Source organism: Prunus avium, chromosome 6 (assembly GCF_965620075.1).
Source record: "Prunus avium chromosome 6, drPruAviu1.hap1.1, whole genome shotgun sequence".
NCBI lineage: Eukaryota > Viridiplantae > Streptophyta > Magnoliopsida > Rosales > Rosaceae > Prunus > Prunus avium.
Genome location: NC_142289.1, coordinates 21,757,220 through 21,829,308, shown reverse-complemented (window position 1 = coordinate 21,829,308; position 72,089 = coordinate 21,757,220). Strand labels below are relative to the sequence as shown.

The 72,089-nt window shown below is 40.6% G+C and overlaps 1 protein-coding gene, 1 long non-coding RNA gene, 2 other non-coding genes and 1 pseudogene across 4 annotated transcripts; 4 read left to right on the top strand and 1 right to left on the bottom strand.

Moving 5' to 3' along the window:
• Nucleotides 1–18,099: 18,099 nt before the first annotated feature.
• LOC148293823 (small nucleolar RNA R71) lies at nt 18,100–18,206 on the bottom strand. The gene has a single exon (XR_015836871.1). It is a non-coding gene; the product is annotated as a small nucleolar RNA R71 (small nucleolar RNA).
• Nucleotides 18,207–34,790: 16,584 nt separating this feature from the next.
• LOC148293822 (uncharacterized) lies at nt 34,791–37,255 on the top strand. Its single transcript, XR_015836719.1, has 4 exons — nt 34,791–34,990; nt 35,891–35,954; nt 36,854–36,919; nt 37,095–37,255. It is a non-coding gene; the product is annotated as an uncharacterized LOC148293822 (long non-coding RNA).
• A 96-nt stretch (nt 37,256–37,351) lies between these two features.
• On the top strand, nt 37,352–38,809 carry LOC148293821 (uncharacterized; annotated as a pseudogene).
• A 1,539-nt stretch (nt 38,810–40,348) lies between these two features.
• On the top strand, nt 40,349–40,891 carry LOC148293820 (uncharacterized). The gene has a single exon (XM_088254611.1). It carries the CDS (start codon nt 40,349–40,351, stop codon nt 40,889–40,891), a length of 543 nt encoding a protein of 180 aa, XP_088110737.1.
• A 28,268-nt stretch (nt 40,892–69,159) lies between these two features.
• Nucleotides 69,160–69,266, top strand: LOC148293819 (small nucleolar RNA R71). The gene has a single exon (XR_015836886.1). It is a non-coding gene; the product is annotated as a small nucleolar RNA R71 (small nucleolar RNA).
• Nucleotides 69,267–72,089: the final 2,823 nt, after the last annotated feature.

The window sequence follows — 72,089 nt, the reverse complement described above, 5'->3', positions numbered from 1 at the left end:
TTGAACTTGAATTGTCCAATTTCTTACACCTATGGATTTCGGATCGGGCCGAAAACTTGGGCAACATCATAACATGGTGGGAGGAGTAGTTTGGTTAAGTTTGAGTGAAATCCAATCTCTAGAACTACCCAAAACACCAATCACTCCAATTAGGAACAAACTGCCTTTGAACTTGAATTGTCCAATTTCTTACACCCATTGATTTCGGATCGGGCCCAAAACATGGGCAACATCATAATATGGTGGCAGGTGTCATTTGGTTAAGTTTGAATGAAATCCGATCAAAAGAACTACCCAATACATCAACCCACCCAATTAGGAACGAACTGCCTTTGAGTGAAATCCGATCTCCAGAACTTTGGAATACACCAACCACTCCAATTTGGAACGAACTTCCTTCGAACTTGAATTGTCCAATTTCTGACACCTATTAATTTCGGATCGAGCCCAAAACTTGGGCAACATCATAATATGGTGGGAAAAGTCATTTGGTTAAGTTTGAGTGAAATCCGATCACAAGAACTACCCAAGACATCAACCCACCCAATTAGGAACGAATTGCCTTTGAACATGAATTGTCCAATTTCTTACACCTATTGATTTCGGATCGAGCCCAAAACTTCGGCAACATCATAACATGGTGGGAGAAGTCATTTGGTTAAGTTTGAGTGAAATCGGATCTCTAGAACTACCCAACACACCAACCCACCCAATTAGGAACGAACTCACTTTGAACATGAATTGTCCAATTTCTTACACCTATTGATTTCGGATCGAGCAAAAAACTTGGGCAACATCATAATATGGTGGGAGAAGTCATTTGGTTAGTTTTGAGTGAAATCCAATCTCCAGAACTTTGGAATACACCAACCACTCCAATTTGGAACGAACTGCCTACGAACTTGAATTGTCCAATTTCTGACACCTATTGATTTCGGATTGAGCCCAAAACTTGGGCAACATCACAATATGGTGGGACGAGTCATTTGGTTAAGTTTGAGTGAAATCCGATCTCTGGAACTACCCAATACACCAACCAATCCAATTAGGAACGAACTGCCTTTGATCTTGAATTGTCCAATTTCTTACACCTATTGATTTCGGATCGAGCCCAAAACATGGGCAACATCATAATATGGTGGGAGTAGTCATTTGGTTAGTTTTGAGTGAAATCCGATCTCCAGAACTTTGAAATACACCAACCACTCCAATTTGGAACGAACTGCCTTCGAACTTGAATTGTCCAATTTCTGACACCGATTGATTTCGGATCGAGCCCAAAACTTGGGCAACATCATAATATGGTGGGAGAAGTCATTTGGATAAGTTTTAGTGAAATCCGATCTCTAGAACTACCCAATACACCAACCCACCCAATTAGGAACGAACTCCCTTTGAACATGAATTGTCCAATTTCTTACACCTATGGATTTCGGATGGAGCCCGAAACTTGGGCAACATCATAACATGGTGGGAGGAGTCATTTTGTTAATTTTGTGTGAAATCCGATCTCTAGAACTACCCAATACTCCAACCCACCCAATTAGGAACGAACTACCTTTGAACTTGAATTGTCCAATTTCTTACACCTATTGATTTCGGATCGAGCCCAAAACTTGGGCAACATCATAATATGGTGGGAGGAGTCATTTGGTTAAGTTTGAGTCAAATCCGATCTCTAGAACCACCCAAAACACCAACGCCAATTTGGAACTAACTGCCTTTGAACTTGAATTGTCCAATTTCTTACACCTATTGATTTCGGATCGAGCCCAAAACTTGGGCAACATCATAATATGGTGGGAGGAGTCATTTGTTAAGTTTTGAGTGAAATCCGATCTCTATAACTATGGAATACACCAACCACTTCGATTAGGAACGAACTGCCTTTGAACATAAATTGTCCAATTTCTTAAACCTATTGATTTCGGATCGAGCCCAAAACTTGGCCAACATCATAATATGGTGGGAGTAGTCATTTGGTTAAGTTTGAGTGAAATCCGATCTCTAGAACTACCCAAAACACCAACCACTCCAATTAGGAACGAACTGCCTTTGAACTTGAATTGTCTAATTTCTTACACCTATTGATTTCGGATCGAGCCCAAAACTTGGGCCACATCACAATATGGTGGAAGGAGTCGTTTGGTTAAGTTTGAGTGAAATCCGAAACCTAGAACTACGCAAAACACCAACCACTCCAATTTGGAACGAACTGCCTTTGAATTTGAATTGTCCAATTTCTTACACCTATTCATTTCGGATCGAGCCCAAAACTTGGGCAACATCATAATATGGTGGGAGGAGTCATTTTGTTAATTTTGTGTGAAATCCGATCTCTAGAACTACCCAATACACCAACCCACCCAATTAGGAACGAACTACCTTTGAACTTGAATTGTCCAATTTCTTACACCTATTGATTTCGGATCGAGCCCAAAACTTGGGCAACATCAAAATATGGTGGGAGGAGTCATTTGGTTAACTTTGAGTGAAATCCGATCTCTAGAACTACCAAAAATACTGACCACTCCAATTAGGAACGAACAGCCTTTGAACTTGAATTGTCCAATTTCTTACACCTATGGATTTCGGATCGAGCCCAAAACTTGGGCAACATCATAATATGGTGGATGGAGTTATTTTGTTAAGTTTGAGCGAAATCCGATCTCTAGAACTACCCAAAACACCAACCACTCCAATTAGGAACGAACTGCCTCCGAACTTGAATTGTCCAATTTCTTACACCCATTGGTTTCGGATCGAGCCCAAACCTTGGGCAACACCATAATATGGTGGGAGGAGTCATTTGGTTAAGTTTGAGTGAAATCCGATCTCTAGAACTACCCAAAACACCAACCACTCCAATTAGGAACGACCTGCCTTTGAAATTGAATTGTCCAATTTCTTACACCTATTGATATCGGATCGAGCCCAAAACTTGGGCAACATCATAATATGGTGGGAGGAGTCGTTTGGTTAAGTTTGAGTGAAATCCAATCTCTAGAACTTCCCAAAACACCAACCACTCCAATTAGGAACGAACTGCCTTTGAACTTGAATTGTCCAATTTCTTACACCTATTGATTTCGGATCGAGCCCAAAACTTGGGCAACATTATAATATGGTGGGAGGGGTCATTTGGTTAAGTTTGAGTGAAATCCGATGTATAGAATTAGCCAATACTCCAACCACCCCAATTAGGAACGAACTGCCTTTGAACTTGAATTGTCCAATTTCTTACACCTATTGATTTCGGATCGAGCCCAAAACTTGGGCAACATCATAATATGGTGGGAGGAGTCATTTGGTTAGTTTTGAGTGAAATCCGATCTTTAGAACTATGGAATACACCAACCACTCCGATTAGGAACGAACTGCCTTTCAACATAAATTGTCCAATTTCTTACACCTATTGATTTCTGATCGAGCCCAAAACTTGGGCAACATCATAATGTGGTGGGAGGAGTCATTTGGTTAAGTTTGAGTGAAATCCGATCTCTAGAACTACCCAAAACACCAACCACTCCAATTAGGAACGAACGGCCTTTCAACTTGAATTGTCCAATTTCTAACACCCATTGATTTCGGATCGAGCCCAAATCTTGGGCGACATCATAATATGGTGGGAGGAGTCATTTGGTTAGTTATGAGTGAAATCCAATCTCTAGAACTATGGAATACACCAACCACTCCGATTAGGAAGGAACTGCCTTTGAACATAAATTGTCCAATTTCTTAAACCTATTGAGTTCGGATCGAGCCCAAAACTTGGGCAACATCATAATATGGTGGGAGGAGTCATTTGGTTAAGTTTGAGTGAAATCCAATCCCTAGAACTACCCAAAACACCAACCACTCCAATTAGGAACGAACTGGCTTTGAACTTGTATTGTCCAATTTCTTACACCTATTGATTTCGGATCGAGCCCAAAACATGGTCAACATCATAATATGGTGGGAGGAGTCATTTCGTTAAGTTTGAGTGAAATCCGATCTCTAGAACTACCCAAAACACCAACCACTCCAATTAGGAACGAACTGCCTTTCAACTTGAATTGTCCAATTTCCAACACCTATTGATTTCGGATCGTGCCCAAAACTTGGGCAACATAAAAATATCGCGGGAGGAGTCATTTGGTTAAGTTTGAGTGAAATCCGATCTCCAGAACTACCCAAAACACCAACCACTCCAATTTGGAACGTACTGCCTTTGAACTTGAATTGTCCAATTTCATAGACCTATTGATTTCGGATCGATCCCAAAACTTGGTCAACATAATAATACGGTGGGAGGAGTCATTTGGTTAAGTTTGAGTGAAATCCGATCTCTAGAACTACCCAAAATATCAACCACTCCAGTTTGGAACGTACTGCCTTTGAACTTGAATTGCCCAATTTCTTACCCCTATTTATTTCGGATCGATCCCAAAACCTGGGCAACATCATAATATGGTGGGAGGAGTCATTTGGTTAAGTTTTAGTGAAATCCAATCCCTAGAACTACCCAAAACACCAACCACTTCAATTAGGTACGAACTGCCTTTGAACTTGAATTGTCCAATTTCTTACACCTATTGATTTCGGATCGAGCCCAAAACTTGGAGAACATCATAATATGGTGGGAGGAGTCATTGGGTTAGTTTTGAGTGAAATCCGATCTCTAGAACTATGGAATACACCAACCACTCCGATTAGGAACGAAGTGCCTTTGAACACAAATCGTCCAATTTCTTACACCAATTGATTTCGGATCGAGCCCAGAACTTGGGCAACATCATAATATGGTGGGAGGAGTCATTTTGTTAATTTTGAGTGAAATTCGATCTCTAGAACTACCCAATACACCAACCAATCCAATTAGGAACGAACTGCCTTTGATCTTGAATTGTACAATTTCTTACACCTATTGATTTCGGATCGAGCCCAAAACATGGGCAACATCATAATATGGTGGGAGTAGTCATTTGGTTAGTTTTGAGTGAAATCCGATCTCCAGAACTTTGGAATACACCAACCACTCCAATTTGGAACGAACTGCCTTCGAACTTGAATTGTCCAATTTCTGACACCTATTGATTTCGGATCGAGCCCGAAACTTGGGCAACATCATAATATGGTTGGAGGAGTCATTTTGTTAATTTTGTGTGAAATCCGATCTCTAGAACTACCGAATGCACGAACCACTCTAATCGGGAACGAACTGCCTTCGAATTTGAATTGTCCAATTTCTTACACCTATTGATTTTGGATAGAGCCCAAAACTTGGGCAACATCATAAAATTGTGGGAGTTGTCATTTGGTTAAGTTTGAGCGAAATCCGATCTCAAGAACTACCCAATACACCAACCCACCCAATGAGGAACGAACTGCCTTTGAACATGAATTGTCCAATTTCTTACACCTATTGATTTCGGATCGAGCCTAAAACATGGGCAACATCATAATATGGTGGGAGGAGTCATTTGGTTAAGTTTGAGGGAAATCCGATCTGTAGAACTACCCAAAACACCAACCACTCCAATTAGGAACGAACTACCTTCGAACTTCAATTGTCCAATTTCTTACACCTATTGATTTCGGATCGAGCTCAAAACTTTGGAAACAATATAATATGGTGGGAGGAGTCATTTAGTTAATTTTGAGTGAAATCCGATCTCTAGAACTTCCCAAAACACCAACCACTCCAATTAGGAACGAACTGCCTTTGAACTTGAATGGTCCAATTTCTTACAACTATTGATTTCGGATCGAGCCCAAAACTTGGGCAACGTCATAATATGGTGGGAGGTATCATTTGGTGAAGTTTGAGTGAAATCCGATCTCTAGAACTAGCCAATACTCACCCAATTAGGAACGAACTGCCTTTGAACCTGAATTGTCCATTTTCTTACACCTACTGATTTCGTATCGAGCCCAAAACTTATGCAACATCATAATATGGTGGGAGAAGTCATTTGGTTAAGTTTGGGTGAAATGCGATCTCTAGAACTACCCAATACACCAACCAATCCAATTAGGAACGAACTGCCTTTGATCTTGAATTGTCCAATTTCTTACACCTATTGACTTCGGATCGACCCCAAAACTTGGGCAACATCATAATGTGGCGGGAGGAGTTATTTTGTTAATTTTGAGTGAAATCCGACCTCTAGAACTACCCAATACACCAACCACCCCAATTTGGAACGACCTGCCTTTGAACTTCAATTGTCCAATTTCTTACACCTATTGATTTCGGATCGAGCCCAAAACTTGGGCAACATCAAAATATGGTGGGAGGAGTCATTTGGTTAAGTTTGAGTGAAATCCGATCTCTAGAACTACCAAAAATACTGACCACTCCAATTAGGAACGAACAGCCTTTGAACTTGAATTGTCCAATTTCTTACAGATATTGATTTCGGATCGAGCCCAAAACTTGGGCAACATCATAATATGGTGGATGGAGTTATTTTGTTAAGTTTGAGTGAAATCCGATCTCTAGAACTACCCAAAACACCAACCACTCCAATTAGGAACGAACTGCCTCTGAACTTGAATTGTCCAATTTCTTACACCCATTGATTTCGGATCGAGCCCAAACCTTGGGCAACACCATAATATGGTGGGAGGAGTCATTTGGTTAAGTTTGAGTGAAATCCGATCTCTAGAACTTCCCAAAACACCAACCACTCCAATTAGGAACGAACGGCCTTTCAACTTGAATTGTCCAATTTCTAACACCCATTGATTTCGGATCGAGCCAAAAACTTGGGCAACATCAAAATTTGGTGGGAGGAGTCATGTGGTTAAGTTTGAGTGAAATCCGATCTCTAGAACTACCCAAAACACCAACCACTCCAATTAGGAACGAACTGGCTGTGAACTTGTATTGTCCAATTTCTTACACCTATTGATTTCGGATCGAGCCCAAAACATGGTCAACATCATAATATGGTGGGAGGAGTCATTTGGTTAAGTTTGAGTGAAATCCGATCTCTAGAACTTCCCAAAACACCAACCACTCCAATTAGGAACGAACTGCCTTCCAACTTGAATTGTCCAATTTCTAACACATATTGATTTCGGATCAAGTCCACAACTTGGGCAACAACATAATATGGTGGGAGGAGTCATTTGGTTAAGTTTGAGTGAAATCCAATCTCTAGAACTACCCAATACACCAACCACCCCAATTAGGAACGAACTGCCTTTGAACTTGAATTGTCCAATTTCTTACACCTATTGATTTCAGATCGAGCCCAAAACTTGGGCAACTTCATAATATGGCGGGAGGAGTCATTTGGTTAGTTTTGAGCGAAATCCGATCTCTAGAACTATGGAATACACCAACCACTCTGATTAGGAACGAACTGCCTTTGAACATAAATTGTCCAATTTCTTACACCTATTGATTTCGGATCGAGCCCAAAACTTGGGCAACATCATAATATGGTGGGACGAGTCATTTGGTGAAATTTGAGTGAAATCCGATCTCTAGAACTACCCAAAACACCAACCACTCCAATTAGGAACGAACTGCCTTTGAACTTGAATTGTCCAATTTCTTACCCCTATTTATTTCGGATTGAGCCCAAAACTTGGGCAACATCGTAATATGGTGGGAGGAGTCATTTGGCTAAGTTTGAGTGAAATCCAATCTCTAGAACTACCCAAAACACCAACCACTCCAATTAGGAACGAACTGCCTTTGAACTTGAATTGTCCAATTTCTTACACTTATTGATTTCGGATCGAGCCCAAAACTTGGGCAACTTCATAATATGGCGGGAGGAGTCATTTGGTTAGTTTTGAGCGAAATCCGATCTCTAGAACTATGGAATACACCAACCACTCCGATTAGGAACGAACTGCCTTTGAACATAAATTGTCCAATTTCTTACACCTATTGATTTCGGATCGAGCCCAAAACTTGGGCAACATCATAATATGGTGGGACGAGTCATTTGGTGAAATTTGAGTGAAATCTGATCCCTAGAACTACCCAAAACACCAACCACTCCAATTAGGAATGAACTGCCTTTGAACTTGAATTGTCCAATTTCTTGCCCCTACTTATTTTGGATTGAGCCCAAAACTTAGGCAACATCGTAATATGGTGGGAGGAGTCATTTGGTTAAGTTTGAGTGAAATCCAATCTCTAGAACTACCCAAAACACCAACCACTCCAATTAGGAACGAACTGCCTTTGAACTTGAATTGTCCAATTTCTTACACCTATTGATTTCGGATCGAGCCCAAAACTTTGGCAACGTCATAATATGGTGGGAGGAGTCATTTGGTTAGTTTTGAGTGAAATCCGATCTCCAGAACTATGGAATACACCAACCACTCCGATTAGGAACGAATTGCCTTTGAACATAAATTGTCCAATTTCTTAAACCTATTGATTTCGGATCGAGCCCAAAACTTGGGCAACATCATAATATGGTGGGAGGAGCCATTTGGTTAAGTTTGAGTGAAATCCGATCTCTAGAACAACCCAAAACACCAACCACTCCAATTAGGAACGAACTGTCTTTGAACTTGAATTGTCCAATTTCTTACACCTATTGATTTCGGATCGAGCCAAAAACATGGGCAACATCATAATATGGTGGGAGGAGTCATTTGGTTAAGTTTGAGTGAAATCCGATCTCTAGAACTATGGAACACACCAACCACTCCGATTAGGAACGAACTTCCTTTGAACATAAATTGTCCAATTTCTTAAACCTATTGCTTTCGGATCGAGCCCAAAACTTGGGCAACATCATAACATGGTGGGAGGAGTCAATTGGTTAAGTTTGAGTGAAATCCGATCTCTAGAACTACCCGAAACACTAACCATTCCAATTAGGAACGAACTGCCTCCGAACTTGAATTGTCCAATTTCTTACACCTATTGATTTTTGATCGAGCCCAAAACTTGGGCAACATCATAATATGGTGGGAGGAGTCATTTGGTTAAGTTTGAGTGAAATCCAATCTCTAGAACTACCCAAAACACCAACCACTCCAATTAGGAACGAACTACCTTTGAACTGGAATTGTCCAATTTCTTACACCTATTGATTTAGGATTGAGCCCAAAACTTGGGCAACATCATAATACGGTGGGTAGAGTCATCTGGTTAAGTTTGAGTGAAATCCGATCTCTAGAACTACCCAATACTCCAACCACCCCAATTTGGAACGAACTGCCTTCGAACTTGAATTGTCCAATTTCTTACACCTATTGATTTCGGATCGAGCCCAAAAGTTGGGCAACATCGTAATACGGCGGGAGGAGTGATTTGGTTAAGTTTGAGTGAAATCCGACCTCTAGAACTACCCAAAACACCAACCAATCCAATTAGGAACGAACTGCCTTTGAACATAAATTGTCCAATTTCTTACACCTATTGATTTCGGATCGAGCCCAAAATATGGGCAACATCATAATATGGTGGGAGGAGTCATTTGGTTAAGTTTGAGTTGAATCCAATCTCTAGAACTACCCAAAACACCAACCACTCCAATTAGGAACGAACTGCCTGTGAACTTGAATTGTCCAATTTCTTACACCTATTGATTTCGGATCGAGCCCAAAACTTGGGCAACATCATAATATGGTGGGACGAGTCATTTGGTTAAGTTTGAGTGAAATCCGATCTCTAGAACCACCCAATACACCAACCACTCCAATTAGGAACGAACCGCCCTTGAACTTGAATTGTCCAATTTCATACACCTATTGATTTCGGATCGATCCCAAAACTTGGGCAACATCATAATATGGTGGGAGGAGTCATTTGGTTAGTTTTGAGTGAAATCCGATCTCTAGAACTATGTAATAAACCAACCACCCCGATTAGGAAGTAACTGCCTTTGAACATAAATTGTCCAATTTCTTAAACCTATTGATTTCGGATCGAGAACAAAACTTGGGTAACATCATAATATGGTGGGAGGAATCATTTGGAAAATTTTGACTGAAATCCGATCTCTAGAACTATGGAATACACCAACCACACCTATTAGGAACGAACTGCCTTTGAACATAAATTGTCCAATTTCTTACTCCGATTGATTTCGGATTGAGCCCAAAACTTGGGGAACATCATAATATGGTGGAAGGAGTCATTTGGTTAAGTTTGAGTGAAATCCGATCTCTAGAACAACCCAAAACACAAACCACTCCAATTAGGAACGAACTGCCTTTGATCTTGAATTATCCAATTTCTTACACCTATTGATTTCCGATCGACCCCAAAACTTGGGCAACATCATAATATGGTGGGAGGAGTCGTTTGGTTAGTTTTGAGTGAAATCCGATCTCTAGAACTATGAAATACACCAACCACTCCGATTAGGAACGAACTGCCTGTGAACATAAATTGTCCAATTTCTTACACCAATTCATTTCGGATCGAGCCCAAAACTTGGGCAACATCATAATATGGTGGGAGAAGTCATTTGGTTGAGTTTGAGCGAAAGCCAATCTCTAGAACTACCAAAAACACCAACCACTCCAATTAGGAACGAACTGCCATTGAACTTGAATTTTCCAATTTCTTACACCTATTGATTTCGGATCGAGCCCAAAACTTGGGTAACATCATAATATGGTGGGAGGAGTCGTTTGGTTAGTTTTGAGTGAAATCCGATCTCTAGAACTACGGAATACACCAACCACTCCGATTAGGAACGAACTGCCTTTGAACATAAATTGTCCAATTTAGTACACCTATTGATTTCGGATCGAGCCCAAAACTTGGGCAACATCATAATGTGGCGGGAGGAGTCATTTGGTTAAGTTTGTGTGAAATCTAATCTCTAGAACTACCCAAAACACCAACCACTCCAATTAGGAACAAACTACCTTTGAACTTGAATTGTCCAATTTCTTACACCTATTGATATCGGATCGAGCCCAAAACTTGGGCAACATCATAATATGGTGGGAGGAGTCATTTGGTTAGTTTTGAGTGAAATTCGATCTCTAGAACTATGGAATACTCCAACCACTCCGATTAGGAACGAACTGCCTTTGAACTTGAATTGCCCAATTTCTTACACCTATTGATTTCGGATCGAGCCCAAAACTTGGGCAACATCACAATATTGTGGGAGGAGTCATTTGGTTAGTTTTGAGTGAAATCCGATCTCTAGAACTACCCAATACACCAACCACCCCAATCAGGAATGAACTCCCTTTCAACTTGAATTGTCTAATTTCTTACACCAATTTATTTCGGATCGAGCCGAAAACTTGGGCAACATCATAATATGGTGGAAGGAGTCGTTTGGTTAAGTTTGAGGGAAATCCGATCTCTAGAAGTGCCCAAAACACCAACTACTCCGATTAGGAACGAACTACCTTTGAACTTGAATTGCCCAATTTCTTACACCTATTGATTTCGGATCGAGCCCAAAACTTGGGCAACATCACAATATTGTGGGAGGAGTCATTTGGTTAGTTTTGAGTGAAATTCGATCTCTAGAACTATGGAATACTCCAACCACTCCGATTAGGAACGAACTACCTTTGAACTTGAATTGCCCAATTTCTTACACCTATTGATTTCGGATCGAGTCCAAAACTTGGGCAACATCACAATATTGTGGGAGGAGTCATTTGGTTAGTTTTGAGTGAAATCCGATCTCTTGAACTACCCAATACACCAACCACCCCAATCAGGAATGAACTCCCTTTCAACTTGAATTGTCTAATTTCTTACACCAATTTATTTCGGATCGAGCCGAAAACTTGGGCAACATCATAATATGGTGGAAGGAGTCGTTTGGTTAAGTTTGAGGGAAATCCGATCTCTAGAAGTGCCCAAAACACCAACTACTCCAATTAGGAACGAACTGCCTTTGAACATGAATTGTCCAATTACACCTATGGATTTCGGATCGAGCCCAAAACTTGGGCAACATCATAATATGGTGGGAGGAGTCATTTGGTTAGTTTTGAGTGAAATTCGATCTCTAGAACTATGGAATACTCCAACCACTCCGATTAGGAACGAACTGCCTTTGAACTTGAATTGCCCAATTTCTTACACCTATTGATTTCGGATCGAGCCCAAAACTTGGGCAACATCACAATATTGTGGGAGGAGTCATTTGGTTAGTTTTGAGTGAAATCCGATCTCTAGAACTACCCAATACACCAACCACCCCAATCAGGAATGAACTCCCTTTCAACTTGAATTGTCTAATTTCTTACACCAATTTATTTCGGATCGAGCCAAAAACTTGGGCAACATCATAATATGGTGGGAGGAGTCATTTCGTTAAGTTTGAGTGAAATCCAATCTCTAGAACTACCCAAAACACCAACCACTCCAATTAGGAACGAACTACCTTTGAACTTGAATTGGCCAATTTCTTACACCTATTGATTTCGGATCGAGCCCAAAACTTGGGCAACAACATAATATGGTGGGAGGAGTCATTTGGTTAGCTTTGAGTGAAATCCGATCTCCAGAACTATGGATTCCACCAACCACTCCGATTTGTAACGAACTTCCTTTGGGCATGAATTGTCCAATTTCTTACACCTGTTGATTTCGGAACGAGCCCAAAATTTTGGCAACAACGTAATATGGTGGGAGGAGTAATTTGGTGAGTTTATAGTTAAATCCGATCTCTAGAACTGTGGAATACACCAACCACTCCGGCTTGGAACGAACTTCTTTTGAGCATGAATTGTCCAATATCTTACACCTGTTGATTTCGGATCGAGCCCAAAACTTGGGCAACAACGTAATATGGTGGGAGAAGTCATTTGGTTAAGTTTGAGTGAAATCCGATCTGTAGAACTACCCAAAACACCAACCACTCCAATTAGGAACAAATTGCCTTCAAACTTGAATTGTCCAATTTCTTACACCTATTTATTTCGGATCGAGCCCAAAACTTGGGCAACATCATAATATGGAGGGAGGAGTCATTTGGTTAATTTTGAGTGAAATCCGATCCTTTGAACTATGGAATACACCAACCACACTGATTAGGAACAAACTGCCTTTGAACATGAATTGTCCAATTTCTTACATGTATTGATTTCGGATCGAGCCCAAAAACTTGGGCAACATCATAATATGGTGGAAGGAGTCATTTGGTTAATTTTGAGTGAAATCCGATCCCTTGAACTACCCGATACACCAACCTCCCAAATTTGGAACGAAAAGACATTGAACTTGAATTGACCAATTTCTTACACCTATTGATTTCGGATAGAACCCAAAACTTTCGCAACATCATAATATGTTGGGAAGAGTCATTTGGTTAATTTTGAGTGCAATCCAATCTCTACAACTACCCAATACACCAACCAACCCAATTAGGAATGAACTGCCATTGAACTTGAATTGTCCAATTTCTTACACGTATTGATTTCGGATCAACCCAAAGCTTGGGCAACATCATAATTTGGTGGGAGGAGTCATTTGGTTAATTTTGCGTGAAATCCGATCTCTAGAACTATGGAATACACCAACCCCTTCAATTAGGAACGAACTGCCTTTGAACTTAAATTGCCCAATTTCTTACACCTATTGATTTCGGATCGAGCCCAAAACATGGGCGACATGATAATATGGTGGGAGGAGTCATTTGGTTAAGTTTGGGTGAAATCCAATCTCTAGAACTACCCAAAACACCAACCACTCCAATTAGGAACGAACTGCCTTTGAACTTGAATTATCCAATTTCTTACACCTATTGATTTTGGATCGAGCCCATAACTTGGGCAACATCATAATATGGTGGGAGGAGTCATTTGGTTAGTTTTGAGTGAAATCCGATCTCTAGAACTATGGTATACACCAACCACTCCAATTAGGAACGAACTGCCTTTGAATTTGAATTGTCCAATTTCTTACACCTATTGATTTTGGATCGAGCACATAACTTGGGCAACATCGTAATATGGTGGGAGGAGTCATTTGGTTAGTTTTGAGTGAAATCCGATCTCCAGAACTGTGGAATACACCAACCACTCCGATTAGGAACGACCTGGCCTTGAACATAAATTGTCCAATTTCTTAAACCTATTGATTTTGGATCGAGCCCAAACCTTGGGCAACATCATAATACGGTGGGAGTAGTCATTTGGTTAAGTTTGAGTGAAATCCGATCTCTAGAACTACCCAAAACACCAACCACTCCAATTAGGAACGAACTGCCTTCGAACTTCAATTGTCCAATTTCTTACACCTATTGATTTCGGATCGAGCCCAAAACTTGGGCAACATCATAATATGGTGGGAGGAGTCATTTGGTTAGTTTTTGAGTGAAATACGATCTCAAGAACTATGGATTACACCAACCACTTGAATTTGGAACGAACTGCCTCTCTACTTGAATTGTCCAATTTCTTAAACCTATTGATTTCGGATCGAGCCCAAAACTTGGGCAACATCATAATATGGTGGGAGGAGTCATTTGGTTAAGTTTGAGTGAAATCCAATCTCTAGAACTACCCAAAACACCAACCACTCCAATTAGGAACGAACTACCTTCGAACTTGAATTGTGCAATTTCTTACACCTATTGATTTCGGATAGAGCCCAAAACTTGGGCAACATCATAATAACGAGGGAGTAATCATTTGGTTAGTTTTGAGTGAAATCCAATCTCTAGAACTACGGAATACACCAACCACTCCGATTAGGAACGAACTGCCTTTGAACATAAATTCTGCAATTTCTTACACCTATTGATTTCTTATCGAGCCCAAAACTTGGGCAACATCATAATATGGCGGGAGGAGTCATTTGGTTAAGTTTGAGTGAAATCCGATCTCTAGAACTACCCAAAACACCAACCACTCCAATTAGGAACGAACTGCCTTTGAACTTGAATTGTCCAATTTCTTACACCTATTGATTTCGGATAGAGCCCAAAAGTTGGGCAACATCATAATATGGTGCGAGGAGTCATTTGGTTAAGTTTGAGTGAAATCCGATCTCTAGAACAACCCAAAACACCAACCACTACAATTAGGAATGAACTGCATTTGAACTTGAGTTGTCCAATTTCTTACACCTATTGATTTCGGATCGAGCCGAAAACTTGGGCAGCATCGTAATATGGTGGGAGGAGTCATTTGGTTAAGTTTGAGTGAAACCCGATCTCTAGAACTACCCAAAACACCAACCACTCCAATTAGGAATGAACTGCCTTTGAACTTGAATTGTCCAATTTCTTACACCTATTGATTTCGGATAGAGCCCAAAACTTGGGCAACATCATAATATGGTGGGAGGAGTCATTTGGGAAATTTTGAGTGCAATCCGATCTCTAGAACTACCCGATACACCAACCACCCAAATTTGGAACGAAAAGCCATTGAACTTGAATTGACCAATTTCTTACACCTATTGATTTCGGATAGAACCCAAAACTTTCGCCACATCATAATATGGTGGGAGGAGTCATTTGGTTAAGTTTGAGTGAAATCTGATCTGTAGAATGATCAGTTCATAATTGTATATCATTTTGTACCCCTCTAGCTTATGATTTGGTTATGTTGTTGAGTTAAACTTGTGCTTTTAATCCCTTTTCTGTTTATCATTCAGTTCATTGGGCCTTAGATAGCAATGGTGGCTTTGGATAGGAAAAGATGCAAAATTGTGCAAAAACGAGCAGACTGAGTTAGCAATTTGTTTCGGCCTTAACTTCCTCCTCCCAACTTCTGTTGGCCCAATTAATATGTGGTTGGAAAGATGAGATTCCGAACTGCAAGATGGACTGCTAAAATGTATCAATTGATGAAGCCAAGCCCAATCCATGGGCCCATCAAAATGCACACCATACATTCCAGTCTATTTTCGACAGTCAACTTGCAAGGCCCAAAATATACACTTATACTGCTCAGATGGGAATGAATTCTTCATCAAAGTTGTTCCAATGGGTGTCTATTATGACATATCAAAATTTGAGCTCCATTGGATACATATTGAAATCTCAGGCCTTCATACACCAAGCCTGGTTCAGCAGCATCTTTTATTTCCAGCAACCAAAAGAAAACCCACATGGGTTGGCAGCAAAAGGCAGCCACAATTGAACACCTTTGAACACCCATGTGAAGAAAGCTTGAGGTGCAGCAAAAGAAGTATGGGATGGGATTGATTCCAACCACACTAACACAGACAAGATGAAGTGGGAGTTATGGGTTGTATTAAATGAGGAATGGTGGTGTTGGATTTCATCATGATGTTCCTCCCTCTTAGCCCTATAAATAGAGGAGTCTTCAAGCTACAAAATTCACTTCAGCCATCCTCCACACTTCCATCATTCCATCAACACATCCAGAAATCATCCTCATACATTCCCACAAAACACTCAAGCAATCAACCCAATACTCTAAACTGCCCCAAAATCACCAAAACAGCTCCAGAAAACCTCCCTTCCATTTCCCTACGAATTTCCTCTTTCTCAACCATCACCACTCACCCAAACTCATCCCAAATCACCTCCATATCCTTCATACATCCTTCTAGACGTGGAGAAGCTCTTGGAGAAGCATTGGACACCACAAGAACTTCATAAAAGGGTTTTTCTACTCTTATGGCATTCATTATGTTTTCCCATTTCTGTTTTAGTTTCTTTTCCATTATGAGTAGCTAAATCCATAACTAGGGCTTCGATGTAACCTAACATGAATATTCTGGGTTTATAAGTTTGAAATTTGGAGTTTCAAGTTTGATTCATGATTCATGTTCTTATTCATTATGCTTATAAGTTAACATGCTTGTTTGAATGATTGATCACCATTAGAACTTGTTTGTTAACTATCTTGGTTTGAATTAAGAGTAGACACCATGCTTTAATTCGAATTGAACTATGAATAGGAAGAGTATGTATGGACATTCGACAACAGGGATTAGATAAATGCTTGGTTGTTTAAATTGTTCTTCTATGCTTAATGGGTTCCTAATGCTTAATTTTAGGTTAGACAACAAATGATCAAATTAGGGAATTAGGAACACAAGGTTAGGACCAAACACCATGGCCTAATCATACTTTAGCTAGAATCAATCTTTGAATCTGAATTAGACTTGTTACTTGACTCCTTATAACCCAGAATTGAATTGTTATGGTGATTCGAATGCCCTAGTCTCCAAATCTATTTTCCATCTCTTAAAACCACTCTTTGTTACATTTGTTTACTTGTTTTTGTTTGCAATTTCATTTTTCTTATTTTGTTCAACAATCACAACCACTCTTGCTTTAAATTCTGTTTTAGACATAACCTCCTACTTTCTTGAATTTGGTAAGCTAAGTACATAACTAGTTTTAACTTCTCAGTCTTCGTGGGTACGACCTCGTACTTGTCTTGCTATACTACTAATTGCCCCGTACAATTGCGAGTTAACATAATAATTAACAACCAATTTTGGCGCCGTTGCCGGGGACTGAACGAAAGTTCTTCCCTGGTTATGTGCCCAAGGTTACCCTATTCTTTTTAGTGTTTCTAATTGATCTAATTTTCTGTTTCAGGTAGTTTATGTCTAAAAAGCCATTACTTGAACAAGTGAGGTATTCGTTCCAACGTTCTAGATCTTTGAACGCAGGACCATCGTTGCAACCCAGACGAGTGACCTCTGAAATTCAGAGTCATCTAGAAAGAGAGTTGTCAACTGCAAAAGAGCAAGCTCTGGCCACATTTTCAAGTCTTGCTCTCCACACTGAACTTCTTGGTTCTTCACTTTCAAATTCGGAAGCAAGTTCAGACCAAGAAGAAGAAGAAGAGATGGCTGCCAATGAGTTCATGGGAGAACTTGATATCCCAACAATTCCAGCATCTCCTTCAAGCATTTTGCTGCCCACTGTAACTCGAAATTATGAGCTTAAATCTTCTCATCTTAATATGCTGCCTTCCTTTTATGGTTTACCTAATGAAGATCCATTAACTCATATAAAGGATATTTTTAATGTTGTGAGTTCTTTTCCCTTGACAGGTGTGACAGAAGATCAACTCCGAATGAGAGTGTTTCCATACACTTTGAAGGATAAGGCGAAATATTGGTTGAATTCTTTGAAGCCTGGTTCACTCACTACATGGGCTGCCATTCAAAAGAAGTTCTTGGAGAAATACTTCTCCACGCAAAAGACCGACATGCTTAGGGATAAGATCTTGTTATTTGCACAGCAAGATGATGAGTCATTTTGTGAAGCTTGGGAGAGGTTCAATGGGCTGCTCAATCAATGTCCTCATCATGGGATTCCATTGAAGCTTCAAATGCGTTTGTTTTATAAAGGACTAACCCCTTCTAGTCATAATATTGTCACGAATTTTGCAGGTGGTTCTTATAAAACCAAAACTCCAGAAGAAACGTACGAACTCTTTGAGGAGATAGCAATGGAGACCCAACATAGTGGTTCTAATGATGCTTCTAGTGTGCAGATTTCAAAACTGGAACAAAAGCTAGATGCTCTTCTTGCATTAAACTCAAGAAGCCCTCCGAAGGAAGTGTGTAGTATTTGCGAAACTCATGACCATGCTACCATAGCTTGTCCACTTGGGGCTGGATATCCAGAATTTATGCAAGAGCAAGCTAAGTTGGTAAATTCCTACAACCAAGGTCCAAGAAATGATCCATACTCTCAAAGTTATAATCCAGGTTGGAGGAATCATCCAAACTTTTCATGGAGGAATACTCAGAATCAAGCCAATCCCCCTTCATTCCAAAAGCCACAACAAACATCATCATTGGAGGATATAGTTAAGCAGATGGCAATCAACCAATCCAATTTCCAGCAAACTACACAAGCTGCCATTGCCAAATTGGAAGTTCAAATAGGCCAATTAGCTTATGAAATAACTCAAAGAGAACCTGGGAAATGGCCAAGCCAAACCGAGATCAATCCAAAGAACCAAGAAGCCAAGGCCATTCATGTGCTCAGATCAGGTAAGATCATTGATAATAAAGTTGATTCTAATCTTTCAAATGATGTTGTGATTGTAGAAGATGAAGAGGAGGAGACCACGGCTACAGAAGGGGAACATCTAAAAACTTCTCAATCTGCTCCTAATGCCAAATCAGATTCTCAGGAATCCAAACAATTCCAATTGCATAAGAGAGATGACAAATTTGTGCCACCACATCTTCAAGAAGATAGATACGTGCCACCCGCTCCATATGTTCCACCGATTCCATTTCCAGGCCGTCTTAAGAAAGCAAAGCAAGATAAGGCTTTTAAAGAGATTTATGATATTTTGAGTAAAGTTAATATCAATTTGCCTTTGCTTGATGTTATTGAACAGATTCCTGCATATGGAAAGTTCATCAAGGACTTGAAAACTCACAAGCTCAATTTCGCTCCAAATGAAGATGTAAAGCTTGACCAGAATGTAAGTGCTGTGTTGCAAAGGAAGCTTCCACCAAAACTAGTTGATCCTGGCAGCTTTGACATTCCCATTAACATTGGAGGCAAGAAGATTGGAAGAGCCATGTTGGACTTGGGAGCAAGTGTCAACCTAATGCCATATTCATTGTATCAAAAGCTTGGCTTAGAAGGGATGAAGAAGACTTCAGTACGACTTGAACTAGCTGATCATTCTATAAAATATCCAAAAGGTATTGTAGAAGATATTTTAGTTCAAGTTAATACACTAATTCTCCCTGCTGATTTTGTAGTGATGGACATGGAAGACAATCCAAATGGAGATCATGTTGATCGCATTCTCCTAGGCAGGCCATTCATGGCCACTGCAGACACAGTTATCAAAGTGAAAGATAGCACCCTTTCCGTGACTGTTCTGGGTGAAACTGTTGAATTTAAAATGCTTAATGCTCTATCTCAACCTTCTATCTCTCTTGATTCTTGCTTTTCAATTGATGTTGTGGATCATGAGGTTTCTTCCAAAATTTTGCAGAGAAAGTCTAATGATGCTCTAGAAGCTGTCTTAACACAAGAAGAGGAAGATCTTTGTGAACCGGAGTTCCAAGAAGTGGTGGCTGCCTTAGAAGTGTTTCAACCATACCCACCATCCTTTAGGCCACCACTCGAGCCTCTTGGACCATCATCCACGAAATTGGAGCCATCCATTATCACCCCACCAAAGCTAGAACTTAAACCACTGCCCAATCATCTTAAATATACTTATTTGGGTGCTAACGAAACTCTCCCTGTTATAATTGCTGCAGGTCTCACCTCACATGAAGAAGAGAGCTGAATTAAGGTTCTAAAAGAGCATAAAACAGCCATTGGGTGGACCATAGCAGACATAAAAGGAATTAGTCCAAGCATGTGCATGCACCGGATTCTAATGGAAGAAGACAGCAAACCATCCCGTGATGCCCAAAGGAGGCTAAATCCCAACATGAAAGAGGTGGTTAGAGCTGAAGTTTTAAAGCTACTCGATGTAGGAATCATCTACCCAATTTCAGATTCTAAGTGGGTGAGCCCTGTACAAGTTGTTCCGAAGAAGTCCGAAATCACCGTTGTGAAGAATGAGAAGAATGAGATAGTTCCTACACGAACTATCACTGGTTGGAGAGTTTGCATTGATTACAGGAAGTTGAACACATCCACTAGAAAAGATCATTTCCCCTTGCCTTTTATTGATCAAATGCTTGAACGTTTATCTGGCCATGCTTACTATTGTTTTCTTGATGGTTTTTCAGGTTATAATCAAATTCCCATTGCTCCGGAAGACCAAGAGAAAACCACATTCACATGCCCATTTGGTACGTTTGCTTATAGAAGGATGCCATTCGGTTTGTGCAATGCCCCAGCAACTTTCCAAAGATGCATGATGGCAATCTTTTCAGATATGGTGGAACGATTCATTGAGGTATTTATGGATGATTTTTCAGTTTTTGGTTCCTCTTTTGATGATTGTCTTCACCACTTGTCTCTAGTGCTTAAAAGATGCCAGGAAACAAATCTGATTTTGAATTGGGAAAAGTGTCACTTCATGGTGAGGCAAGGCATTGTGCTAGGCCATGTGATTTCAAGCAAGGGAATTGAAGTGGATAAAGCCAAGATCGATCTCATCTCAAATCTACCACCCCCTACCTCTGTGAAAGGAGTTAGAAGCTTTCTGGGTCATGCTGGATTCTATAGAAGGTTCATCAAAAATTTCTCAAGCATTACAAGGCCATTGTGTAATCTCCTTGCTAAGGATGCTGTTTTTGAGTTTAATGAAGCTTGCATGGAAGCCTTTACTACCTTGAAGAGGGAGCTAACTTCAGCCCCTATTATCATAGCTCCAGATTGGTCTTTACCATTTGAAATAATGTGTGATGCCTCTTACTTTGCTATTGGTGCAGTTTTAGGTCAAAAGAAGAACAAGCTCCCCCATGTGATTCATTATGCTAGCCGAACCTTGAATGATGCTCAAATCAACTACTCCACAACAGAAAAGGAGTTCCTTGCTATGGTTTTTGCTTTAGAAAAATTTCGTTCTTATCTTGTTGGTTCTAAAGTAATTGTTTATTCTGACCATGCAGCTCTTAGATACTTGCTCACTAAGAAGGACGCCAAACCGCACTTGATTAGATGGATTCTCTTGTTGCAAGAGTTCGATTTGGAGATTCGAGACAAGAAGGGATGTGAGAATGTGGTAGCTGATCATTTGAGCAGAATTGTGGTTGAAGAAAAAGGAGAAGCTGTGCTACCCATGAATGAGACTTTCCTTGATGAACAACTATATGCTGCCCAAGTCAAAGAACCATGGTATGCTGATTTTGTTAATTATCTTGCTTGTGGTGTTCTTAGAAATGATCTAACTTCTCAGGACAAGAAGAAGTTCTTTTCCATGGTGAAACATTATGTCTGGGATGAACCTTTCTTATTCAAGCATTGCTCGGATCAACTCATCAGAAGATGTGTTCCAGAAGAAGAGCAAGAAAGCATACTTAGGCATAGCCACGAATTGGCTTGTGGAGGTCACTTTGGACCGAAGAAAACAGCACTTAAAATTCTCCAATCTGGTTTCTTTTGGCCCACTCTATTCAAAGATGCGTTTAATTTTTGTGTTAAGTGTGATAGGTGTCAAAGGATGGGGAACATAAGTCGCAGGAACGAAATGCCATTGAATAGCATACTTGTTGTGGAGCTCTTCGATGTGTGGGGTATTGATTTCATGGGACCATTCCCATCTTCCTTTGGTTGTACTTACATACTTGTTGCTGTTGATTATGTATCTAAATGGGTGGAAGCCATAGCCACCAAAACCAATGATCATAAGGTGGTGCTCAAGTTCTTGAAGGATAATATTTTCACAAGGTTTGGTACTCCAAGGGCTGTCATTAGTGATGGAGGCAGCCACTTCTGTAACAAGCCATTCGAAGCACTCATGAAGAAGTACAACATCACCCATCGAGTCTCTACACCATATCATCCGCAAACTTCTGGTCAAGTGGAAATAAGCAATAGAGAAATTAAGCACATCCTGGAGAAGGTGGTGAACAATACAAGGAAAGATTGGGCAGCCAAGCTCAATGATTCATTATGGGCTTATAGGACTGCATATAAGACTCCCATTGGAATGAGCCCTTATCGTCTTGTGTTTGGGAAAGCTTGTCACCTGCCAATGGAGCTTGAACACAATGCTTTTTGGGCCATCAAGAAGTTAAATTTTGAACTAGACAAGGCAGGCCATGCAAGAAAGTTTCAGCTCAATGAAATGGAAGAAATTAGACATGAGTCTTATGAGAATGCAAAGCTTTACAAAGAACGAACCAAGAGTTACCATGACAGAAACATTCAATGGAAAGAGTTCTCCAAAGGTATGCCAGTTCTTTTGTTTAACTCACGATTGCGTCTCTTTCCAGGAAAATTGAAGTCTAGATGGCAAGGCCCATTCACCGTGGTCAATGTTTCACCCTATGGAGCTGTGGAGATTCAAAACCCTAAAGACGGCTCAACTTTCAAAGTAAATGGACAACGTTTAAAGCCATTCTATGAGGGAATTTCAGCTGGCATTCAAACAAGCCATGTGGTGGATCAACTTCCCTTTGTACCATCAACTTAGCTGATCACATAATGTCTTGCCAAGACAGTAACTAAGGCGCTTCTTGGGAGGCAACCCATGTGTTCAAGAAGAAGGTGCTTGGTAGCAATCGACCTAATCGCATCAAGGGGGAGCATTTCTATCCTTTCTCTTTACTTGTTTTGTTTTTATTTTAGTCATTTTAAGTTTCTGTTTCTTTAAATATGAGCTAACTTTTGGTAACCCCAGTGAGCACCTCCGTCAATACAGTGTCTAGGAGTTCTTTAGGTGACACCTTCGGTGTCTAAGAAGTTTGGGTTTTAAGCGGGACCATTGTGACCCCTCCAACCTTCCCGGATCCCCTGGCTGTGTTTTCTGAGGCCCTTAACTGGTCATCCGTGAGTTGCTTGTATATTTTTTTTTTTTCTAAACCTTTTTCTTAACTTTTCCCTTTATCATTTATTTGTTCTCAATCATCTTTACTTTGCTTTAACATTGAGGACAATGTTCAATTCAGGTCTGGGGGGAAGGTTTTCAAATTTCATTCATTTGTGTTTTCAATTTTCGTTCATTTGTCACTAATTTAATTTAATTTAAATTTTTTTTTTTTTTAATGTCATACAATCGATGCTATGGAGGTACCATGCTCAAATTCTCGAAGGAGAATAGTGGAGACTACCCTGGTGAGCTATATTGAGCCTAATTGCTTTCTTGAGAGGGTTTAAAGTGTTTCTATTTCTCATCCCAATTTATTTTCTTCATTTCACTCTAAATGATCTCATTATTCCATTTTGATTGAATACTAAGGATGATTCTCTTTTGCAGATATCATGTGCTTGCTCTCATGAATGAATGAACTCATTGAAGTGATGCTAGGCTATGTGTGCATAACCATTCTATGTGCTTTCTTTTCACCCTACCTATATGTGTGTTCTATCAACCCTCTTGAAGCCAAACACTTAAAGCCTTTTCTTCTATCACCCTCATCATTTCCCTACCTTTGTATCTCAATCTGAGATACTTGACCTATTGTAGCCATACCCTATAGCTTAGAAATATACCAAGGTGTGCCAAGATAAAGTTTGAAGCAAGGAAGTTGCTGCCATGTGCCTAAATGAAAGATGGTGTGAATCTGTGCAATGAAGTTAATGAAGATGCAGATCAAATCAACGAAGATGAAAGTGTTTCGATTTGATCTAAGTGTAAAAAAATAAAATAAATAAATACATAAAGTCTATGCCAGGTGGTACCATGAAGTTTGCAGCCATGCCATTATAAGTCAATGCTACCTTGCAGATCAATGAAGAATACAACCTTGGTATGTTCTTAAGTTACTTGTTTTTCCTTCCAATTCTTCCATTTCCCCTAACCTTACCTTTCATTACAACCTTGTGAAAGACCTAGCTGATCTTTGAGGATGTATTCACGGGTGCTGGTAAGTATGTGTGTATCTCTATTCTTAGTATTTGATTCCCTTCATGAGATCTAACCAAATATTGTGCTTCTATTTCATATACTCACTTAAGCTTGTTTGAGAGAATAAAACCATTGGTTCTGAGTGATTGAGTGTTATCTGTGAGAATTAGAGTCGAAGCATGTTCTTTATTCAAGGTTTGAGTGTGCTTGCTTTAAAACCGTGTGCCTTTGAGCTATAGCTTCCACATTACACACTGATTGATCACCTATCTTGGCAACTCTATGGTGTTGGAGGTATGACTAAAGTTTTCTTTCGTTCTCATTAGTTGATTTCAAGTTTTACTAACCACTTTGTTTTGTAGAGTTAGTAATGCGTTTGTGGGTATCGTTTCTGTTAAACCCTCAGGAGACACAACTCCTCCTACTAGGAATGCCTAGAGGTTTAAAGGCTTGTTGCATTCGCTCAATGCAATCGAGTTACCTGCGGAAGTGGTTTAGTTAACTTCTTGTTTTGTTTTTAACTTTGTTTTGTGTTGTTTTGCTCGAGGACTAGCAAAATCTAGGTATGGGGGTATTTGATCAGTTCATAATTGTATAGCATTTTGTACCCCTCTAGCTTATGATTTGGTTATGTTATTGAGTTAAACTTGTGCTTTTAATCCCTTTTCTGTTTATCATTCAGTTCATTGGGCCTTAGATAGCAATGGTGGCTTTGGATAGGAAAAGATGCAAAATTGTGCAAAAACGAGCAGACTGAGTTAGCAATTTGTTTCGGCCTTAACTTCCTCCTCCCAACATGTATTGGCCCAGTTAATATGTAGTTGGAAAGAAGAGATTCTGAACTGCAAGATGGACTGCTAAACCGTATCAATTGATGAAGCCAAGCCCAATCCATGGGCCCATCAAAATGCACACCATACATTCCAGTCTATTTTCGACAGTCAACTTGCACGGCCCAAAACATACACTTATACTGCTCAGATGGGAATGTATTCTTCATCAAAGTTGTTCCAATGGGTGTCTATTAAGACATATCCAAATTTGAGCTCCATTGGATACATATTGAAATCTCAGGCCTTCATAAACCAAGCCTGGTGCAGCAGCATCTTTTATTTCCAGCAACCAAAAGAAAACCGACATGGGTTGGCAGCAAAAGGCAGCCACAATTGAACACCTTTGAACACCCATGTGAAGAAAGCTTGAGGTGCAGCAAAAGAAGTATGGGATGGGATTGATTCCAACCACACTAACATAGACAAGATGAAGTGGGAGTTATGGGTTGTATTAAATGAGGAATGGTGGTGTTGGATTTCATCATGATGTTCCTCCCTCTTAGCCCTATAAATAGAGGAGTCTTCAAGCTACAAAATTCACTTCAGCCATCCTCCACACTTCCATCATTCCATCAACACATCCAGAAATCATCCTCATACATTCCCACAAAACACTCAAGCAATCAACCCAATACTCTAAACTGCCCCAAAATCACCAAAACAGCTCCAGAAAACCTCCCTTCCATTTCCCTACGAATTTCCTCTTTCTCAACCATCACCACTCACCCAAACTCATCCCAAATCACCTCCATATCCTTCATACATCCTTCTAGACGTGGAGAAGCTCTTGGAGAAGCATTGGACACCACAAGAACTTCATAAAAGGGTTTTTCTACTCTTATGGCATTCATTATGTTTTCCCATTTCTGTTTTAGTTTCTTTTCCATTATGAGTAGCTAAATCCATAACTAGGGCTTCGATGTAACCTAACATGAATATTCTGGGTTTATAAGTTTGAAGTTTGGAGTTTCAAGTTTGATTCATGATTCATGTTCTTATTCATTATGCTTATAAGTTAACATGCTTGTTTGAATGATTGATCACCATTAGAACTTGTTTGTTAACTATCTTGGTTTGAATTAAGAGTAGACACCATGCTTTAATTCGAATTGAACTATGAATAGGAAGAGTATGTATGGACATTCGACAACAGGGATTAGATACATGCTTGGTTGTTTAAATTGTTCTTCTATGCTTAATGGGTTCCTAATGCTTAATTTTAGGTTAGACAACAAATGATCAAATTAGGGAATTAGGAACACAAGGTTAGGACCAAACACCATGGCCTAATCATACTTTAGCTAGAATCAATCTTTGAATCTGAATTAGACTTGTTACTTGACTCCTTATAACCCAGAATTGAATTGTTATGGTGATTCGAATGCCCTAGTCTCCAAATCTGTTTTCCATCTCTTAAAACCACTCTTTGTTATATTTGTTTACTTGTTTTTGTTTGCAATTTCATTTTGCTTATTTTCTTCAACAATCACAACCACTCTTGCTTTCAATTCTGTTTTAGACATAACCTCCTACTTTCTTGAATTTCGTAAGCTAAGTACATAACTAGTTTTAACTTCTCAGTCTTCGTGGGTACGACCTCGTACTTGTCTTGCTATACTACTAATTGCCCCGTACAATTGCGAGTTAACAAAATAATTAACTACATAGAACTACCCAAAACACCACCCACTCCAATTAGGAACGAACTGCCTTTGAACTTGAATTGTCCAATTTCATACACCTATTGATTTCGGATGGAGCCCAAAACTTGGGCAACATCAAAATATGGTGGGAGGAGTCATTTGTTTAAGTTTGAGTGAAATCCGATCTCCAGAACTACCCAAAACACCAACCACTCCAATTTGGAACGAACTGCCTTTGAACATGAATTGTCCAATTTCTTACACCTATTGATTTCTGATCGTGCCCAAAACTTTGGCAACATCATAATATGGTGGGAGAAGTCATTTGGTTCAGTTTGAGTGAAATCCGATCACTAGAAATACCCAAAACACCAACCACTCCAATTAGGAACGAACTGCCTTTGAACATGAATTGTCCAATTTCTTTCACCTATTGATTTCGGATCGAGCCCAAAACTTGGGCAATATCATAATATGGAGGGAGGAGTCATTTGGTTAGTTTTGAGTGAAATCCAATCTCTAGAACTACGGAATACACCAACCACTCCGATTAGGAACGAACTGCCTTCGAACATAAATTGTTCAATTTCTTACACCTATTGATTTCGGATCGAGCCCAAAACTTGGGCAACATCATAATATGTGGGAGGAGTCATTTGGTTAGGTTTGAGTGAAATCCGATCTCTAGAACTACCCAAAACACCAACCACTCCAATTAGGAACGAACTGCCTTTGAACTTGAATTGTCCAATTTCTTACACCTATTGATTTCGGATCGAGCCCAAAACTTGGGCAACATCAAAATATGGTAGGAGGAGTCAATTGGTTAAGTTTGAGTGAAATCCGATCTCCGGAACTACCCAAAACACCAACCACTCCAATTAGGAACGAACTGCCTTTGAACATGAATTGTCCAATTTCTTACACCTATTGATTTCTGATCGTGCCCAAAACTTTGCCAACATGATAATATAATGGGAGGAGTCATTTGGTTCTGTTTGAGTGAAATCCGATCTCTAGAATTACCCAAAACACCAACCATTCCAATTAGGAACGAATTGCCTTTGAACTTGAATTGTCCAATTTCTTTCACCTATTGATTTCAGATCGAGCCCAAAACTTGGGCAACATCATAATATGGTGGGAGGAGTCATTTGGTTAGTTTTGAGTGAAATCCAATCTCTAGAACTACGGAATACACCAACCAGTCCGATTAGGAACGAACTGCCTTTGAACATAAATTGTCCAATTTTTGACACCTATTGATTTCGGATCAGGCCCAAAACTTGGGCAACATCATAATATGGTGGGAGGAGTCATTTGGTTAAGTTTGAGTGAAGTCCGATCTCTAGAACTACCCAAAACACCAACCACTCCAATTAGGAACGAACTGCCTTTGAACTTGAATTGTCCAATTTCTTACACCTATTGATTTCGGATCGAGCCCAAAACTTGGGCAACATCATAATATGCTGGGAGAAGTCATTTGGTTAGTTTTGGGTGAAATCCGATCTCCACAACTATGGAATACACCAACCACTCCGATTAGGAACGAACTGCCTTTTAACATAAATTGTCCAATTTCTTAAATCTATTTATTTCGGATCGAGCCCAAAACTTGGGCAACATCATAATATTCTGTGAGGAGTCATTTGGTTAAGTTTGAGTGAAATCCAATCTCTAGAACTACTTAAAACACAAACCACTCCGATTAGGAACGAACTGCCTTTCAACATAAATTGTCCAATTTCTTAAACCTAATGAATTCGGATCGAGCCCAAAACTTGGGCAACATCATAATATTCTGTGAGGAGTCATTTGGTTAAGTTTGAGTGAAATCCAATCTCTAGAACAACCCAAAACACCAACCACTCCGATTAGGAACGAACTGCCTTTCAACATAAATTGTCCAATTTCTTAAACCTATTGATTTCGGATCGAGCCCAAAACTTGGGCAACATCATAATATTCTGTGAGGAGTCATTTGGTTAAGTTTGAGTGAAATCCAATCTCTAGAACTACCCAAAACACCAACCACTCCAATTAGGAACGAACTGCCTTTGAACTTGAATTATCCAATTTCTTACACCTATTAATTTCGGATCGAGCCCAAAACTTGGGCAACATCAAAATACGGTGGGAGGAGTCATTTGGTTAGTTTTGAGTGAAATCCGATCTCTAGAACAATGGAATACACCAACCACTCCAATTAGGAACGAACTACCTTTGAACTTGAATTGGCCAATTTCTTACACCTATTGATTTTGGATCGAGCCCAAAAATTGGGCAACAACATAATATGGTGGCAGGAGTCATTTGGTTAAGTTTGAGTGAAATCCGATCTCTAGAACTACCCAAAACGCCAACCACTCCAATTTGGAACGAACTTCCTCTGAACTTGAATTGTCCAATTTCTTACACCTATTGATTTCGGATCGAGCCCAAAACTTGGGCAACATCATAATATGGTGGTAGGAGTCATTTGGTTAGTTTTGGGTGAAATCCGATCTCTAGAAGTATGGAATACACCAACCACTCTGATTAGGAACGAACTGCCTTTGAACAAAAATTGTCCAATTTCTTAAACCTATTGATTTTGGATCGAGCCCAAAAATTGGGCAACATCATAATATGGTGGGAGGAGTCATTTGGTTAAGTTTGAGTGAAATCCGATCTCTAGAACTACCCAAAACACCAACCACTCCAATTAGGAACGAACTGCCTTTGAATTTTAATTGTCCAATTTCTTACACCTATTGATTTCGGATCGAGCCCAAAACTTGAGCAACATCATAATATGGTGGGCGGATTCATTTGGTTAGTTTTGAGTGAAATCCGATCTCTAGAATTATGGTATACACCAACCACTGAGATTTGGAACGAACTGCCTTTGAACATAAATTGGCCAATTTCTTACACCTATTGATTACGGATCGTGCACAAAACTTGGGCAACATCATAATATGGTGGGAGGTGTCATTTGGTTAAGTTTGAGTGAAATCCGATCTCAAGAACTACCCAAAACACCAACCACTGCAACTTGGAACGAACTGCCTTTGAACTTGAATTGTCCAATTTCTTACAACTATTGATTTCGGATCGAGCCCAAAACTTGGGCAACATCATAATATGGTGGGAGTAGTCATTTGGTTAAGTTTGAGTGAAATCCGATCTCTAGAACTACCCAAAACACCAACCACTCCAATTAGGAACGAACTGCCTTTGAACTTGAATTGTCCAATTTCTTACAACTATTGATTTCGGATCAAGCCCAAAACTTGGGCAACATCATAATATGGTGGGAGTAGTCATTTGGTTAAGTTTGAGTGAAGTCCGATCTCTAGAACTACGCAAAACACCTACCACTCCAATGAGGAATGAACTGCCTTTGAACATAAATTGTCCAATTTCTTACAACCATTGATTTCGGATCGAGCCCAAAACTTGGGCAACATCATAATATGTTGGGAGTAGTCATTTGGTTATGTTTGAGTGAAATCCGATATCTAGAACTACCCAAAACACCAACCACTCTAATTAGGAACGAACTGCCTTTGAACTTGAATTGTCCAATGTCTTACACCTATTGATTTCGGATCGAGCCCAAAACTTGGGGAACATCATAATATGGTTCGAGGAGTCATTTGGCTAAGTTTGAGTGAAATCCGATATCTAGAATTACCCAAAACACCAACCACTCCAATTAGGAACGAACTGACTTTCAACTTGAATTGTCCAATTTCTTACCCCTATTGATTTCGGATCGAGCCCAAAACGGGGGCAGCATCATAATATGGTGGGAGGAGTCATTTGGTTAAGTTTGAGTGAAATCCGATCTCTAGAACTACCCAAAACACCAGACACTCCAATTAGGAACGAACTTCCTTTGAACTTGAATTATCCAATTTCTTACACCTATTGACTTCAGATCCATCCCAAAACTTGGGCAACATCATAATATGGTGGGAGGAGTCATTTGGTTAGTTTTGAGTGAAATCCGATCTCTAGAACTATGGAATACACCAACCACTCCGATTAGGAATGAACTGCCTTTGGACATATATTGTCCAATTTCTTACACCTATTGATTTCCGATTGAGCCCAAAACTTGGGCAACATCATAATATGGTGGGGGGAGTCATTTGGCTAGTTTTGAGTGAAATCCGATCTCTAGAACTATGGAATACACCAACCACTCCGATTAGGAACGAATTGCCTTTGGACATAAATTGTCCAATTTCTTACACCTATTGATATCGGATCGAGCCCAAAACTTGGGGAACATCATAATATGGTGGGAGGAGTCATTTGGTTAAGTTTGAGTGAAATCCGATATCTAGAACTACCCAAAACACCAACCACTCCAATTAGGAACGAACTGCCTTTCAACTTGAATTGTCCAATTTCTTACCCCTATTGATTTCGGATCGAGCCCAAAACTGGGGCAACATCATAATATGGTGGGAGGAGTCATTTGGTTAAGTTTGAGTGAAATCCGATCTCTAGAACTACCCAAAACACCAACCACTCCAATTAGGAACGAGCTGCCTTTGAACTTGAATTGTCCAATTTCTTACACCTATTGATTTCGGATCGAGCCCAAAACTTGGGCAACATTATAATATGGTGGGAGGAGTCATTTGGTTAGTTTTGAGTGAAATCCGATCTCTAGAACTATGGAATACACCAACCACTCCGATTAGGAACGAACTGCCTTTGAACATAAATTGTCCAATTACTTACACCTATTGATTTCGGATCGAGCCCAAAACTTGGGCAACATCATAATATGGTGGGAGGAGTCATTTGGTTAAGTTTGAGTGAAATCCGATATCTAGAACTACCCAAAACACCAACCGCTCCAATTAGGAACGAACTGCCTTTGAACTTGAATTATCCAATTTCTTACACCTATTGATTTTGGATCCATCCCAAAACCTGGTCAACATCATAATATGGTGGGAGGAGTCATTTGGTTAGTTTTGAGTGAAATCCGATCTCTAGAACTATGGAATACACCAACCACTCCGATTAGGAACGAACTGCCTTCGAACATAAATTGTCCAATTTCTTACAACTATTGATTTCGCATCGAGCCCAAAACTTGGGCAACATCATAATATGGTGGGTGGAGTCATTTGGTTAAGTTTGAGTGAAATCCGATCTCTAGAACTTCCTAAAACACCAACCACTCCGATTAGGAACGAACTGCATTTGAACTTGAATTGTCCAATTTCTTACACCTAATGATTTCGGATCGAGCCCAAAACGTGGGCAACATCATAATATGGTGGGAGGAGTCATTTGGTTAAGTTTGAGTGAAATCCAATTGTTGTTAATATTATGTTAACTCGCAATTGTACGGGGCAATTAGTAGTATAGCAAGACAAGTACGAGGTCGTACCCACGAAGACTGAGAAGTTAAAACTAGTTATGTACTTAGATTACCAAATTCAAGAAGGTAGGAGGTTATGTCTAAAACAGAATTTAAAGGAAGAGTGGTTGTGATTGTTGAACAAAATAAGCAAAATGAAATTGCCAATAAAAACAAGTAAACAAATGTAACAAAGAGTGGTTTTAAGAGATGGAAAATAGATTTGGAGACTAGGGCATTCGAATCACCATAACAATTCAATTCTGGGTTATAAGGAGTCAAGTAACAAGTCTAATTCAGATTCAAAGATTGATTCTAGCTAAAGTATGATTAGGCCATGGTGTTTGGTCCTAACCTTGTGTTCCTAATTCCCTAATTCATTTGTTGTCTAACCTAAATTAAGCATTTGTTGTCTAACCTAAATTAAGCATTAGGAACCCATTAAGCATATAAGAACAATTTAAACAACCAAGTATGTATCTAATCCCTGTTGTCGAATGTCCATACATACTCTTCCAATTCATAGTTCAATTTGAATCAAAGCATGGTGTCTACTCTTGATTCAAACCAAGATAGCTAACATACAAGTTCTAATGGTGATCAATCATTCAAACAAGTATATTAACTGATAAGCATAATGAATAAAAACATGAATCATGAATCAAACTTGAAACTTCAACCTTCAAACTTATAAACCCAGAATATTCATGTTAGGTTACATCGAAGCCCTAGTTATGAAATTAGCTGCTCATAATGAAAAATAAACTTAGATAGAAATGAGAAAACATAAGGAATGCAATAAGAGTAGAAAAACCCCTTTTCTGAAGTTCTTGTGGTGTCCAAGACTTCTTCAAGTGCTTCTCCACGTCTAATGCTTCTCCAAGAGCTTCCCCACGTCTAGAATGATGTATGACAGCTAGTAGGTGATTTGGGATGAGTTTGGGTGAGTGGTGATGGTTGAGAAAGAGGAAATTCGTAGGGAAATGGAAGGGAGGTTTTCTGGAGCTGTTTTGGTGAATTTGGGGTAGTTTAGAGTATTGGGTTGATTGCTTGAGTGTTTGGGGTTGTGGGAATGTATGAGGATGATTTCTAGATGTGTTGATGGAATGATGGAAGTGTGGAGGATGGCTGAAGTGAATTTTGTAGCTTGAAGACTCCTCTATTTATAGGGCTAAGAGGGAGGAACATCATGATGAAATCCAACACCACCATTCCTCATTTAATACAACCCATAACTCCCACTTCATCTTGTCTATGTTAGTGTGGTTGGAATCAATCCCATCGCATACTTCTTTTGCTGCACCTCAAGCTTTCTTCACATGGGTGTTCAAAGGTGTTCAATTGTGGCTGCCTTTTGCTGCCAACCCATGTGGGTTTTCTTTTGGTTGCTGGAAATAAAAGATGCTGCTTAACCAGGCATCGTATATGAAGGCCTGAGATTTCAATATGTATCCAATGGGGCTCAAATTTGGATATGTCATAATAGACACACATTGGAACAACTTTGATGAAGAATGCATTCCCATATGAGAATTATAGGTGTATGGTTTGGGCCTTGCAAGTTGACTGTCGAAAATAGACTGGAATGTATGGTGTGCATTTTGATGGGCCCATGGATTGGGCTTGGCTTCATCAATCGATATGTTTTAGCAGTCCATCTTGCAGTTCAGAATCTCTTCTTTTCAACCACATATTAATTGGGCCAATACAATTTGGGAGGAGGAAGTTAAGGCCGAAACAAATTGCGAATTCAGTCTGCTCGTTTTTGCACCATTTTGCATCTTTTCCTATCCAAACCCACCATTGCTATCTAAGGCCCAATGAACTGAATGATTAACAGAAAAGGGATTACAAGCACAAGTTTAACTCAATAACATAATCAAATCATAAGCTAGAGGGGTATAAAATGATATACAATTATGAACTGATCACCAATCTCTAGAACTACCCAAAACACCAACCACTCCAATTAGGAACGAACTGCCTTTGAACTTGAATTGTCCAATTTCTTACACCTATTGATTTCGGATCGGGCCCAAACCTTGGGCAACATCATAATATGGTGGGAAGAGTCATTTGGTTAAGTTTAAGTGAAATCCGATCTCTAGAACTACCCAAAACACCAACCACTCCAATTAGGAACGAACTGCCTTTGAACTTGAATTGTCCAATTTCTTACACCTATTGATTTCGGATCGAGCCCAAAACTTGGGCAACATCATAATATGGGGGGAGGAGTCATGTAAAAACCCAAACCTTAATTATTATTTAACTATTAATTTAATGAAGGAAAAGACTAAACTACCCTCGGAATAATTTATTAGGTTTTAAGTTGACTTTTTGACCGAGAAAGAATTTGGAAAATCCACTTGTACCACTGCATAGAGCACGACAAAACGAGTCCGTAGACACGTAATGGGCTCAATTCCGAGTCGTATTGAAGATAATACGATCAAATTATGAAAAAGGGGATAATTGAAATTTTGGAAAAAAAGTCAGATTTTAAAACCAGATTTCTTCTCTCTCTCCTCACTCTCTCTCTCTCTCTCCCCACGTCTCTTTCCTCTCTCCCCCAACTGTGCTTCAGCCGACCACCACCAAGCCTCTCAACCACCACCACGGACGCCGGACAGGCCAAGAATGAACCAGTGCCACCTCCCCCAGCCGTCCGACGCCTTCCCCCGCCGTCCAGCCGCCACGAAGCTGCCAGAAAAAAAAAAAACCAGAAAATCGCGCCAGATTTTTTCTGAATTTTCAAACCCTCGTTCTCCCTCCTCCGGTCACCGAATCGGACGAATTAGGTATGGTTTTTCGACTGATTTTCATGCTCTAGTTGATGGTTGGGTAGGATTGGAGAGATTTTGAGGTTTAAGAGGTTAATTTTCGAGTTAAGTTTCTGCCGAGCTTAGGATGCCGGAATCAGTCACTTCCGGTCACCTTTTGGCCTTAGTCCAAGAACAAAAGTGGTTCCAAATTTTGTGTTTTACCTAAACTAGGAGTTTGGGCCGGCGGTTTAGAGATTTTCCGGTCGCCGGAATTGTTAGGCACACCCACACGCGGCCGGCGCGTGGACGGCGCGTGGGCCAGGTATCAGGGACCACTCTTGGTCCCAGAACGATCCTCGTGTCCTCACGAGCGCGTAGGATTTCGCGGATCTCAATTCGGATAACGTTTGAACCCCGAACGGATCTCGCATAGTGTGCGTTTTCCGGGTTCAATATGTTCGGACCGTTGGATCGTAGTCAAACTGGAGTATGTCGTTCTAGGTAATTTCAGGATCGTGTAGGATTCGACGGATCGTCAATCGGAGTCCCGGATGCTCCGAAAAAGTCAACCCTAGGGCTAGATTTACGGAAAATCGTTCGTTCGTCCGATCGTGCGATCGTGAGCAATCCGACCGTCCGATCGAGACCAAACTCTCGAGACATGTGTCCTAGGCTTGTTGGAACCTCTAGGAACGATCAGATCGGAATTCTGAGGTCGTGGACCCCACGGGGTCCCAAGTTGACTTTTAGGGACTTTATCGCTTTTGAGTCCCGAGATACTTCTAAAGCGTGTCCACTGAGAGGAAAAGCTAATGTGGGCATAGGAATGACTTTTAAAGTGATGCACGCACTTTTAGGAGCCGGGGGTCAGGGTTTTTAATTTAATATTATATTACTGAGCAGAGTTTTTAATAAAATATTATGATGGTTATACAGGCACACGGGCACCAGGTGACCCGCAGGAGGGACCTTCAAAGGGTCCAGCTAGCTCAGAGTATCTGTGAGTGGACTGTTTGTTTTATAAACGTTTTATGCATTTTAATTTCATTATTTGATCTTGAATAAGTTTTACTGAATACAGCTTTCCTAGCATGACTTGATAGATTTAAATATTTCTGTTTATTTATGTGCTGCCTAGTGGAACATTTAAAAAAGGATTTGGAAAGTTAGAACTGAGGTATTATCAGATTAAATGGCAGCAGGATTTAAGGAATAGTTTTATAAGTAGTTTTATAAACTTTAATCTTTTTCAAGAATTATATATATATATACATTTATTTTAGGCCACCATAGGTACCCAAGGTTGCCTTCAGTATAATAAATGTTGCCTCGGAAATAAAGTTGCCTTTGGAATAAAATTATGTTGCCTTCGGTTATATTGATGTCGACGGACATCCAGTTGCCTTCGGGTAAGTCAGCATGCTAGACACCGCCCCACGAGTTTCGGGGACGCCCAAACCGTGGGTGTGAGGAATGCGGATCAGGCCGACCAAGTGTCCCCTGAATTCTGCTAGGATTGCGGCTCGGGTTGACTTTGTGTTTCCCGAGGTCTGCTAGGACGTGTCACTCCGGTGGCATGAGAATGGAATTGACGGATTATAAAGGAATTGACGGAAATTAAAGGAATTGACGGATTATAAGGAATTGACGGATTACTAAATGGGTACACCTAGGTGGTAGATTTAAAGTGTTTTCAATGTTTTCAAAGACTTAACAATTGATCAAGTATATGATTGATATATATGTATATAAATATGATTACATTGATTTCAGTACAATTATGAATAAAGAAATGTTATAGTTTCTTAACTGTTTTTACAGAGGGGTTAGTATGTTTTTATGCTACTTTCTAAACTTTGTTTTTGGTCCACTCACCTTTTTAATGTTTTGCGCCCCCAGGCAGTAGTCGTGCGTCAGTGCTCCACCATCGGGCCGAGTCCTTTTTCCGCCGCCTTCCTTGACAAAGTAGGGTTTTGTTTATTTATTTTTTTGTACTTGTAACCTACTCTGTATAAATGCTCTGATATTGCCCTAGAACACTTGTCTACCTGTTAGTATGTAAAATCTTTGTATACTGGCAGTTGGTGTATATTTTATATGCATGTTTGACATGTGTAATCTTGGGTTTGGTCCATTTCAGGGGAGACTCTGCTGAGTTTTTCGGCAGAAGTCAAACTCCAGTTGTTTTAGAAATTGTTTGACTAGAAGGGCAATTAGGTCATTTGTGCCCGGCACTTGCCAGGTGTCGGACACGCACAGGGTTCGGCTCGGATTCCAAAGTGGAATTTGGGTCGGGTCCTGTCAACTTGGTATCAGAGCATTAGGTTAACTTCCTGTAGACTCCGCACTTTTTGTGCAATCCAGTTTTAATGAGTTTCTGTTTCTTGTGACAGAATCATGGGCCCTAAACGTGGTGGCACTCGCCGAGGGACTAGACAATCACCCCGACTCTGGGAACAGGATCCCCAGGCAGAACCAGAAGAATCCCCTATTCCTTCGTCAGTACTTGAACCGGTAGGGCAGTTAACTGTTGGAGACCCAGCAGGGGCCGAACCAGTGATTCCCACTTTGCCGGGAGATGTCAGTTTCTCGCAGACTTTGGAATTGTTGACTCAGGCCCTATCCAGAACTGGGCAATCCAGGGATCTTTCTCTGAGTTACGTAGATCAGGCAAGGAGGTTAGGGGCCACCGATTTTGACGGTGATGGTGGCCCAGCTGTAGCTGAGGAGTGGATAGAGAGGATAGAGTGGCTTATCGAGGTGATGGCTGTTCCGCAGGATCACAGAGTGACCCTGGCCACTTTATTTTTGGCTAGAGATGCTAAATATTGGTGGGAATCAATCAGGAGGAGATATCAGAACCCATCAGCCATTACATGGTCAAATTTCAGAGCAGTGTTTGATGTGCAGTTCTATCCACTCGCATACCAAAATATGAAGATGGAAGAGTTTCTGCAACTAAAACAAAGTGGGATGACGGTAGTGGAGTACGAACATAAGTTTAACGAGTTATCTAAGTATTGCATTCCACTGGTCGCAAATGAAAGAAAGAAGTGCCAATTGTTCACCAGAGGCTTGAAGGCTTCGATCAGGGATATTGTGATTAATCAGCGGCTAACTAATTTCGCAGACCTGGTTATGACGGCCTCACTGATTGAGAGTAGCCAGTTGATGGTCAAAGTACGGGGGGATTCCCGTAGGCGACAGTTTGAGGTGGGTGGTCCTAGTCAGGGGTCATCGAAAAGGGGTAGTTTTAGTTCGGGATCATCTAGCAGCCGTAGTTATGGAGATTTTCGACCTGGAGTTAGTTCCAGTGGGGGCTCTAACCAGAGTGGCAGTTTTGGGAACCGCTTTAGAGGTGGTACAACTAGAGGTGCAGGGAGACAGTTACAGTCAAATTCGAGCAGGAGAGGTCATCCCCAGTGTGTAGAGTGTGGCAGGTACCATTCTGGACCTTGTCAACAGGGTGCTCCTGGATGCTATAATTGTGGACGGTCTGGACATTTCCGGAGGGAGTGCCCAATGCTCTTTCAGGGTGGAGAGATGACAGTTGCACCGACTCAGGGAACACCACAGTTTTTAGGGGCTTCGTCTAGCGGTGGGGCCCAAACCAGTGTAGCCAGCAGAGACGGTTGACAACAGAGGGGACGAGGTGGACATTCCAGGGCTATGAGTAGAGGGTACATTATGTCGCAGCAGGAGGTACAGGCGTCACTTGACACAATTACAGGTATTACACTAGTTGTTGGAATTTCTGCTAGAGTTTTAGTTGACTTTGGGGCTACGTATTTGTGTGTCACACCTAGTTTTGCCCACAACACTGACGGGAGACTCTCAATTCTACAAATGAGCTAGCGATCTCCATACCTACAGAAGAGACCTTTATGGTTGGTGCAGTGTATCGAGTTAGTGGTGTTGGTAGGAGATGTATTTCTGGAGGTGGATTTGATTCCCCTAGATAAGGTCGGGTTGGAGGTAATTTTGGGGATGGATTGGTTAGACAAGCACTAAGCCTCAGTAGATTGTTCAGAAAGGAGGTCTTGTTCCGTAGTCCCAGACGACCTGAGGTGACATCTTACGGTGAGCGCAAAGTCCTTCCATCTTGCCTCATTTTAGCTTTGAGGGCAAGACGGTGCTTAGAAAGGGGTGTTCAGGATACTTGGCGCATGTTGTCGTCACCCGAGAAAATGGATTGAGATTGGAGAATATTCCATGGTACAAGAATTTCTAGATGTGTTTTCGAAGGACCTTCAAGGTATATCACCTCACCGAGAGCTTGAGTTCACTATTGAGCTCGCTCTAGGTACGAACCCCATTTCTCAGGCGCCGTACATATTGGCACCAGAAGAGTTAAGAGAGTTAAAGGCTCAGTTACTGGAGAGTTCTAGGAGAGTTATAGGAGTTGGTAGACAAGGGTCTCATCCAACCCAGTTTCTCACCATGGGGTGCTCCAGTATTATTGTTGGGTAGAAGAATGGCACCATGAGATTGTGTAGTGACTACAGGCAGTTGATTAAGGTCACAGCAAAGAACCGGTACTCGTTGCCATGGTTAGATGGTCTGTTTGATCAGCTTAAGGGTGCCAAGGTATTTTCTAAGATTGATTTGAGGTCAGGTTATCATCAGCTACGTATTAGGGAGGAGAATGTGCCTAAGACAGCAGTTCGGACGAGGTATGGGCACTATGAATTTCTGGTGATGCCATTTGGATTGACTAACGCTCCAGCTGCGTTTATGGATCTCATGAACAAGGTGTCCGATGTTACTTGGAACACTTTGTGATTGTGTTCGTAGATGATACCTTGGTATACTCCAAAGTCAAAGGGGGGCACATCCAGTTTTTGGAAAGTGTGCTGAGGACTTTGAGGCGGAAACAGATGTATGCCAAGTTCAGCTAGTGTCAATTTTGGTTGGACAGAGTGAGTTTCTTGGGGCACATGATTTCTACATAAGGTATTGATGTGGATCCCCAGGAAGTTGTGGCAGTAGTGAATTGGCCACAATCAACTAGTGTTATTGAGATACGGAGTTTCCTTGGGTTAGCCGGGTACTATCGTCGCTTTGTGGAAGGTTTCTCTACCATAGCGGCACCTCTCACTCGTTTGACAAGGAAGGGAGTCAAGTTTGAATGGTCAGATGAGTGTGAAGAGAGTTTCAATGAACTCAAAACCAGGTTGACCATCGCTTCGGTATTGGCACTACCGGACGACACGGGGAACTTCGTAATTTACAGTGATGCATCCCGACAAGGATTAGGTTGTGTGCTGATGCAGCATGGTAGGGTAATCGCTTATGCTTCTAGGCAATTTAAGAAGCATGAGTTGAACTATCCTACTCCTGATTTGGAACTTGCCGTGGTAGTGTTTGCTCTGAAGTTTTGACGACACTATCTTTATGGGGAAACGTGCTAGACATTTAAGGATCTTAAGAGTTGAAGTATCTGTTCACCCAGAGGGAATTGAACTTGGGGCAAAGGAGATGACTAGAGTTATGAAAGACTATGAGGGATCTATCGAGCATCACCCAGGTAGAGTAAATATGGTAGCTGATATCCTCAGCAGGAAGTTCTCGGGATCGGTACCTCATTTTCGAGGGAGGTGTCTGCCATATTTGGTGGAAAGGAGGAAATTGAGAGTTGGGCTAGGTATGGATGATCAAGGAGCACTGTTAGCTACTTTCTATGTGAAACCAGTGCTAGTTGAGCGAATAATTGAAGCCCAGTCTCGAGATTTGTTAGTCTGTACACTGAGATTAGAGGTTGAGATTGGCGACAAGACGGATAACTCAGTAAGGGATGATAGAGCCTTGAGGGTAGGCAAGAGGTTGTATGTTTCTAATGATGAGGCACTGAAAAGAGAAAATCTTGATGAGACCCGTTGGTCCGCTTTTGCCATGCACCCTAGCAGCATTAAGATGTATTGTACTCTAAGGGAATAGTACGGGTGGCCTTTCAAGAAGAGAGAGGTAGCAGAGTACGTTAATAAAGATCTGGTTGTCAGCAAGTTAAGACAGAGGGACGGAACTCATCAGGATTGCTGCAACCACATCCGAATAAGTTAAAGCACATTACTATGGATTTCATGTTCACGCTTTTCGGACCCTGAGGAAGTACGATGAAGTTGGGTATTTTGGAAATTATCGCCTTGGAAAGGCATAGTGAGATTTGGGAAGCGGGGGAAAACTAAGTCCTCGCTAGATTGGGCCATGCGAGATTGTTGAGCAGGTGGGCGTAGTAGCTTACAAACTTGCATTGCCAGCAGATCTTTCCTGTTTATTCGACGTATTTCACGTATCCATACTCCAGAAGTATATTTCATACCCATTTCATGTCTTGGAAGAGCAGCTCATAGAATCGATGGATGACTTTGAGTTGTGTGGAGCAACCTGTTTAGATTCTAGATTGGAAGATGCAAGTGCTTCGATCCAGAGAGATTCCACTAGTGAAGGTCTTGTGGAGGAGTCACGATGTGGAGGAGGCCACTTGGGGACCTGAAGAACAGGTGCTGGCCCAGTATACTTACCTCTTCGAGTGACAGGTACGTAAATTTCGAGGACGAAATTTTCATAAGGGGGGTAGATTGTAACAACCCAAACCTTAATTATTATTTAACTATTAATTTAATGAAGGAAAAGACTAAACTACCCTCGGAATAATTTATTAGGTTTTAAGTTGACTTTTTGACCGAGAAAGAATTTGGAAAATCCACTTGTACCACTGCGTAGAGCACGACAAAACGAGTCCGTAGACACGTAATGGGCTCAATTCCGAGTCGTATTGAAGATAATACGATCAAATTATGAAAAAGGGCATAATTGAAATTTTGGAAAAAAAGTCAGATTTTAAAACCAGATTTCTTCTCTCTCTCCTCACTCTCTCTCTCTCTCCCCACGTCTCTTTCCTCTCTCCCCCAACTGTGCTTCAGCCGACCACCACCAAGCCTCTCAACCACCACCACGCACGCCGGACAGGCCAAGAATGAACCGGTGCCACCTCCCCCAGCCGTCCGACGCCTTCCCCCGCCGTCCAGCCGCCACGAAGCTGCCAGAAGAAAAAAAAAACCAGAAAATCGCGCCAGATTTTCTCTGAATTTTCAAATCCTCGTTCTCCCTCCTCCGGTCACCGAATCGGACGAATTAGGTATGGTTTTTCGACTGATTTTCATGCTCTAGTTGATGGTTGGGTAGGATTGGAGAGATTTTGAGGTTTAAGAGGTTAATGTTCGAGTTAAGTTTCTGCCGATCTTAGGATGCCGGAATCAGTCACTTCCGGTCACCTTTTGGCCTTAGTCCAAGAACAAAAGTGGTTCCAAATTTTGTGTTTTACCTAAACTAGGAGTTTGGGCCGGCGGTTTAGAGATTTTCCGGTCGCCGGAATTGTTAGGCACACCCACACGCGGCCGGCGCGTGGACGGCGCGTGGGCCAGGTATCAGGGACCACTCTTGGTCCCAGAACGATCCTCGTGTCCTCACGAGCGCGTAGGATTTCGCGGATCTCAATTCGGATAACGTTTGAACCCCGAACGGATCTCGCATAGTGTGCGTTTTCCGGGTTCAATATGTTCGGACCGTTGGATCGTAGTCAAACTGGAGTATGTCGTTCTAGGTAATTTCAGGATCGTGTAGGATTCGACGGATCGTCAATCGGAGTCCCGGATGCTCCGAAAAAGCCAACCCTAGGGCTAGATTTACGGAAAATCGTTCGTTCGTCCGATCGTGCGATCGTGAGCAATCCGACCGTCCGATCGAGACCAAACTCTCGAGACATGTGTCCTAGGCTTGTTGGAACCTCTAGGAATGATCAGATCGGAATTCTGAGGTCGTGGACCCCACGGGGTCCCAAGTTGACTTTTAGGGACTTTATCGCTTTTGAGTCCCGAGATACTTCTAAAGCGTGTCCACTGAGAGGAAAAGCTAATGTGGGCATAGGAATGACTTTTAAAGTGATGCACGCACTTTTCGGAGCCGGGGGTCAGGGTTTTTAATTTAATATTATATTACTGAGCAGAGTTTTTAATAAAATATTATGATGGTTATACAGGCACACGGGCACCAGGTGACCCGCAGGAGGGACCTTCAAAGGGTCCAGCTAGCTCAGAGTATCTGTGAGTGGACTGTTTGTTTTATAAACGTTTTATGCATTTTAATTTCATTATTTGATCTTGAATAAGTTTTACTGAATACAGCTTTCCTAGCATGACTTGATAGATTTAAATATTTCTGTTTATTTATGTGCTGCCTAGTGGAACATTTAAAAAAGGATTTGGAAAGTTAGAACTGAGGTATTATCAGATTAAATGGCAGCAGGATTTAAGGAATAGTTTTATAAGTAGTTTTATAAACTTTAATCTTTTTCAAGAATTATATATATATATACATTTATTTTAAGCCACCATAGGTACCCAAGGTTGCCTTCAGTATAATAAATGTTGCCTCGGAAATAAAGTTGCCTTTGGAATAAAATTATGTTGCCTTCGGTTATATTGATGTCGACGGACATCCAGTTGCCTTCGGGTAAGTCAGCATGCTAGACACCGCCCCACGAGTTTCGGGGACGCCCAAACCGTGGGTGTGAGGAATGCGGATCAGGCCGACCAAGTGTCCCCTGAATTCTGCTAGGATTGCGGCTCGGGTTGACTTTGTGTTTCCCGAGGTCTGCTAGGACGTGTCACTCCGGTGGCATGAGAATGGAATTGACGGATTATAAAGGAATTGACGGAAATTAAAGGAATTGACGGATTATAAGGAATTGACGGATTACTAAATGGGTACACCTAGGTGGTAGATTTAAAGTGTTTTCAATGTTTTCAAAGACTTAACAATTGATCAAGCATATGATTGATATATATGTATATAAATATGATTACATTGATTTCAGTACAATTATGAATAAAGAAATGTTATAGTTTCTTAACTGTTTTTACAGAGGGGTTAGTATGTTTTTATGCTACTTTCTAAACTTTGTTTTTGGTCCACTCACCTTTTTAATGTTTTGCGCCCCCAGGCAGTAGTCGTGCATCAGTGCTCCACCACCGGGCCGAGTCCTTTTTCCGCCGCGTTCCTTGACAAAGTAGGGTTTTGTTTATTTATTTTTTTGTACTTGTAATCTACTCTGTATAAATGCTCTGATATTGCCCTAGAACACTTGTCTACCTGTTAGTATGTAAAATCTTTGTATACTGGCAGTTGGTGTATATTTTATATGCATGTTTGACAGGTGTAATCTTGGGTTTGGTCCATTTCAGGGGAGACTCTGCTGAGTTTTTCGGCAGAAGTCAAACTCCAGTTGTTTAAGAAATTGTTTGACTAGAAGGGCAATTAGGTCATTTGTGCCCGGCACTTGCCAGGTGTCGGACACGCACAGGGTTCGGCTCGGATTCCAAAGTGGAATTTGGGTCGGGTCCTGTCAAGTCATTTGGTTAATTTTGAGTGAAATCCGATCGCTAAAACTATGGAATACACCAACCACTCCGATTAGGAACGAACTGCCTTAGAACATATATTGTGCAATTTCTTAAACCTATTGATTTCGGATCGAGCCCAAAACTTGGGTAACATCATAATACGGTGGGAGGAGTCGTTTGGTTAAGTTTTAGTGAGATCCGATCTCTAGAACTACCCAAAACACCAACCACTCCAATTAGGAACGAACTGCCTTTGAACTTGAATTGTCCAATTTCTTACACCTATTGATTTCGGATCGAGCCTAAAACTTCAGCAACATCATAATATGGTGGGAGGAGTCATTTGGTTAGTTTTGAGTGAAATCCGATCTATAGAACTATGGAATACACCAACCACTCCGATTAGGAACGATCTGCCTTCGAACAAAAATTGTCCAATTTCTTACACCTATTGATTTTGGATCGAGCCCGAAACTTGGGCAACATCATAATATGGTGGGAGGAGTCATTTGGTTAGTTTTGAGCGAAATCCGATCTCTAGAACTACCCAAAACACCAACCACTCCAATTAGGAACGTACTGCCTTTGAACTTGAATTGTCCAATTTCTTACACGTATTGATTTTGGATCGAGCCCGAAACTTGGGCAACATCGTAATATGGTGGGAGGAGTCATTTGGTTAAGTTTGAGTGAAATCCGATCTCTAGAACTACCCAAACACCAACCACTCCAATTAGGAACGTACAGGCTTTGAAATTGAATTGTCCAATTTCTTACACGTATTGATTTCAGATCGAGCCCAAAACTTGGGCAACATCATAATATGGTGGGAGGAGTCATTTGGTTAAGTTTGAGTGAAATCCGATATCTAGAACTACCCAAAACACCAACCACTCCAATTAGGAACGAACTGCCTTTGAACTTGAATTGTCCAATTTCTTGCACCTATTGATTTCTGATCGAGCCCAAGACTTGGGCAACATCATAATATGGTGGGAGGAGTCATTTCGTTAAGTTTGAGTGAAATCCGATCTCTAGAACTACCCAAAACACCAACCACTCCAATTAGGAACGAACTGCCCTTGAACTTGAAATGTCCAATTTCTTACACCTATTGATTTCGGATCAAGCCCAAAACTTGGGCAACATCATAATATGGTGGGAGGAGTCATTTGGTTAAGTTTGAGTGAAATCCGATCTTTAGAACTACCCAAAACACCAACCACTCCGATTAGGAACGAACTGCCTTTGAACTTGAATTGTCTAATTTCTTACAACTATTGATTTCGGATCGATTCCAAAACTTTGGCAACATCGTAATACGGTGGGAGGAGTCATTTGGTTAAGTTTGAGTGAAATCCGATCTCAAGAACTACCCCAAACACCAACCACTCCAATTAGGAACGAACTTCCTTTGAACTTGAATTGTCCTATTTCTTGCACCTATTGATTTCGAATCGAGCCCAAAACTTCGGCAACAACATAATATGTTGGGAGTAGTCATTTGGTTAGTTTTGAGTGAAATCCGATCTCTAGAACTACCCAAAACACCAACCACTCCAATTAGGAACGTACTGCCTTTGTACTTGAATTGTCCAATTTCTTACACCTATTCATTTCGGGTCTGCCCAAAACTTGGGCAACATCATAATATGGTGGGAGGAATCATTTGGTTAGTTTTGAGTGAAATCCGATCCCCAGAACTATGGAATACACCAACCACTCCGATTCGGAACGAACTGCCTTCGAACATAAATTGTCCAATTTCTTACACCTATTGATTTCGGATCGAGCCCGAAACTTGGGCAACATCATAATTTGGTGGGAGGAGTCATTTGGTTAGTTTTGAGTGAAATCCGATCTCTAGAACTACCCAAAACACCAACCACTCCAATTAGGAACGAACTGCCTTTGAACTTCAATTATACAATTTCTTACACCAATTGATTTCGGATCAAGCCCAAAACTTGGGCACCAACATAATATGGTGGGAGGAGTCACTTGGTTAGTTTTGAGTGAAATCCGATCTCTAGAACTATGGAATACACCAACCACTCCGATTAGGAACGAACTGTTTGGACATAAATTGTCCAATTTCTTACACCTATTGATTTTGGATCGAGCCCAAAACTTGGGCAACATCATAATATGGTGGGAGGAGTCATTTGGTTAAGTTTGAGTGAAATCCAATCTCTTGAACTACCCAAAACACCAACCACTCGAATTAGGAACGAACTGCCTTTGAACTTGAATTGTCCAATTTCTTACACCTATTGATTTCGGATCAAGCCCAAAATTTGGGCAACATCATCATATGGTGGGAGGAGTCATTTGGTTAGTTTTGAGTGAAATCCGATCTCTAGAACTATGGAATACACCAACCACTCCGATTTGGAACGAACTGCCTTCGAACATAAATTGTCCAATTTCTTACACCTATTGACTTCGGATCGAGCCCGAAACTTGGGCAACATCATAATATGGTGGGAGGAGTCATTTGGTTGTTTTGAGTGAAATCCGATCTCAAGAACTATGGAATACACCAACCACTCCGATTCGGAATGAACTGCTTTTGAACATAAATTGTCCCATTTCTTACACCTATTGATTTCGGATCGAGCCCAAAACGTGGGCTACAACATAATATGGTGGGAGGAGTCATTTGGTTAAGTTTGAGTGAAATTCGATCTCTAGAACTATGGAATACACCAACCACTACGATTCGGAATGAACTGCTTTTGAACATAAATTGTCCAATTTCTTAAACCTATTGATTTCGGATCGATCCCAAAACTTGGGCAACATCATAATATGGTGGGAGGAGTCATTTGGTTAGTTTTGAGTGAAATCCGATCTCAAGAACTATGGAATACACCAACCACTCCGATTCGGAATGAACTGCCTTTGAACTTGAATTGTCCAATTTCTTACATCTATTGATTTCGGATCGAGCCCAAAACGTGGGCTACATCATAATATGGTGGGAGGAGTCATTTGGTTAAGTTTGTGTGAAATCCGATCTCTAGAACTACCCAAAACACCAACCACTCCAATTAGGAACGTATTGCCTTTGAACTTGAATTATCCAATTTCTTACACCTATTGATTTCGGATCGAGCCCAAAACTTGGGCAACATCATAATATGGTGGGAGGAGTCATTTGGTTAAGTTTGAGTGAAATCCGATCTCTAGAACTACCCAAGACACCAACCACTCCAATTAGGAACGAACTGCCTTCGAACTTGAATTGTCCAATTGCTTACACCTATTGATTTCGGATCGAGCCCAAAACCTGGGCAACGTCATAATATAGTGGGAGGAGTCATTTGGATAATTTTGAGTGAAATACGATCTCTAGAACTACGGAATACACCAACCACTCCGATTGGGATCGAACTGCCTTTGAACATAAATTGTCCAATTTCTTAAACCTATTGATTTCGAATCGAGCCCAAAACTTGGGCAACATCATATTACGGTGACAGGAGTCATTTGGTTAAGTTTGAGTGAAATCCAATCTCTAGAACTACCCAAAACCCCAACCACTCCAATTTGGAACGAACTGCCTTTGAACTTGAATTGTCCAATTTCTTACACCTATTGATTTCGGATCAAGTCCAAAACTTGGGCAACATCGTAATATGGTGGGAGGAGTGATTTGGTGAATTTAGAGTTAAATCCGATCTCTGGAACTGTGGAATACACCAACCACTCCGATTAGGAACGAATTGACTTTGAACTCGAATTGTCCAATTTCTTACACCTATTGATTTTGGATCTAACTCGAAACTTGGGCAACATCAAAATATGGTGGGAGGAGTGATTTGGTTAAGTTTGAGTGAAATCCGATCTCTAGAACTACCCAAAACACCAACCACTCCAAGTAGGAACGAACTGCCTTTGTACTTGAATTGTCCAATTTCATACACCTATTGATTTCGGATCGATTCCAAAACTTTGGCAACATCGTAATATGGTGGGAGGAGTCATTTGGTTAAGTTTGAGTGAAATCCGATCTCGAGAACTACCCAAAACACCAACCACTCCAATTAGGAACGTACTGCCTTTGAACTTGAATTGTCCAATTTCTTACACCTATTGATTTCGGATCGAGCCCAAAACTTGGGCAACATCATAATATGGGGCGAGGAGTCATTTGGTGTGTTTTTAGAGAAATCCGATCTCTAGAACTATGGATGACACCAACCACACCGACTAGGAACGAACTGCCGCTGAACAAAAATTGTCCAATTTCTTACACCTATTGATTTCGGATCGATCCCAAAACTTCGGCAACATCATAATATGGTGCGAGGAGTCATTTGGGTAATTTTGAGTAAAATCCGATCTCTAGAACTGTGGAATACACCAACCACTCCGATTTGGAACGAACTTCCTTTGAACATTAATTGTCCAATTTCTTACATCTATTGATTTCGGATTGAGCCCAAAACTCGGGCAACTTCATCATATGGTGGGATGAGTCATTTGGTTAAGTTTGAGTGAAATCCGATCTCTAGAACTACCCAAAACACCAACCACTCCAATTAGGAACGAACTGCCTTTGAACTTGAATTGTCCAATTTCTTGCACCTATTGATTTCTGATCGAGCCCAAGACTTGGGCAACATCATAATATGGTGGGAGGAGTCATTTCGTTAAGTTTGAGTGAAATCCGATCTCTAGAACTACCCAAAACACCAACCACTCCAATTAGGAACGAACTGCCCTTGAACTTGAAATGTCCAATTTCTTACACCTATTGATTTCGGATCAAGCCCAAAACTTGGGCAACATCATAATATGGTGGGAGGAGTCATTTGGTTAAGTTTGAGTGAAATCCGATCTTTAGAACTACCCAAAACACCAACCACTCCGATTAGGAACGAACTGCCTTTGAACTTGAATTGTCTAATTTCTTACACCGATTGATTTCGGATCGAGCCTAAAACTTGGGAAACATCATAATATGGTGTGAGGAGTCATTTGGTTGGTTTTGAGTGAAATCCAATCTCTAGAATTATGGAATACACCAACCACTACGATTAGGAACGAACTGCCTTTGAACATAAATTGTAGAATTTCATACACCTATTGATTTCGGATCGAGCCCAAAACTTGGGCAACAACACAATATAGTGGGAGGATTCATTTGGTTAGTTTTGAGTGAAATCTGATCTCTAGAACTACGGAATACACCAACCACTCCGATTGGGATCGAACTGCCTTTGAACATAAATTGTCCAAGTTCTTACACCTATTGATTTCGGATCGAGCCCAAAACTTGGGCAACATGATAATATGGTAGGAGGAGTCATTTGGTTAAGTTTGAGTGAAATCTGATCTCTAGAACTACCCAAAACACCAACCACTCCAATTATGAATGAACTGCCTTTGAACTTGAATTGTCCAATTTCTTACACCTATTGATTTCGGATCGAGCCCAAGAGTTGGGCAACATCATAATATGGTGGGAGTAGTCATTTGGTTAGGTTTGAGTGAAATCCGATCTCTACAACTACCCAAAACACCAACCACTGCAATTTGGAACGAACTGCCTTTGAACTTGAATTGTCCAATTTCTTACACCTATTGATTTCGGATCGAGCCCAAAACTTGGGGAACATCACAATATGGTGGGAGGAGTCATTTGGTTAAGTTTGAGTGAAATCCGATCTCTAGAACTACCCAAAACACCAACCACTCCAATTAGGAACGAACTGCCTTAGAACTTGAATTGTCCAATTTCTTACAACTATTGATTTCGGATCGAGCCCAAAACTTGGGGAACATCACAATATGGTGGGAGGAGTCGTTTGGTTAAGTTTGAGTGAAATCCGATCTCTAGAACAACCCAAAACCCCAACCACTCCAATTAGAAACGAACTGCCATTGAACTTGAATTGTCCAATTTCTTACAACTATTGATTTCGGATCGGGCCCAAAACTTGGGCAACATCGTAATATGGTGGGAGGAGTCATTCGTTTAGTTTTGAGTGAAATCCGATCTCTAGGATTGTGGAATACACCAATCACTCCAATTAGGAACGAACAGCCAAGAACTCCGGTTAGGAATGAACTGCCTTTGAACATAAATCGTCCAATTTCTAACACCTATTGATTTTGGATCGAGCCCAAGACTTGGGCAACATCATAATATCGAGGGACGTGTCATTTGGTTTAGTTTGAGCGAAATCCGGTCTCTAGAACTACCAAAAACACCAACCACAACAATTAGGAACAAACTGCCTTAGAACTTGAACTGTCCAATTTCTTGCACCTATTGATTTCGGATCGAGCACAAAACTTGGGCAACATCATAATAAGGTGGGAGGAGTCATTCGTTTAGTTTTGAGTGAAATCCGATCTCTAGAACTACCCAAAACACCAACCACTCCAATTAGGAACGAAATGACTTTGAACTTGACTTGTCCAATTTCTTACAATTGTTGATTTCGGATCGAGCCCAAAACTGGGGCAACATCATAATATGGTGGGAGGAGTCATTTGGTTAAGTTTGAGTGAAATCCGATCTCAAGAACTACCCCAAACACCAACCACACCAGTTAGGAACGAACTGCCTTTGAACTTGAATTGTCCAATTTCTTACACCTATTGATTTCGGATCGAGCCCAAAACCTGGGCAACATCATAATATGGTGGGAGGAGTCATTTGGTTAAGTTTGAGTGAAATCCGATCTCTAGAACTACCCAAAACACCAACCACTCCAATTTGGAACGAACTGCCTTTGAACTTGAATTGTCCAATTTCTTACACCTATTGATTTCGGATCGAGCCCAAAACATGGGCAACAACATAATATGGTGGGAGGAGTCATTTGGTTAAGTTTGAGTGAAATCCGATCTCTAGAACTACCCAAAACACCAACCACTCCAATTAGGAACGAACTGCCTTTGAACATAAATTGTCCAATTTCTTACACTTATTGATTTCGGATCGGGCCAAAAACTTGGGCAACATCATAATATGGAGGGACGTGTCATTTGGTTTAGTTTGAGCGAAATCCGGTCTATAGAACTACCCAAAACACCAACCACAACAATTAGGAACGAACTGCCTGTGAACTTGAATTGTACAATTTCTTACACCTATTGATTTCGGATCGAGCCCAAAACTTGGGCAACATCATAATATGGTGGGAGGATTCATGTGGTTAAGTTTGAGTGAAATCCGATCTCTAGAACTACCCAAAACACCCACCACTCCAATTAGGAACGAAAAGCCAACCACCCCGGTTTGGAATGAACTGCCTTTAAACATAAATTGTCCAATTTCTTGCACCTATTAATTTCGGATCGAGCCCAAAATTTGGGCAACATCATAATATGAAGGGAGGTGTCATTTGGTTAACTTTGAGCGAAATCCGATCTCTAGAACTACCCAAAACACCAACAACAACACTTAGGAACGAACTGCCTTTGAACTTGAATTGTCCAATTTCTTACACCTATTGATTTCGGATCGAGCCCAAAACTTGGGCAACATCATAATATGGTGGGACGAGTCATTTGTTTAGTTTTGAGTGAAATCCGATCTCTAGAGCTGTGGAATACACCAACCACTCCGGTTAGGAATGAACTGCCTTTGAACATAAATTGTCCAATTTCTTACACCCATTGATTTTGGATCTAGCCGAAAACTTGGGCAACAACATAATATGGTGCGAGGAATCATTTGGTTAAGTTTGAGTAAAATCCGATCTCTAGAACTACCCAAAACACCAACCACTCCAGTTAGGAATGAACTGCCTTTGAACTTGAATTGTCCAATTTCTTGCACCTGTTGATTTCGGATCGAGCCCAAAACTGGGGAAACATCATAATATGGTGGGAGGAGTCTTTTGGTCAAGTTTGAGTGAAATCCGATCTCTAGAACTACCCAAAACACCAACCACTCCAATTAGGAACGAACTTCCTTTGAACTTGAATTGTCCAATTTCTTACACCTATTGATTTCGGATTGAGCCCAACACTTGGGCAACATCATAATATGGTGGGAGGAGTCATTTGGTTAAGGTTGAGTGAAATCCGATCTCTAGAACTACCAAAAACACCAACCAATCCAATTAGGAACGAACTGACTTTGAACTAGAATTGTCCAATTTCTTACAACTATTGATTACGGAACGAGCCCAAAACTGGGGCAACGTCATAATACGGTGGGAGGAGTCATTTGGTTAAGTTTGAGTGAAATCCGATCTCTAGAACTACCCAAAACACCAACCACTCCAATTAGGAACGAACTTACTTTGAACTTGAATTGTCCAATTTCTTACACCTATTGAATTCGGATCGAGCCCAAAACTAGGGCAACGTCATAATATGGTGGGAGGTGTCATTTGGTTAAGTTTGAGTGAAATCCGATCTCTAGAACTACCCAAAACACCAACCTCGAGAATTAGGAACGAACTGCCTTTGAACTTGAATTGTCCAATTTCTTACACCTATTGATTTCGGATCGAGCCCAACACTTGGGTAACATCATAATATGGTGGGAGGAGTCATTTGGTTAAGTTTGAGTGGAATCCGATCTCTAGAACTACCCAAACCACCAACCACTCCAATTAGGAACTAACTGCCTTTGAACTTGAATTGTCCAATTTCTTACACCTATTGATTTTGGATCGACCCCAAAACTAGGGCAACGTCGTAATATGGTGGGAGGTGTCATTTGGTTAAGTTTGAGTGAAATCCGATCTCTAGAACTACCCAAAACACCAACCACAACAATTAGGAACGAACTGCCTTTGAACTTGAATTGTCCAATTTCTTACACCTATTGATTTCGGATCGACCCCAAAACTTGGGCAACATCATAATATGGTGGGAGGAGTCATTTGGTTAAGTTTGGGTGAAATCCGATCTCTAGAACTACCCAAAACACCAACCACTCCAATTAGGAACGAACTGCCTTTGAACTTGAATTGTCCAATTTCTTACACCTATTGATTTTGGATCGAGCCCAAAACTTGGGCAACATCATAATATGGTGGGAGGTGTCATTTGGTTAGTTTTGAGTGAAATCCGATCTCTAGAAGTATGGAATACACCAACCACTCCGATTAGGAACGAACTGCCTTTGAACATAAATTGTCCAATTTCTTACACCTATTGATTTCGGATCGAGCCCAAAACTTGGGCAACATCATAATATCGTGGGAGGATTCATTTGGTTAGTATTGAGTGAAATCCGATCTCTAGAACTATGGAATACACCAACCACTCCGATTAGGAACGAACTGCCTTCGAACATAAATTGTCCAATTTCTTACACCTATTGATTTCGGATCGAGCCCAAAACTTGGGCAACAACATAATATGGTGGGAGGATTCATTTGGTTAGTATTGAGTGAAATCCGATCCCTAGAACTATGGAATACACCAACCACTCCAATTAGGGATGAACTGCCTTTGAACATAAATTGTCCCATATCTTACACCTATTGATTTCGGATCGAGCCCAAAACTTGGGCAACATCATAAGATGGTGCGAGGAGTCATTTGGTTAAGTTTGAGTAAAATCCGATCTCTAGAACTACACAAAACACCAACCACTCCAATTAGGAATGAACTGCCTTTGAACTTGTATTGTCCAATTTTTTACACCTGTTGATTTCGGATCAAGCCCAAAACTGGGGCAACATCATAATATGGTGGGAGGAGTCATTTGGTTAAGTTTGAGTGAAATCCGATCTCTAGAACTACCCAAAACACCAACCACACCAGTTAGGAACGAACTGCCTTTGAACTTGAATTGTCCAATTTCTTACACCTATTGATTTCGGATCGAGCCCAAAACCTGGGCAACATCATAATATGGTGGGCGGATGGATTTGGTTAAGTTTGAGTGAAATCCGATCTCTAGAACTACCCAAAACACCAACCACTCCAATTTGGAACGAACTGCCATTGAACTTGAATTGTCCAATTTCTTACACCTATTGATTTCGGATCGAGCCCAAAACATGGGCAACATCATAATATGGTGGGAGGAGTCATTTGGTTAAGGTTGAGTGAAATCCGATCTCTAGAACTACCAAAAACACCAACCAATCCAATTAGGAACGAACTGACTTTGAACTAGAATTGTCCAATTTCTTACAACTATTGATTACGGAACGAGCCCAAAACTGGGGCAACGTCATAATACGGTGGGAGGAGTCATTTGGTTAAGTTTGAGTGAAATCCGATCTCTAGAACTACCCAAAACACCAACCACTCCAATTAGGAACGAACTTACTTTGAACTTGAATTGTCCAATTTCTTACACCTATTGAATTCGGATCGAGCCCAAAACTAGGGCAACGTCATAATATGGTGGGAGGTGTCATTTGGTTAAGTTTGAGTGAAATCCGATCTCTAGAACTACCCAAAACACCAACCTCGAGAATTAGGAACGAACTGCCTTTGAACTTGAATTGTCCAATTTCTTACACCTATTGATTTCGGATCGAGCCCAACACTTGGGTAACATCATAATATGGTGGGAGGAGTCATTTGGTTAAGTTTGAGTGGAATCCGATCTCTAGAACTACCCAAACCACCAACCACTCCAATTAGGAACTAACTGCCTTTGAACTTGAATTGTCCAATTTCTTACACCTATTGATTTTGGATCGACCCCAAAACTAGGGCAACGTCGTAATATGGTGGGAGGAGTCCTTTGGATAAGTTTGGGTGAAATCCGATCGCTAGAACTACCCAAAACACCAACCACTCCAATTAGAAACGAACTGCCTTTGAACATAAATTGTCCAATTTCTTACACCTATTGATTTCGGATCGAGCCCAAAACTTGGGCAACAACATAATATGGTGGGAGGATTCATTTGGTTAGTATTGAGTGAAATCCGATCCCTAGAACTATGGAATACACCAACCACTCCGATTAGGAATGAACTGCCTTTGAACATAAATTGTCCCAATTTCTTACACCTATTGATTTCGGATTGAGCCCAAAACTTGGGCAACATCATAATATGGTGGGAGGTGTCATTTGGTTAAGTTTGAGTGAAATCCGATCTCTAGAACTACCCAAAACACCAACCACAACAATTAGGAACGAACGGCCTTTCAACTTGAATTGTCCAATTTCTTACACCTATTGATTTCGGATCGAGCCCAAAACTTGGGCAACATTATAATATGGTGGGAGGAATCATTTGTTTAGTTTTGAGTGACATGCGATCTCTAGAACTGTGGAATACACCAACCAGTCCGGTTAGGAATGACCTGCCTTCGAACATAAATTGTCAAGTTTCTTGCACCTATTGATTTCGGATCGAGCCCAAGACTTGGGCAACATCATAATATGGTGGGAGGAGTCATTTGGTTAAGTTTGAGTGAAATCCAATCGCTAGAACTACCCAAAACACCAACCACTCCAATTTGGAACGAACTGCCTTTGAACTTGAATTGTCCAATTTCTTACACCTATTGATTTCGAATGGAGCCCAAAGCTTGGGCAACATCATAATATGGTGGGAGGTGTCATTTGGTTAAGTTTGAGTGAAATCCGATATCTAGAACTACCCAAAACACCAACCACAACGATTAGGAACGAATTGCCTTTGAACTTGAATTGTACAATTTCTTACACCTATTGATTTCGGATCGAGCCCAAAACTTGGGCAACACCATAATACGGTGGGAGGAGTCATTTGTTTAGCTTTGAGTGAAATCCGATCTCTAGAACTGTGGAATACACCGACCACTACGGTTAGGAATGAGCTGCCTTTGAACATAAATTGTCCAATTTCTTACTCCTATTGATTTTGGATCGAGCCCGAAACTTGGGCAACATCATAATATGGTGGGAGGGGTCATTTGGATAAGTTTGAGTGAAATCCGATCTCTAGAACTACCCAAAACACCAACCACAACAATTAGGAACGAACTGCCTTTGAACATGAAGTGTCCAATTTCTTACACCTATTGATTTCGGATCGAGCCCAAAACTTGGGCAACATTATAATATGGTGGGAGGTGTCATTTGGTTAAGTTTGAGTGAAATCCGATCTCCAGAACTACCCAAAACACCAACCACTCCAATTAGGAACGAACTGCCTTTGAACTTGAGTTGTCCAATTTCTTACACCTATTGATTTCAGATCGATCCCAATGCTGGGGAAACATCATACTGTGGTGGGAGGAGTCATTTTATTAGTTTTGAGTGAAATCCGATCTCTAGAACTATGGAATACACCAACCACTCCGATTAAGAACGAACTGCCTTTGAACATAAATTGTCCAATTTCTTACACCTATTGACTTTGGATTGAGCCCGAAACTTGGGCAACAGCATAATATGGTGGGAGGAGTCATTTGGTTAAGTTTGAGTGAAATCCGATCTCTAGAACTACCCAAAACACCAACCACTCCAATTAGGAACGAACTGCCCTTGAACTTGAATTGTCCAATTTCTTACACCTATTGATTTCAGATCGAGCCCAACGCTGGGGAAACCTCATAATGTGGTGGGAGGAGTCATTTTGTTAGTTTTGAGTGAAATCCGATCTCTAGAACTATGGAATACACCAACCCCTCCGATTGGGAACGAACTGCCATTGAACATAAATTGTCCAATTTCTTACACCTACTGATTTCGGATCGAGCCCAAAACTTGGGCAACATCATAATATGGTGGGAGGAGTCATTTGGTTAATTTTGAATGAAATCCGATCTCTAGAACAACCCAATACACCAACCACTCCAGTTAGGAACGAACTGCCTTTGAACTTGAATTGTCCAATTTCTTACACCTATTGATATCGGATCGAGCCCAACGCTGGGGAAACATCATAATGTGGTGGGAGGAGTCATTTTGTTAGTTTTGAGTGAAATCCGATCTCTAGAACTATGGAATACACCAACCACCCCGATTAGGAACGAACTGCCTTTGAACATAAATTCTCCAATTTCTTACACCTATTGATTTCGGAGCGAGCCCAAAACTTGGGCAACATCATAATATGGTGGGAGGAGTCATTTGGTTAAGTTCGAGTGAAATCAGATCTCCAGAACTACCCAATACACCAACCCACCCAATTAGGAACGAACGACTGCCTTTGAACTTGAATTGTCCAATTTCTTACACCTATTGATTTCGGATAGAGCCCAAAACTTGGGCAACATCATAATATGGTGGGAGGAGTCATTTGGTTACGTTTGAGTGAAATCCGATCTCCAGAACTACCCGATAACCAACCATCCCAATTAGGAACGAATTTCCTTAGAACATGAATTGTGCAATCTTTACACCTATTGATTTCGGATAAAGCCCAAAACTTGGGCAACATCATAATATAGTGGGAGTAGTCATTTGGTTAAGTTTGAGTGAAATCCAATATGTAGAAATACCCAAAACAACAACCACTCCAGTTAGGAACGAACTGCCTTTGATCTTGAATTGTCCAATTTCTTACACCTATTGATTTTGGATCGACCCCAAAACTAGGGCAACGTCGTAATATGGTGGGAGGTGTCATTTGGTTAAGTTTGAGTGAAATCCGATCTCTAGAACTACCCAAAACACCAACCACAACAATTAGGAACGAACTGCCTTTGAACTTGAATTGTCCAATTTCTTACACCTATTGATTTCGGATCGACCCCAAAACTTGGGCAACATCATAATATGGTGGGAGGATTCATGTGGTAATTTTGAGTGAAATACGATCTCTAGAACTACCCAATACACCAACCACCCCAACTAGGAACGAACTGCCTTTGAACTTGAATTGTCCAATTTCTTACCCCTATTGATTTCGGATCAAGCCCAAAACTTGGGCAACATCATAATATATTGGGATGAGTCATTTGGTTAACTTTGAGTAAAATCCGATCTCTAGAACTACCCAAAACACCAACCACTCCAATTAGGAACGAACTGCCTTTGAACTTGAATTGTCCAATGACTTACACCTATTGATTTCGGATCGAGCCTAAAACTTGGGCAACATCATAATATTGTGGGAGGAGTCATTTGGTTACGTTTGAGTGAAATCCGATCTCTAGAACTACCCAGTACACCAACCACTCCAATTAGGAACGAACTGCCTTTGAAATTGAATTGTCCAATTTCTTACACCTATTGATTTCGGATCGAGCCCAAAACTTGGGCAACATCATAATATGCTCGGAGGAGTCATTTGGAACTTTGAGTGAAATCCAATCTCTAGAACTACCCAAAACACCAACCGTTCCAATTAGGAACGAACTGCCTTTGAACTTGAATTGTCCAACTTCTTACACCAATTGATTTCGGATCGAGCCCAAAACTTGGGCAACATCATAATATGGTGGAAGGAGTCATTCGGTTAGTTTTGAGGGAAATCCGATCTCTAAAACTATGGAATACACCAACCACTCCGACTAGGAATGAACTGCCTTTGAACATAAATTGTCCAATTTCTTAAACCTATTGATTTCTGATCGAGCCCAAAACTTGGGCAACAACATAATATGGTGGGAGGAGTCATTTTGTTAGTTTTGAGTGAAATCCGATCTCTAGAACTATGGAATACACCAACCACTCCCATTAGGAACGAACTGCCTTTGAACATAAATTGTCCAATTTCTTACACATATTGATTTCGGATCGACCCACAAACTTGGGCAACATCATAATGTGGTGGGAGGAGTCATTTGGTTAATTTTGAGTGAAATCCGATCCCTAGAACTATGGAATATACCAACCACTTCAGTTAGGAACGTAATGCCTTTGAACTTGAATTGTCCAATTTCTTACACCTATTGATTTCGGATAGAGCCCAAAACTTGGGCAACATCATAATATGGTGGGAGGAGTCATTTGGTTAATTTGGAGTGAAATCCGATCACTAGAACTATGGAATACACCAACCACTTCAATTTGTAACGAACTGCCTTTGAACTTGAACTGTCCAATTTCTTACACCTATTGATTTTGGATCGAGCCCAAAACTTGGGCAACATCTTAATATGGGGGGACGAGTCATTTGGTTAGTTTTGCGTGAAATCCGATCTCTAGAACTATTGAATACACCAACCACTACGATTAGGAACGAACTGCCTTTGAACATAAATTGTCCAATGTCATAAACCTGTTGATTTCGGATCGAGCCCAAAACTTGGGCAACAGCATAATATGGTGGGAGGAGTCATTTGGTTAAGTTTGAGTGAAATCCGATCTCTAGAACTACCCGAAACACCAACCACTCCAATTAGATACGAACTGCCTTTAAACTTGAATTGTCCAATGTCTTACACCTATTGATTTCGGATCGAGCCAAAAACTTGGGCAACATCAAAATATGGTGGGAGGAGTCATTTGGTTAAGTTTGAGTGAAATCGGATCTCTAGAACTACCCAATACACCAACCCACCCAATTAGGAACGAACTCCCTTTGAACATGAATTGTCCAATTTCTTACACCTATTGATTTCGGATCGAGCCCAAGACTTGGGCAACATCATAATAAGGTGGGAGGACTCATTTGGTTAGTTTTGAGTGAAATACGATATCTAGAACTATGGAATACACCAACCACTCTGATTAGGAACGAACTTCCTTTGAACATAAATTATCCAATTTCTTAAACCTATTGATTTCGGTTCGATCCCAAAACTTGGGCAACATCATAATATGGTGGGAGGAGTCATTTGGTTAAGTTTGAGTGAAATCCGATCTCTAGAACTTCCCAAAACACCAACCACTCCAATTAGGAACGAACAGCTTTTGAACTTGAATTGTCCAATTTCTTACACCTATTGATTTCGGTTCGAGCCCAAAACTTTGGCAACATCATAATATGGTGGGAGGAGTCATTCGGTTAAGTTTGAGTGAAATCCGATCTCTTGAACTTCCCAAAACACCAACCACTCCAATTAGGAACGAACTGCCTTTGAACTTGAATTGTCCAATTTCTTACACCTATTGATTTCGGATCGAGCCCAAAACTTGGGCAACATCATAATATGGTGGGAGGTGTCATTTGGTGAAGTTTGAGTGAAATCCGATCTCTAGAACTAGCCAATACTCACCCAATTAGGAACGAACTGCCTTCGAACCTGAATTGTCCATTTTCTTACACCTACTGATTTCGGATCGAGCCCAAAAATTATGCAACATCATAATATGGTGGGAGAAGGCATTTGGTTAAGTTTGGGTGAAATGCGATATCTAGAACTACCCAATACACCAACCAATCCAATTAGGAACGAACTGCCTTTGATCTTGAATTGTGCAATTTCTTACACCTATTGATTTCGGATCGAGCCCAAAACTTGGGCAACATCATAATATGGCGGGAGGAGTTATTTTGTTAATTTTGAGTGAAATTCGACCTCTAGAACTACCCAATACACCAACCACCCCAATTAGGAACGACCTGCATTTGAACTTGAATTGTCCAATTTCTTACACCTATTGATTTCGGATCGCGCCCAAAACTTGGGCAACATCATAATATGGTGGGAGGAGTCATTTGGTTAAGTTTGAGTGAAATCCGATCTCTAGAACTACCCAAAACACCGACCACTCCAATTAGAAACGAACAGCCTTTGAACTTGAAATGTCCAATTTCTTACACCTATTGATTTCGGATCGAGCCCAAAACTTGGGCAACATCATAACATGGTGGGAGGAGTCATTTTTAGTGAAATCCGATCTCTAGAACAATTGAATACACCAACCACTCCGATTAGGAACGAACTTTCTTTGAACATAAATTGTCCAATTTCTTAAACCTATTGATTTCGGATTGATCCCAAAACTTGGGCAACATCATAATTGTTGAGCCTATTCCTAACAACTAAAATGAGTTATTAAAAATAGCAACTTCAATTCTCGCAAGTGCACGAACCATTTATAGTATAGCTTATGAAATACGAGGTCGATCCCGCGGAGAATGGTAACTTGGTTGCAAGTTAAACTACTTAGAATGATGGAAAAACTGAAAACAAAGAAACAAACTAACTAACAATTGGCAAGGTCTAGGACAGAATCCTAGCACCACACACGCACTCGAATGGGGGGTTTTTGTTGTTTAAATGAAAACAAGAGAATGAAATGGAAGTGCTGGAAGTAAACAATGGCAGCAATGAACAAGTTGTGAAACAATGATTGAGAAGTGTTAGAGCCTTGGAATCTACCACTAGTCTTCCTATCCAAGTTATGAATGCATAGAAATTGACTCAAGCTTCATTAACAATAGATTATCGCATACAAGCCTATGGTATCTAGGTGCAGGATGCATGATTCTCCTAAGGCATGTAATTGTGCATGGTATCTACACAACACGTGATCTCTAATATGCAACCTAAGCATGGTATCTACTTAGAATAAAGCATATAAGAGTCATTAAGTTCCTTGAGAATATGATAATCACACAAGTCCTAGAACATGGTATCTGTCCTAGTCAACCTATGGTTATTAACCCCTTGAATGATTCTTAGGTCATTCATGTGTTGCTTGTGAAAGGAGAGTAGAATTGGTGAATCTAAACCCCTTCCCAACCTGTGCTAGATGCATAAAATCCTAGTTAGCTACTCCAAGAAAACATACATCAAGCACATAATAAGCTGGAGATTAACAACTTGATAATGAAAGCAAGGAAATCAATTAACTATGAAATCATCCATAACATTGAATATTCATGACTAGGGCTTCATCCTAAGCCCTAACAAAATGGATTAGTTAAACATAATTATGAATACAGAAGATAAGAAATACATAGGTAGAATAAAGAGAATAGAAGAACTAGCTGGTGGCAGCAAGGTAGTTTCCAGGACAGCTCCCAGCTCTCCCTCCTTTGCAACTAGCTCTCTTCTCTCTTTGTGGTGAATCTGAATGTGTGTATGGAAGTAATGGATGAAGTGAATTGTGTCTGGGATGTGGAATGGAAGTGGTATTTATAGGGAGAAGGAAAGGGGAATTCTGAATTGAATATGACTAATGCATACAACACTTGTATTTAGAAAATCAGAATTTGTTGTTGCACTAATAAATCCCACCAGCAGCCATAGGTCATCTTCAAGTCAGCATGATCAAGCATCCATCAGAAACCAATAGCTCATGCCTAGCTCACCATGACCAAGCATCCATCAGCTCATCCTCATGTCAGCATGATGTGTATTTTGATGGGCTCACGGATTGGGTTTGGCTGAATCAAAATATGACTTTAAGATATCCATTTTGAAGTTCAGAATGTCTCTGATCCAACCACACAAGTATTGGCCCAATCCAAGCTCGGATGAAGAAGATAAGTCCGAAATGAACTTCTAACTCAATATCCAGTTTTTGCACGTTTTGCACCATTTTGCTTCAAAAGCAGTCTCTTGCTGCTTCAACCTATAGAACACACAAACATAGGTAAGTGACTTGAAATAAAGAGAAACTAAACAAAATTACTAAGTAACGAAGGCATGCAAATGTGTGAAATTATGAACTTATCAAATACCCCCAAACTTAGACTTTGCTAGTCCTCGAGCAAACAAAATAAAACTACAACTTAGAAAACAGAAAATAAGCAGCTAGCCTTCCAAACAATATCCTCAAAGAATCACCAAAGTATATGGTTCCAAAGAAACACAACAATCACAATCTAAGTTCCACACATGATTCAAGAGTGTGCAAAGCTTACAATGACATCCTTAAGTGTAGTGTGTGAATGCCAAATTAGAACAACACCTGCAACTCAAATAAGTACATGCGCACACACTTAGAGCACAATCAAGAATTTCGAACCCCATAAGCTCATTATGAAATCAGCTCTCCACAGTAATACCACACATTACCAAGGATCAAAAGGACTTTACAAGGGTTGTAATGAGGCTTAGGGTAGTGGTTGAATGAAAGAGGAGACATGGAGATATAACAACATTTTGAGCACAACTAAAGCATAGGTAAAAGCATGAGAGATTACTGAACTTTGTAACAAGCAAGGAACACATACATGAGCAGATTTTCAACATAATTTCAGCACCTTCAAATGTGTTATTTGGCCTAATTTTGTGGCTCTTTACCCTAGATCACCATGATCTTTCCTTATAACACCCTAGGGCCGTGACTACATTGGTCACACTTCATTACCTCTTTTGATTAGTTAACAATACCCCAAAACTTATTTCTTTTCAACACTTGGGTTACAGTACTAATGACTCACTTTTGCTCCAAAAACCTTGCAATCTTTATGACTCTCCTTTAAAGATAGCTTTAATTGCTCAAAGAATAGGTAAAGATAAGAAACAGAGATTTATTATGGTAGAAATGGTTTACACAAAGAAAGGCATAACGTAGGCTCAAATGGGTTGACTAGGGATGAATACATGTAGAGGGATGGTTAGAAAGGCTCAAACGATTTAAACATGGCCTAAATCACTTCCTAAGCATTGTATAGCAACAGAATGTCTCAAGAGATATTCAAATAAGTTCTAGAGCATGAAACCAAGATCATGAAATAAGCAGAATTGCATAACATCTCCAAGTAGCAAGAAATTGGACTAACTTGGCAAAGTGCTCAATAAGTGCAAGGATGGCATGCAAGACAAAGTTCACTTAGAATCACACATAGGCCTTAAACAATGACTATCAATTTCTGAAAAACCATATTAGTATTAAATCCAAGTCTTATCATAGGTGTTTGGAAGGATAACGAAACAACACACAAAATCCTGCGTTATTAGACACTAGACACACTTAAAAATTTTAAAATTTGACAATAAAACAACATAACTGAATCCTTCCCCCCAAACTTAAATGAAACATTGTCCTCAATGTTTAGAGTATAAGAACAAGCAATGCCTCATAAATGAAAGGAAAGAAGATAAGGAAAAGACATAACCAAATGTTAGAGTTCAGAAAACAACTCCCCTTTGAAGCGATTAGGACGCAAGCAGCTTCTTGCACGTTCTATCTTCTCCTCATCACCTTGGGTTGCCTCCCAAGAAGCACTAAGTTTTATGTCTTCAGCCGGACGTCCAAACTTTGGTGAGCTTCAAGAGAGTGGTGGAGGCTCCTTGAGTGCCTGAGACTCAATATTGGCATCAAAGTTGGCATCAAAGTAAGGTTTCAACCGATGTCCGTTCACCTTGAAGGTGCTGCCATCCTTAATGTTTTGAATCTCCACTGCGCCATGATCAAACACATTAGTCATAACAAAAGGGCCAATCCACCGAGAACGAAGCTTACCTGGGAAGAGCTTAAGGCGTGAATTGAATAAGAGAACCTTCTGCCCTTCCTCAAACGTCTTCCTAAGAATCTTCTTGTCATGATACTGCTTTGTTTTCTCCTTATAAAGCTTAGCGTTCTCATACGCCTCATGTCGCAACTCCTCCAACTCATTGAGTTGAAGCCTCCTCTTTTCACCAGCAGCTTTCATGTCAAAATTGAATGCCTTGATCGCCCAATAAGCCCTGTGCTCAAGCTCCACTGGTAAGTGACAAGGTTTACCAAAAACAAGTCTATATGGAGACATACCTATGGGGGTCTTATAAGCTGTCCTATAAGCCCACAATGCATCCTCCAAACGCATGTACCAATCCTTCCTTGTGGTGTTCACTGTCTTCTCAAGTATGTGCTTAATCTCCCTATTGCTTATCTCAACCTGCCCACTAGTTTGAGGATGGTAGGGTGTTGCCACCTTATGCTTGATTCCATACTTCTTCAAGAGTGCTGCAAAAGCTTGGTTAACAAAATGGGAGCCACCATCACTAATGATTGCTCTCGGTGTGCCAAACCTTGTAAAAATATTTCCTCTGAGAAAACTGATCACAATCTTAGCATCATTAGTTCTAGTGGCAATGGCTTCCACCCATTTGGAAACATAATCGACAGCAACTAATATATATTCAAATCCATAAGAAGTAGGAAAAGGGCCCATGAAATCAATTCCCCAAACATCAAATATATCAATGACTAAGATATTAGTGAGAGGCATCTGATTTCTAGCATGCAAATTACCCATCCGTTGGCATCTATCACATGAAGCACAAAATGTATAAGCATCCTTAAAAAGGGTAGGCCAAAAGAAACCTGATTGTAGCACTTTGTTGGCAGTCTTCTTTGCTCCAAAATGGCCTCCGCATGCATGGGAGTGACAAAACTCTAGAATGCTCTTAAAATCACCTTCAGGCACACACCTTCGAATTACTTGGTCCGGACAATGCTTGAATAGGTATGGATCATCCCAAAAGTAGTATCTTGCTTGCTTCCTAAGCTTGTCACGTTGGAATGTAGATAACCCTGTAGGGAGTTCGTTAGTGCATAAGTAGTTAACAATATCAGCAAACCAAGGCAATGGATTAAGAGAATTCAAAGCACAAATAGAGAAGAGTTGCTCATCAGGGAAGCTTTCACGCAATGGCAGTGAATCCTCCTCTTCATTAGATACATGCACCAATCTACTCAAGTGATCAGCCACCACATTCTCACTTCCTTTCTTATCTTTTATCTCCAAGTCAAACTCTTGCAACAAGAGGATCCATCTAATGAGGCGTGGCTTGGCATCCTTTTTAGCTAACAAGTATTTCAATGCTGCATGATCAGTGTAAACAATGACCTTGTTAGTAATCAAATAAGATCTGAACTTCTCTAAAGCAAATATGACAGCTAATAACTCCTTCTCTGTGGTGGAATAGTTGAGTTGGGCATCGTTGAGGGTTCTACTAGCATAGTAGATGGCATGTGGCTTCTTATCAACTCGCTGCCCCAAAACAGCTCCAACAGCATAATCTGAAGCGTCACACATCAGTTCAAAAGGCAAGCTCCAATCCGGTGGCATAATGATTGGGGCAGTTGTGAGCATCATTTTCAAAGCATTGAAAGCATTCTCACAGTTTTGATCAAACACAAAATCCATGTCCTTGGCAAGGAGATTGCACAAAGGCCTTGCAATCTTAGAAAAATCTTTAATGAAACGCCTATAGAAACCTGCATGGCCAAGGAAAGAACGTACTTCTTTGACAGAAGTAGGTGAGGGCATAGAAGCAATCAAATCAATCTTAGCTTTATCTACCTCAATTCCATTACTAGAGATGACATGACCAAGAACTATGCCTTGGTTAACCATAAAATGACATTTTTCCCAATTAAGCACAAGGTTATTTTGTTCACATCTAGCCAACACCTTAGATAAGTTATGCAAACATTGATCAAAAGAATCACCAAAGACAGAGAAGTCATCCATGAATACCTCAATAAACCTTTCTACCATGTCGGAGAAAATGCTCATCATGCACCTTTGGAAAGTGGCTGGGGCGTTGCAAAGACCAAAAGGCATCCTCCTATAAGCAAAAGTACCAAAGGGACATGTGAAGGTTGTCTTCTCTTGATCTTCTGGGGCTATGGCGATTTGGTTGTAACCTGAATATCCATCAAGGAAGCAATAGTGGCTATGGCCAGCCAATCTCTCAAGCATTTGATCAATAAATGGAAGAGGGAAGTGATCCTTGCTTGTTGCTGTGTTGAGCTTCCTATAATCAATGCAAACTCTCCAGCCCGTGGTCATCCGTGTTGGTACAAGCTCGTTTGCTTCATTCTTCACCACTGTGATACCTGATTTCTTGGGGACAACTTGTATTGGGCTCACCCATTTACTGTCAGAAATAGGGTAAATAATACCAACATCTAAAAGCTTCATTACCTCTTTCCTTACCACCTCCTTCATGTTTGGATTGAGACGTCTTTGGGCATCCCTCTTAGGCACTGCATTGTCCTCCAATAGTATCCTATGCATGCACAATGTTGGGCTTATGCCTTTGATATCTGCAATGCTCCATCCAATCGCAGTTTTGTGCTCTTTTAGAACTCTCAAAAGCTTCTTCTCATCATTTGGTTCGAGGTGTGAGGCAATGATAACAGGTAGAGTCTCACTCTCACCTAAATAAGCATATTTAAGGTGTGTTGGCAATTGCTTTAATTCCAACTCCGGTGCCTGCACAATAGAAGGTAAAACCTTATTAGTAGGTGCGGGTAAAGATTCAAATTGGTTTGCATACCTCTTTCCCACTTCTATGTAGCTATCCATGCTGCAAACAAGCTCAAGAAGTAAAGGAGAGATCACAGCCTCTAATCTGTCCACTTCTTCTTTCCTTATGCTTTGTGTGATGCATGCTTCAATAGGCTCCAAATAACTCATTGGCAGTGCTTCTTTCACCATATTATCAATTGCATCAAGCTGGAAAACTTCATGCTCATCACTTGGAAACTTGGAGGCTTCAAACACTTTGAATGCTATTGTCTCATCAAACACGTTCATAGTCAATGTACCCTTCTTCACATCAATAATTGCACCGGCAGTTGCCATGAATGGACGACCAAGAATGAGTGGTAACTGATTGTCATGAATTGGTGCTTCTTCCATTTCCAACACCAAGAAATCAGCTGGCAAAATCAGCTCTTCTACTTTCACCAAAACATCTTCTAGAATGCCCCTAGGGTACCTGATAGTTCTATCTGCCAATTGAATGCTCACAGATGTGGCTTGCAACTCACCAAGGTTAAGTTTCTCATAAACATGATATGGCATAAGGTTAATGGATGCACCAAGATCAAGCAAAGCTTTTTGAAACTTAAAATCACCAACAATGCAAGGTATAGAAAACGAACCTGGATCCTTTAGCTTTGGAGGTAGCTTTCTTTGTAAGACTGCACTAACCTCTTCACTTAATGCAACCTGTTCATGCTCTTTGAATCTCCTCTTGTTAGTGCATAGATCCTTCAAAAATTTTGCATATTTTGGAATCTGAGCAATGGCATTGAGCAATGGGATGTTGATTTGCACTTTCTTGAATATTTCCATTATCTCATCCAAGCCTTGATCTTTCTTTGACTTTGATAACCTGCTGGGAAAGGGTGCAATAGGCCTAAAAGCATTAGATGAAATTGGAACTTGATTAGCATTAGATGATACCTTAGGGCCTGTGCTCTTTCCAAGAGAATTGAGGGGCTGTTTGCTGGAACCTGTGGGCTGCCCTTGTGGTGGCTGAATGATCTCCACATTTTCTCCATCTTCTTGCTCTTCATTGGCATCTCCAACCTTATTATCAACTTGTTTACCACTTCTCAAGATGTGCACTGCTTTAACTTGCTCATGATGCCTTGGATTCACCTCCGTTTGGCTTGGAAAAGTTCCGGATGCTCTATTGCTCATGGAGGATGCAATCTGCCCAACTTGCACTTCTAGTTTGTTCACTGCATTTTGAAGATTCTGATTGGTTTGCATTTGTTGCCCCATGAACTTCTTGAACATGTCTTGCAATTCTCCCATTTGATCACCCCTTTGCTCTTGCACTTGTTGGGGAGCTTGCTGGAATTGCCTTTGTTGTATTTGGAATCCTGGGGGAGGTCCTTGAGATTGTTGCACATTTGAATTATTGCTCCACCTGAAATTAGGATGATTTCTCCACCCCGGATTGTACGTGTTTGAGTAAGGATCATTCTGAGGATTCCTTCCTTGAAGGGCATTTGCTTGCTCTAGCATGTGCTTTGCAAAAGATTGGTCTTGAACTTCCTCTTTGCTTCCTAGAGGGCCAGTCACTGCCTGTTGAAGCAAAGAACACATAACATCAAGTTTTGCATTAATCTCATTATTAGTACTTACCTCAGAGACCACAGCTTTCATAGGAGCTCCTCTTCCTTTATTGTAGCTCCATTGTTGAGAGTTGGTACTCAAAGATTCAAAGAGAGTAAAAGCCTCATCTGCTGTTTTGTTCATCAGTCCTTCTCCACTTGTTGCATCTACCATCATCCTTTCGGAATCAAGCAAACCTTCATAGAAAGATTGCATTTGCATCCAACTCTCTATATTGTGGTGTGGGCAAGAACTCATCATCTCCTTGTACCTCTCCCAGCATTCATGAAAAGCTTCTCCTTCTCTTTGTGTGAAACCAAGAATTTCCTTTCTAATCTTGTTAGTCTTTTGAGCTGGAAAGAATTTCTGCAAAAACTTATTAGAAAGCTCATCCCAAGTACGAATTGAAGCATTAGGCAAAGAGTATAACCATGACTTAGCCTTATCTTTTAAACTGAATGGGAATAGCCTCATCTTAATCTGCTCATCATCAAGTCCTTGAATTTTGATTGTAGCACATATTTCAAAGAATTGCTTAACATGCATGTAAGGATCCTCAGTGGTATTACCATAATAAGTTGGAAGAAGATGAATCATACCACTTCTAAGCTCAAACCTGTCAATTGTGAGTTGAGGATAGATGATGCACGAAGGTTGATCAGTGACTTTGGGGATGGAAAATTCACGCAGAGGTTTCCTAGGTTGGACAACAAGCGCACCACCTCCTTCATCATTACTGTTGTTGTTTGGAATCTCTGCCATCTTGCTTGAACCTTCAGATTCGTAGCTCTCAGATTCAGCACTTAAAGAACTATAATTCCTCCTCAAACCAACACGTACAGCAAAAGTTCCTGGTGAAATTGGCTCAGAATCAGATTCGGACATATATGCACACACAAGAAATCAATTAGTGCCTTCAAATGGAGATAACAACTAAAAAGAAAAACAGAATACAGAAATAACAACCAACGAAAACAAAAACAAAAACACTCAAAGTAATCTAACTATAGCACCATCGTTACCGGTTCCCCGGCAACGGCGCCAAAAACTTGTTGAGCCTATTCCTAACAACTAAAATGAGTTATTAAAAATAGCAACTTCAATTCTCGCAAGTGCACGAACCATTTATAGTATAGCTTATGAAATACGAGGTCGATCCCACGGAGAATGGTAACTTGGTTGCAAGTTAAACTACTTAGAATGATGGAAAAACTGAAAACAAAGAAACAAACTAACTAACAATTGGCAAGGTCTAGGACAGAATCCTAGCACCACACACGCACTCGAATGGGGGGTTTTTGTTGTTTAAATGAAAACAAGAGAATGAAATGGAAGTGCTGGAAGTAAACAATGACAGCAATGAACAAGTTGTGAAACAATGATTGAGAAGTGTTAGAGCCTTGGAATCTACCACTAGTCTTCCTATCCAAGTTATGAATGCATAGAAATTGACTCAAGCTTCATTAACAATAGATTATCGCATACAAGCCTATGGTATCTAGGTGCAGGATGCATGATTCTCCTAAGGCATGTAATTGTGCATGGTATCTACACAACACGTGATCTCTAATATGCAACCTAAGCATGGTATCTACTTAGAATAAAGCATATAAGAGTCATTAAGTTCCTTGAGAATATGATAATCACACAAGTCCTAGAACATGGTATCTGTCCTAGTCAACCTATGGTTATTAACCCCTTGAATGATTCTTAGGTCATTCATGTGTTGCTTGTGAAAGGAGAGTAGAATTGGTGAATCTAAACCCCTTCCCAACCTGTGCTAGATGCATAAAATCCTAGTTAGCTACTCCAAGAAAACATACATCAAGCACATAATAAGCTGGAGATTAACAACTTGATAATGAAAGCAAGGAAATCAATTAACTATGAAATCATCCATAACATTGAATATTCATGACTAGGGCTTCATCCTAAGCCCTAACAAAATGGATTAGTTAAACATAATTATGAATACAGAAGATAAGAAATACATAGGTAGAATAAAGAGAATAGAAGAACTAGCTGGTGGCAGCAAGGTAGTTTCCAGGACAGCTCCCAGCTCTCCCTCCTTTGCAACTAGCTCTCTTCTCTCTTTGTGGTGAATCTGAATGTGTGTATGGAAGTAATGGATGAAGTGAATTGTGTCTGGGATGTGGAATGGAAGTGGTATTTATAGGGAGAAGGAAAGGGGAATTCTGAATTGAATATGACTAATGCATACAACACTTGTATTTAGAAAATCAGAATTTGTTGTTGCACTAATAAATCCCACCAGCAGCCATAGGTCATCTTCAAGTCAGCATGATCAAGCATCCATCAGAAACCAATAGCTCATGCCTAGCTCACCATGACCAAGCATCCATCAGCTCATCCTCATGTCAGCATGATGTGTATTTTGATGGGCTCACGGATTGGGTTTGGCTGAATCAAAATATGACTTTAAGATATCCATTTTGAAGTTCAGAATGTCTCTGATCCAACCACACAAGTATTGGCCCAATCCAAGCTCGGATGAAGAAGATAAGTCCGAAATGAACTTCTAACTCAATATCCAGTTTTTGCACGTTTTGCACCATTTTGCTTCAAAAGCAGTCTCTTGCTGCCTTCAACCTATAGAACACACAAACATAGGTAAGTGACTTGAAATAAAGAGAAACTAAACAAAATTACTAAGTAAAGAAGGCATGCAAATGTGTGAAATTATGAACTTATCAATAATATGGTGGGAGGAGTCATTTGGTTATGTTTGAGTGAAATCCGATCTCTAGAACTACCCAATACACCAACCACCCCAATTAAAAACGAACTGCCTTTGAACTTGAATTGTCCAATTTCTTACACCTATTGATTTCGGATCAAGCCCAAAACTTGGGCAACATCATAATAAGGTGGGAGGAGTCATTTGGTTAAGTTTGAGTGAAATCCGATCTCTAGAACTACCCAAAACACCAACCACTCCAATTAGGAACGAATTGCCTTCGAACTTGAATTGTCCAATTGCTTACACCTATTGATTTCTGATCGAGCCCAAAACTTGGGCAACATCAAAATATGCTGGGAGGAGTCATTTGGTTAAGTTTGAGTGAAATCCGATCTCTAGAACTACCCAAAACACCAACCACTCCAATTAGGAACGAATTGCCTTCGAACTTGAATTGTCCA

Coding starts and splice junctions, on each gene's coding strand:
- LOC148293820 (XM_088254611.1), top strand. CDS start 40,349: ATGGGGAAACGTGCTAGACATTTAAGGATCTTAAGAGTTGAAGTATCT.